Source organism: Colossoma macropomum, unplaced genomic scaffold (genome assembly GCF_904425465.1).
Source record: "Colossoma macropomum unplaced genomic scaffold, Colossoma_macropomum, whole genome shotgun sequence".
Lineage (NCBI taxonomy): Eukaryota > Metazoa > Chordata > Actinopteri > Characiformes > Serrasalmidae > Colossoma > Colossoma macropomum.
Genome location: NW_023496051.1, coordinates 3,187,306 through 3,259,394, shown reverse-complemented (window position 1 = coordinate 3,259,394; position 72,089 = coordinate 3,187,306). Strand labels below are relative to the sequence as shown.

General features: G+C 40.3%; 3 protein-coding genes across 5 annotated transcripts; all 3 read right to left on the bottom strand.

Moving 5' to 3' along the window:
• Window positions 1–5,911: 5,911 nt before the first annotated feature.
• On the bottom strand, window positions 5,912–23,565 carry LOC118804655 (beta-1,3-galactosyltransferase 2-like). The gene is made up of 2 exons (XM_036565223.1): window positions 23,412–23,565; window positions 5,912–7,306 (listed from the first exon to the last, which is right to left on the bottom strand). Exon 2 carries the CDS (start codon window positions 7,291–7,293, stop codon window positions 6,136–6,138), a length of 1,158 nt encoding a protein of 385 aa, XP_036421116.1. The 5' UTR covers window positions 7,294–7,306; window positions 23,412–23,565; the 3' UTR covers window positions 5,912–6,135.
• An 11,574-nt stretch (window positions 23,566–35,139) lies between these two features.
• LOC118804650 (beta-1,3-galactosyltransferase 2-like) lies at window positions 35,140–40,771 on the bottom strand. Its single transcript, XM_036565218.1, has 2 exons — window positions 40,412–40,771; window positions 35,140–38,356 (listed from the first exon to the last, which is right to left on the bottom strand). The coding sequence occupies exons 1-2, from the start codon at window positions 40,414–40,416 to the stop codon at window positions 37,405–37,407; spliced, it is 957 nt and encodes a 318-aa protein (XP_036421111.1). The 5' UTR covers window positions 40,417–40,771; the 3' UTR covers window positions 35,140–37,404.
• Window positions 40,772–49,124: 8,353 nt separating this feature from the next.
• Window positions 49,125–69,543, bottom strand: LOC118804641 (beta-1,3-galactosyltransferase 1-like). 3 transcript variants are annotated; one of them, XM_036565201.1, is made up of 2 exons: window positions 69,297–69,543; window positions 49,125–50,958 (listed from the first exon to the last, which is right to left on the bottom strand). In XM_036565201.1, exon 2 carries the CDS (start codon window positions 50,943–50,945, stop codon window positions 49,785–49,787), a length of 1,161 nt encoding a protein of 386 aa, XP_036421094.1. In that variant the 5' UTR covers window positions 50,946–50,958; window positions 69,297–69,543; the 3' UTR covers window positions 49,125–49,784. The 3 variants fall into 3 exon arrangements, with proteins under 3 accessions (XP_036421094.1, XP_036421095.1, XP_036421096.1); XM_036565202.1 differs by lacking the exon at window positions 69,297–69,543 and adding an exon at window positions 59,565–59,797; XM_036565203.1 differs by lacking the exon at window positions 69,297–69,543 and adding an exon at window positions 56,973–57,150.
• Window positions 69,544–72,089: the final 2,546 nt, after the last annotated feature.

The window sequence follows — 72,089 nt, the reverse complement described above, 5'->3', positions numbered from 1 at the left end:
GTCTTCACTCCAGACCTGTTCGCCCTGGGAGACCCTACCAGGAGCATGTTGCTCCCGACGACTTAGCTCTGAAGATCCCTAGACCACACAAGCCCTTCCGCCACGACAAGGCCCCGATCCAGGAAGGTGGGGGTGTACCAGGCACGGCCTACCGGAATAAGACCCCGGGGTCGTCCTAGGACCCGCTGGAGGGATTATATCTCCAAGTTGGCCTGGGAGCGGCTTGGGGTCCCCGGGAATGAGCTGGAGGAAGTTGCGGGGGACAGGGTCACCTGGGATTCTCTGCTCTCCCAACTGCTACCGCGACCCTATCTGGACTAAGCGGTTAACGATGATGATGATGATGATGATGATAAAATTTCTCAGTTTCAACATTTTATATGTTATCATTGAAGTATTTTCCTTTAGAAATATGGTTTACATGATTTGCACATCATTGCATTCTATTTTTATTTACATTCTGCACAGCGTCCCAACTTTTTTGGAAACGGAGTTGTAGATCTTGGTACTAAATGAATTAAAGAAATGGTTCATAGTGATAACTAGCTTGTAGGCACTCACCAGCTAGTCAATCAGAATCTGACCATTAGTAGCAATAAGCAATAATATTAGTCAACAAATCCCATCTACTATTTTATCACAGATAGCTGTGCGAAACATAGAGAACATAAAATAATGAGTCCTGACCACACTGGGAATAATACCTGTGAAAGATGAAATGCTTCACACATTATTAAAGCATCCGTGGAATGTTGGATCTTGGTTTGATAAACCTTTGGCACGCCATAGTCTGCAATCCAGTCACCCATGCTGGATTGCTTGCATAAGCATTTCCTAACCAATCACAAGGCTGATGTCTCTAGCCCCGCCCACGCAAGCCAGTTTGAGTTAGAGAAACTTAGCGAGCTAAAGCTAAACCAGCATAACCAAAAGCTAGCAAGCTAGACCAGCGGTCTGTAGCTGCCGGTCGGCCGTTAATTCGTTTATCCATACGCCAACATTGATCCTTCATCCATCGCTTCAATCACGTTTTGCTTTGTCCGTCTGTTAGTTCATCTGTCCGTCCGTCTGCACATCTGTTCGTCTGCGACTTTGTTTGTCCAGTTACCATCACATAAAAGCTGGATAATGATGTTAGTTCTGAATAAGTGGCGGAGCAGGCTAGGAGTGTTGGAGTTAGCTGTCAATCAAGCTGCTCATTAGCCACGCCCACACAGTTCTCAGATCTATCAGCGGTTTTCAAACTGTGTTTTCATATTTATCTTAAATCTTTCATTCGAGTTTGCTGGATGTTTCATATAACAGTCAAGTTTAGGATCATACAAACGTTTTTATTATGTTTCTCTGTGGTTCCTGGATCGTTAAGTACTCCAGTGTTTTAGATTATTCCTCAATTGAAAGGACAAGATGAGAAATATAGTTACAGTTCTTGTTTCTCACAGTTCATTAGTGCAGAATGTGGGACGAGTTGTAACTTCAGTATTTATAACAAAGCAGGAAACTGCATACCTGCTGGAGCTTGTCCTGTACACACCTCTCTGGCAAGATGGCAAGATATCAAATCTTTCCAGATCTGCAACACAGAAACTGATAAAGGCTGGGATGTAGTGTCTTTATAGCCGGTCCAGCAGCATCTCCTGGCCTGGGCTTCCAGGACTATAGTGAATATTTATTCTGATTTTTTTTTCTGAGGCTTGTAACATTTCACCACAGCTTGTTTGCACATCGTCCTCATCTTATTCTTTCAGGGGCACATTCACCCAGAGAGCGAGAGAGAGAAGAAACAGTGTCCTGCTGAAAAATCCCATAGAAACCATCAAGTGTTTCTGTTCGTTTCTAAAAGTTTTTAATGTGTTTTTGGGTTGATATCACAGTGTAAAGATCTTAATGGTTTAACAAGAGGTTAAGCGGTTTAGATAGACTGTGAGCAAGAGCGAGTGTGCATGAGAGAGAGACAGTGCGAGCAAGAGTGAGTGTGCGTGAGAGTGCGAGCGAGTGCAAACATGAGCGAGTGTGCGTGAGAGAGACGATGCGAGCAAGAGCGAGTGCACATGAGAGACTGCAAGCAAGAGCTTTAACTTCTGTTCGGCGCTGCTGCCATGGTAACGCTGAATGATGGGGCACGCCCAGTGGAAAAAAAACTCCGATCTGAGCTTCACGTTAAGGTCGCAGGGTCACGAATTGGATATGGATCTGGTCCGGGACCACATATGAAAGTGGCTCAGGTCGGATTTGAAAAGATCAGATTTGTGTCACGTTAGGGCAAAAAAATCAGATTTGTGCCACTTCAACCTGGTAACGTAGCCTTGAAACCATGTTTTCTTGTGAAGTGTATACATCTGTGCAGAGCTCAGAGACCACCCTTTTGTTTATTCAATTTCCAGTCAAAACTGACGTTTTTTCAGCATCAGGAAAAAAAACAGAAAACATTTAACCACTGATTTTGCAGTTTGTGTGTGTGGTGCTAGAGCAGGAGTTTTTGTACACTAGGTAGCCTTTACCTACTGGACACACCAGTCTTTTTCCTTTCATGGTTTGTCTCATCCATCCTCTAGTCCTTCATCAGTGTCCAGTTTCTGGTTACAGGAACAATATTACCTGGATATTTTTGGTTGTTGGACCACACTGAACCTAGCAGTGACACCTTAGCTCATACCAGTGCAACGCACACTACCACACACACACTACCATGCTGCTACTATGTCAGTAATACTGATGTGCTGAGAACGATCCACTGCCCAAGTAATACCTAGACAACAAACAGAGGTCCTGTGGTCAGAAACTGATCAGTTATCAATGGGGTAGAGGGGGGCTGATAAACTGTACAGCAACAGATGGGCTACAGTCTGTAATTGTACACCTAAATAGTGGGGCTTTAAGGCCGGTGGACCTAATAAAATGGACAGCGAGTTTATATACAAGTTAGGTGTAGTTTCTGGTAATTTTGTTTATAATTTGCAAAAAAGTAACCCTTTACATCGAAGATTAAAAAAATTGACCAATTTCCATGTCAGATTTGCAAACGTTAGATTTTGTGCTCCTGCAACTAAATTTAAGGGAATTTTGATATGTGTTCGGGGTCATTATCTTGCCAACCACAGCCAAGTCCAAGTACTTCTGGTAGAGGTAGACAGATTTTAGGCTATAATGTCCTGGTATTTAGCGAAATTCATTTTGCCATTGATTTTCACATGAGAGCCTGGACCACTAACAGCAAAACAGCCCCAAAACATCAGTGATCCAACACCATATTTGACAGTGTGTGCTTTTGATTGTATGCAGTCCATTTTTTTGCCAGATGTGACAATCTTTGCCCCATCTGACCACGTCACGCCTTCCTAGCCACCAAATGCAGCACCTGAACCCAATAATTTACCAAGAATGTATTGGCCCCAAAAATGTAATGAAAATTTGTCAAAAATATAATAAAAACACAATAATGTAATAACATGCCTAAATAAATAATAGTGTCATAAGTGATACTGTAATAAAAGTTTTGCAGATGATGTAAAACCTTGTTTTTATATCTTTGAGGTTGCCCATATGTAATGTTGTATTACATTATTGATCCCTTTTGTTCAAATAGGTTTTCAAAATGGATGATATAATATTTTAAGAGCAGTTTTGTGCTGTAAACAGGAGCCAACCTAGCCTGGAATGAGGGGAGCATCACCAAAGTCTCTGAGTTGATTCTTGTTTCAGAAAGAGCCTAAGGGACACTTGAGATTGTGCACCCTGTCTGGGAGAGGGTTACTGAGACCTACCCCTGAATAGAGGCCTGGGTGAAGTGTTCCTCAATGAGCGCCTGGTGGCCGGGCAGCCCACGTAACCCAGCTAGGCTCAGCCCGAAAAGGCAACATCGGGAGGCCATGTGGGCATGGTCCAGCATGGGGTACCGGTGCAGAGGCATAAAGGCTGTTATTATATTTTTGGGAATTTATTACATTATTAGGTTCTGTAAGCTTCTTTTGTAGAACTGCTCCAAAAAGCCAAAAAGTAGTTCTGAAACAGTGACCCTTGGGTTCCTCTTTGCCTCTTACCGTCCTCCTCACTGTATGCAGGGGCAGAATGGTTTTGCGTACCTTTTTCACTTATTCCCAGCTTTTCAAAGATTTTTTATTATCAACCTGATTAATGGCAGTTTCAACTGATGACTGATTTAATTAAACACAACCTTCTCATTTGAGTCAATGGCTCTATGGTTTACCCCTATTGATGGATGACAGAGATTTTATATGTGTAACCTCATATTTATTCCCCAGAAAAACATGAAATGGTCATAGACAGCAGTAGAGTTCCTGTAGACTGTGTGCAATGAAATGCCAAATTTCTGCCAATGAGTTTGCCATATATGTCTTGGAAAGAATAAACATTTTTAAATAAAACACACTCTTGTAGGAATTTATTTAATATTAAATAAATAGTAAGTTCTCCCACCATTTTTTAGGAATATTTCAATCATTATAGTATTGTTTATTTTGTTTGTTTTTGCCCAGTTTTTTGAGGGGTGCCAGTAATTCTGGAGTTAACTGTATATGAAAAAAACGTTTTAAAATAAAATTGCTGAAAAAGGTTCCCTGCACAATGCTAAACAATAACAACTTCTTCTGAGCAGAAGTTCTCAATCTGATTTATAAAAGTTATAATAGACTATTTTTTTTTTTTTTTTTTTACCTTTTAAAATGTTCATAAATGAATTCTGTTATTTTTAACAGGCTGGCCTACATCACATCTCCATGACCTCATGCATGTGTGTTCACTTGGCTGCTTTTAGTTCACAGCTAGCAAAAGTAAAAGTAAAAAAAATAAAGAACCTGAAAAAAAAAGAACCTGACTACAAACCCAGAAAAATAGCCATCAAAGACAAAAGTGAAAAGCACTTCAAGATATAAACAGAATAGTACTGCCAGGTCCCATATAGTTCTGTGGTTTTACCCCCCGTACACCACCACAGTGGATCTGGAATGAAGCAGTCACAATATGATTGAAGTGTAGACTTTCAGCTGTAATTGAAGAGATTTGACAAAAATATTACATTAATTTTTAAGAATTACAGCCAATTTTTACTTAGTCTCTTCATTTTCACACAGTCGTATCTTCATTTCAGATCCATCATGGTGTTGTACAGAGACAGAATTACAAAAATCGCCACTATGTCCGAATACTTATGGACATAACTATGATGACGGCTACAGAAAATACAGATTAATCACCACTGGAGAGGCGAATGTGCCAAAACCTTTGTGAGTTGCATGTGGAGAGAAAAGAGGCCAGCGGATGACACTTTTTTGGAAACCAAACTAATTAGGCCAATCATGTGCATCATGGCATCATTTCCCCCCCAGGTCTCCCTTACCAGCCTGTTAAAACCACTATGGGCTGAGGTGCAATCCACACAGTTAAAAAGGTTGGGACTCCCACTTTAGAGAACCGCTTTTCTAAATGAAATGGACTAGTGTAATGCTTAAAGAACCTCCAGATAACACAAAGGATGTGAGAAGGTCTCTTAAATCGGGATTTAACATATACTTTATGTGAAGGTTCTTTAGTCTTCAAAAGGTTCTTCACACCTCAAATTTCTTTTTTAAACTTGGTTATTAGTGACCCAAAAGTTCTTCTTTAACATCCTTTCTGTCTTGGTAAACCTTTTCTTTAATTCATCACAGTAACAGAGACATAAAGCTGCCGGTGCCTAATCTTTGTGCACTTCGGGCCTCATTCACCAATATCTACCTCATTTTTTTTCTTAAATTGATTCTTGAGAAAGGTCCTAAGAAACATCAGGTTCATGACGTGTTCTTAAACCGCAGAATAATTTGCACCTTTGTGCTAAGTCTGCGTAGATTCTGTTCTTACTTGAGAACAAATCCCAAATAAGAAAACATTGGTAAGTGTCAGATTCTTCGTGAAAACTGCGTAAGTGGGTTTTAAGAGGACGTTTCGTCTGAAGAACGGTCGGCGAATGAGGCCCATTGTTTGAGCTGGTGATGCCAAACTTTGTCTGAAAAGAGCCTGTACTATGAATGAGTTCTGAATAAATTTTGAGACGATACAAGAATTTTCCCACACAAATAATCCAAAATCATTATAACAATATACCAAATATCAGTTCCGAGTCTTTTCCCTCAAAGTCCTTCATGTAGGCCTCTTAAGGTCCTGCCAGAATGTGATCAGCTGCTGTGGGGAGTTAAGGATGGTGGTGATCACACTGGCAAACTCTTCTCGATTATATTCACCTCTAAAATAGTCCTTAAACTGGGAGGGATTTGGAGGGTTTGTAGGTGAAACTCCTATTCGTTTCAGACAGGCACCCACATATGCATCCTCTATGTTAAACGCTGTTATTTCTTTCGAGGCCTCAACGATCTTCCCTGGAAGGTCATTGGAGAAGATATAACCCATCCCCAGCAGGTATGTTGGGTAGTAGTCTTCAGCGTATAATTCCTTTGGCACATACCACTTGGAGTTCTTGTCCCGGATGACCGGTATGTTCCACATAACCCTTCCCGTAATGTAGTTTTCTTTAGGCGTATCAGGTGACAGCAACAAGCTCATCAAGTTCTCCAGATTCAAGAACATGTCGGAGTCGACCTTCATGGCGTAGGATGCCTGCGGGCAACGTGTGGCCAGCCAGTCCATGATTACCGTGGTCTTTATCGTCAAGTTGAGGTAGGTGTCCATGAAGTCGCTCAGGACCACATCGTGGTACTGCTGGCTTTCCAGCTTCAGTTCCTCCTGTTTTTTCTCAGCCTCATTTCCAGGCAGACCCAGCAAGAAGATCACAGTGATGGTCTTGTTTCGGACCACGCTCTCATTACCCCATGTGCTCCGGATGGCGTTGCGAGCCTCCAGTTCGTGTGGAGCTACCGGGACCAAGAGGGCCAGGAACGTATTCTCTTGTTCACACTTATGGGGCTCGTCTATGATGTAGTGGTAGTTACCTGGGTACGCTTGATGGTATTGGATGGATGATGCTTCTGTCACCGGAACAGTTGTCGTGGACTCTGTACTGAGCATGTCTGTCAGCTTATCTGTGTTCACTGTAGTCATTGTTGTGTGTGTGGCTTCGGATGTCGGTTGGTTGTCTGTTTCGTTGTATGTTGTGAGACGGGTCATATTTATTAGTGTGTGATTGTTGGCTGTTTGGAACATGGAGAAACTGCTGAGCCACACTTTGGGGGACTCGAAGAAGGTACCAAACACATAGATAAGGACAGACACGCCAAGGGTTACGGACAGCAATAATATGAAGCAGCTCTGAAAGCGCAACCTGCTGAGGCTGAAGGTGGCCATCTTCTGGGCTGGACTGAAAGAAAAAAGAAAGAAAGAAGTCGTTAAAATGAAGCATCCATTTTCTTTAAGTAACCCCCTCCCCGCTTTTATTCGCTTACTTTAAACACAATACAGGCTGATGGAAACTGGCCTGATGTTGCTTTGAATTTAACATGAACAGCCAAGTTCCAGCCTTTGTTTTTTCAAAATTCTCACAGTATCGCTTAAAAGTGCGTCATAGTTGCTGCTGCTTCTGAGGGTTATTCAGCACATTTTATAAAAGCTGTGTAGTTACAGTGAGGAAAAACAAATTCTTTTTTTTATACATTCAGTGCGTACGCCTGTGTCCACTTTAACTTTACACACTTAGGGTCTGATCTGTGAAACGTGTGCTATCTGTGGTGCTGTGCAGTGGTGCTATGACTCATTTATCAGAAACATTTGTCGGCCAATGGCGCTTGAAAAAAATAAGATCTCTGGAAAGTACATTGAGCACTTCTGTTGACCGCATGTATGAGCACTTACAGACAATGTTTAGTTTGCTGCATGCACCGAAACCGACGCTGAAATAGCTACATTAACAACACAACAGTGAGCACTTTTACATTTGACAACTCCAGATCACAAGACTTCTTAAAACAGCCTGTCTGAACAAACACAGCTGTACAAACAGTCAAGCAATACAATAAAACAGGCTGCTTCACAATACAATACACCTGCTTGCCCCACAAACGTAACATGAAAATCAGTTATGCAAATTGAGATTCGCCTCTTGGACGTCACAGCGATAAACAGACAATCTCTGTCAGGGTTAGAGAGCCTCAAACCACAGTCACCTTTGTTTTTCCTGCTTGGAATAGAAACACTTTTTTATTTTGCAGCATTAATATATGTAACTTTATGTAATGTTTACAGATAAATATTTTAAAAATAGTTTCTGAATACCTTTCACTCGGTCACTTTTATTAGATGTATGTTCATCTATGAATTCATACTTTTTAGTTTATATTTATAAGCACAAAGTCAAAAGACGTGTGTGTAAATATGAAGTGGATATACACACTGATAGTAGATTAAATAACAAAAACAAGTGTCTCCTCGCTTGTAGGTGACAACATGGATCCCATGGTTTGATGTTTTCAGTTAAAACCCATAAATATTTTTAAATATTTAAAAATTACATAAAAACTAAACTTGATATTATAATCTCCTGACCAACTTGCAACTATATGTTAATTAGCAATAGGCGGAGCTACGGGGTACATTTTAGGACATCCTCAGACCTAAGAGTCAGAGCGGCATCATTCCTCAAGCTAAACGACTTTGAGTCTTGAGAAAAACCATCGACATGTCTCAGATCTGGGTCCAAACGGCCTCAGTCCAAATGGCCATGGCCAGATATGGCCATGAAATACCAACATAAGGACTAAAATGAAATGACAAATAGCTGTTTTAAATTTATTTTTATTTTTGTCACAGATGACTGGTGCTTATGTGGAAAATGAAATTCCAAATGTAGGTATTTCGTTTCATTTTCAATTTTGGCAGGATATTTGCGCAGCTGTTTGGAAAACGAAATGGTAACAAGAGGTTTGCATTTACATTTTATTGTTTTAATTTTAATTTCCTTTTTGGCTGGATTTGCCTCCCATAAGAATACACATCCCTAGATGAGATACCGGTTATAAAACATTAGCTTTGTAGCAGACGGTTTAAAACTGAACGCCTTAAATTTGAAAAGTGTAACTTTTTAAACTTTTGAAGACCCAAGCTGCTAAAGTGTGTTTCGGTAGGGTGAGGTACGAGGTGGGTGAATGTAAGTGGTGCGTTTTTATTAAGTAAATCCAAACCCCTTAACCTGAGAACTGACAGTAGAACCAACTAAACAAATCAAAACGAAGACAGAATAGTAGTGAAACTAGACAAACTAGAGAGGGCACAAACAAAAGGTGATGATCTAACAGAGAAACAAAGTAAATAAAGACAAAGAGAGAAATGAACACTACTTATAGATCAGTCCCCCAGCTTTTGCCTTCCAGTGTGAGCCACTGGAAGGAAGCTGCTCCGGCACAGTAGGACCATTTGAGAGAAGCTCTTCGTTCACTGGAGATTTGCGTCATTAAGGCATTAGTCCCAGTTTACACCTGGTCATTTCATGTGTCTTGAGTTTTAGGATTAGATCTGGATGAGGCCAAACCACAAAAATGCAAGTGTAAACGCACCCAAGAAATCCGAACACTCAAATCACTTCAGGAGGTGGACTGAGACGCATTTAAGCCACGTGTTATATCAGCGTAAATGCATCAGTCTCTCCAAGATGCATTCAACAGCCAGAACTCCTCCCAGAACAACCCAAACTCCTCCCCATGCAGGACATCACTGGGCACGTGATCCATGTCTGCGAGGAAGATAATCATCGAGAATGCACGTGTTTGGGGACTGGACGAAACTCAAGTTTGGGGACTGGACGAAACTGGACGTTCCTTTTTCCCTCATCAAGGTACAAACAATGTAAATGTTCCCTCAAAGGTACAGCAGTAGTTTTAAGGTCTGATTGTGAACCTTAAATAAGTTTTTCCAGGTGAAAAGTTCGTATTTGCACCTTTTCATAACCGAATGATTTAAAACAGAACAGTAAAATAAAAGCCTGGAGGCGAGACGGGGTGTGTGGAGTCAGTACAGCTTAGAACATATCATTTCAGTGGATTATGGTTCAGTTATGTTCCCTGACTAAAGGTACTGAGACGAACCCTTGAGGGGCCCAGTGACAAGAGGGGCACTGACCCAGTACCTTCATTTCTGAGAGTGTGGAGAGACACTACTGTGCAAAATCATACAAAGAGGCTGAACAGATAAACATTTGGTGATTGGTTGCCACATAACGAGCAGATTTGCATATTCCGTCCCACACAGCATTCAGATTTAGGTCCGACTAACCGGAAACACATTTGACTACCAAGCGTAAATGCATGTGGATAAAATCTTATCAAGATACAATCCAGATACTAGTAGTGACCAGGTGTAAATGGGGTCATTGCTGTCACAGCCTGTGGTCAACAAATAGTTCCAGACAAGATTAGTTTTGCCCTTGTAATGTGGAAGCCCACCCAGAGATACGGTGGTTGGTATAGTGTAGTGGGTAACACCTCTGCCTTCTATGCTGTCATTTCTACACAGGTGGGCGAAGGTAGTGTTAGGAGTCTCTCCCAAGGACTCTTACTGGTATAGTGTAGGTTGCTTACCCAGGTGGGGGTTGAATCCCAGTCTACGCTGTACATTTCACTATTATAAGTAAAAGAGTCTAATGGTTGGTTGGTGTAGTGTAGTGGGTAACACCTGTCTTCTGCGCTGTAGACTGGGGTTCACACTATATAATAAGAGTCCTCACTGTGCCACTGAAGCGGACATGTCTGACTGGTTTGGTCTGCTCAACTGCCAGTTCACAGGTGACTTGTTTGACTTGTTTAGTTGGCTCTACTCTCAGTTCTCAGGGGTTTGGATTCCAATAATTAAAGGTCCACGCACTTATACCCTGCCTGCCTCATGCCTCGTCCCACTGAAACGTACTTTAGCAGTGTGGGTCTTTAAAAAGTCTGACTTTGTCTGGTGTTTTATTTGACAAATTTTAGGCACTGATGTCTGCTATGGAGTTAATGTTTTATATCTGGCACATCAAGGGATGTGCATTCTGACTAATTTTGGTGTTCAAGTATCCATAAGAGTTAAAGGGGAACGCCACCATGTTTTTTAAAAGTTTCTAAAGAAAGCAGTGGTTGAGATGTAAACAGTCTTCAGAATGGTTTGGTGTGAAATGGCTCATTGACTTTTTTATGGTGATTGCCACGTCTACAACACTAATATAGTCATTTTGTTTATTATCCAAAACCATAAGTGAATGTTTTTATATGGAATGTTGATGACGGTAAAATGGTCGTAATCTGAAAAAAGTTTTTTTGGGGACTGTTTTGCCTTATGCATGTATCCCTCCCCCATGAATGGATTGAAATAAATGGATTAAAATACATTTAAGCCACAACTCTATCATAGAACTATCATAAAACAATGTTCTAATTTTCTGTTAGGGAGCTTTTAGAGGTGGACGTCTGGTTCCTATCACCACCGCAATAAACAGAATGGAGCATTTCACACCAAACCACTCTGAATGACTGATTATGTCTTTGAATATTCTGAAAAAGCAGATCGAGTAATCTGAATGTATCTCACTTCGTCCCTCTCCACTCTCCATGCTTTTCACACTGCTTGAAGCCCGTGGCTGCAGTGCATTATGCATTTCAAATGCATTATTTTCTAATTCAGCCTGCCTACCACAGTTTACTAGGGCAATTGAATAAGTGCTTGAAAGAAGCCTCTTGAAATGTTCTCTACCATAGCACATTGTACAGGTAAAACTAATTTATTTGTTGTCTATTAAAATAAATAAATCAACTGTGTTAATCTGTGCTAGCCAATAAATGTAGACATTGATGTCTCAACAGGTTTACAGGACATTAAGTAATATCTCATCATCCATTGCGTCCAGGAAGAGCTGTGTTGAAATGCCCTGGTTGCACAAAGAGATTAGCAAGTTGCCGGACAACAGTTAACAAACAGTTTCAGACAGCTGAGATGTATCAAACACGATTAAAACTTAAAGCTAAATATCGAGCATTCCAAGCTAAAGCATATTGCCATGGTGAACATGACAATGTTTATATCGTATTGTCGCTGTCCGAAGAAAAACAAGTGTCTACCAAATGGAAACTTCACAAGAAGACAAAAGCGTCCTTTACTTTCAATGGAAGTACTTAAATGAATTCCTTCTTTAGAGCTTTTCTGTTGGTCCAATTATCCAGAGGTTTTTACACAACAAAAAGGGCAGCTGCCATGCTACCTGCTGTCAACAACACTTCTTTTGTTGTGTAGTTTTTTTTTGTTTGTTTTTTTGTTTTAACCTGCTGTCATGTTTTGTGTTTGTTTTGGAAATGGGCATCTTGTGCTGTCAGGAAGTGAGGTTTAACTATTACAGGTACCACATCTTTTGAATATCTGGAGCTTCGAATGCAAACTACTTTAATTTTGGCTTGCTGCTAAAAGATGATAGCAGAGAGTAAAATAGTTGGCAAGCAAAGGTTGGAGAGCATAACACAAGATCAAAGTTAGTTCATTTTTTTGCTGTTCTGCTCAACTAACGTCAAAATAAAACAACTTCCTTGACTTAATTGCTAGGCCCCATACCTGGTCACACGGCCACACGACACATAAATCAAATTCAGTTTTCCCCACACCCAGATGTAGTCAGTCAGCCTGGACAGGTTTGGTATCTGACGTTTGCTTTGTTTCTTTTGTGTTGGAGCTACGATGCTAATGTAGCCCTTGGGCACATGCACATTTGACCCATGGGGTGATCCAGGCCTGATGTGTGTATGCAGTTACAACATTTTATTCAATCACAAACACAAGCAAAACTGCTGCACTTTATAGCCTTGTTAAAACCTTCACTGATTTACTGAACTGTTGGTCTGCACATATTCTCCCGACTTTCCATAATGCTGCATATTGAATACCTAAAAAAGTGATTTTAATATTTGGTTTCAAACTACATTCAAGTCTTAAAATATATTTAAATTAACTTAGTTAAATTAACTAATTAACTTCAGTATATATGCATGTGCTTACAGACAAACCACCAAGAGTTGGTCATTTTGTCCTTGTTGTAACAAACATACAGTGTTCTGTCACACCCACTGTTAAAAATGAATGTCAGCTGAACTTAAATTTCTAAGGTAACTGATCGCTAAACCCACACGGAGTCTCCGCCTTTTTTAGGTTTTCTGTGGTGATTCGGAGGGAAAATCTGCAGAATTCTGTGGTGGTGTATATTTTGCTGCTAAAGCGTTAGATAGCCGTTAAGTGTTTTGAACAAAAATGCCTAACTAAATGGATTAAATGAACCATACCACATTATAGGAGCTCACAAGAAATATTTTTTTAGTCAATTTTTAAATCCAATCAACAAGAATCCAAAAGTTGTAAACTCTCAGAATGAACACTGACATTGTTCCAAATACAGAAACATAAATCTGACATAATAAATGAAGATAGTTGGATACAGCTTATAAAGCCCCCACCTCTTAAAAAAGAGAAACTTGATGTTTTTGTTTGTTAAAGACGTGTTGTGTTGATTGTGTTGGACTGTGGGTTTAGTTTAGTTGTATTGCTCTGGGCTGGGGTTAAGTGTCTGTACCATGGAGAGGAGTTATATGGCAAGAACAGAGCATAAAAATGGCATCATCCACGTCGTATTCTGAGCCAACACCACAGTAGTGTCAGAAGTGGGATAGCACAGCCAAGTGACAAGTAAAGCGATGTAAAAATGAAGTAAACAGTGGACGGTGAAGAAGCCAGAGCCCGGGGGTGCTGCGAAAGAGAAGGCAGCATCTAGATGGTGCAGTGGCATTTGAGACAGAGCAGCGGCAGCTAGTGGCAAAAGATAGCATTCAAGATGGTGTGGCTGGAGCCCAGTGAGAAGGAGACGGCGTGTGTCCACCTATCGCGCTACGATAGCGAATGTCCCAGGGAGCCATATTAGGGAGCCGTATTCCACACAGCTACGAATGGTTGTCCACAATCATGGCAGGATGGCAGCCATTAGTGCATGTTTGGCCCTGGGTTTGCTTGTGGGGCAGCACAGTGACCTAGTGGCATTGACCATAGCTCTAGTGGTGGTTTAGACAGGCAGATGGTCCTGATGGACAGAGTTGAAAGGAAGAGCAGGTAAGCGTACCGGTGGCAGAACTGCGCATGATGGTCCGACAGGCCTACAAAGCATTTAAATAGGCGGCTCAGGAATTTTTCCTGAACATGCTGCTGCCAGAGGAACTTGAGGCGACGTACAGCTTGCCAAGCTGGCTAGGCTTCAGGTGGCCATTACTGAAGCAGTGGTGGCAGTGCGTATTCTCGTTGAAAAGACTTCAAGGTGAGTAACACAGCAATTCATTGTGGAAGAGCTCAGGGAGGAGACGGCGTGCCTCACACCCCCCGAGCGAGTGTCGGCGGAAACCTGAGCTGCCGGTTGGGAAAATCGGCTGCCACCACAAACTTTTGGTCAGGTGCAGCATAAGGAAGCAGCTGCCCAACTCGAGGCCGTCACCAGTGGTGGAGTCGATGTGAGAGGTAGGAGGCAGCCCCCAAGTCATGGTGGGGGGCCTGAGCCAAGTGCACGAGTTGTGGTTTAAGCCTATGTCCCTTACATGTGTATTCTTGGGTTGGACTTCCTTTACAGGGGCTGGAAACACTGGGCTTGGAGATGGGACAGGTGAAGCCGCTCGCAGCTAGCAGTGGAGCTGAGACCTTGTTGCAGTGTGTTCCACACACTGGCTATTCCTGCTGTTTTTCAGTGGCCTTTCCTGTTTTGTTCAATAAAAGAGCATTTCGTTAAGCAGAAAAATGGCATCCTTCCTATTTACTTGTGAGCCAGTGCCACATTTCACAAGGATAGGAACAAAGAGTTCGTGCCAATTAAAAAGCAATCACTGCAGCGGAAAAACGTGAAATGCATAGCACATGTGCCATTACTGTTCCATGATGACATGCAGAATAAGTGCCAAAATGAAAAACAATGCATGAGGATTTGCATTTCAAAAAGTGCTGAATTAATGTCACAATCTAATGCAATCCATTTTAAAATGTAATGAATGCTCGTCTATATTGCTTTTAACCATGCAGTACAACAGGTTTTTCTCACTGAAATGCATAACAGTGAAATACAAAGCACACATTACCTTCCCACAGATGACATGTAGACTTTGTGCCAAAGTGATATCAAATCCTCTGTTACAGTGTTTGCACTTCAGATGTATTTGCCTTATTGAAATGCAGTCAAATCAGTGTCATACAGGGCTCATGAGATTAAGCAGTAACATGCAAAAAGCGTGCCAAAAGAAAAAGATCCGTTACACTGATTTAACCTTGTTTAAAGTTCTGAACGATGGAAAGCAACATAGCCATGTCTTTATGACATTTCAAGGTGGATTGTGTTTAATTCTGACATGAATTCAGCATTTCGTTTTTAAAATGTCCATCCTCATGCGTTGTTTTTCAGTAAAGGAGTCAAGCGACGTGAAGACAATGTAATAGAGGCTTTGTTTTTCATTTTGGCTCGTATCTCACTATGAAGCAGTGATGAGTGTCGTGTGAGCTGTAATTCAAGTTTTTCCACTGTAGTGACTACTTTTCAGTTTGGCTCAAATTCCTCTCCACAGGCATGGGCGGGCTGCAGTGTGGGCTTGGCAAGGTCTGTAGATCTGCCCTTCCCAAGCTCACAGTTGGGTTGTTTGTTTGGAGGTAAACTTGAAAGTCTATAAGCTCAGCAGTTCGACATGTGAAATGTCAACAGTTAGATTTACTGCAGAGGAGCTGAGGTTCACATGGCAAACTGAGCTTATTTCAGAGTTTTAAGTTTACCTCAGAACGAGCAACCCAGACCCACACGGGAAGGGCGGAGCTACAGACCTCTGAGGTTTATACCCCGGCCTGCCGTGTGCTGGTTAGCCTAAAATCATAATAAAAATTAAAGAAAATTATGTGGTAAGTGATGCCACACGTTTAATATTTAACACGCAGTTTAATAAAGTGCTGTCTAATATCTCAGGTACACAACTTCCGTAAAGAGCTCTTGTCGGAGTCCAGAGGGCTCTGATTCCATGCAGTCCTGCTGATCACAGAGCTTTTCTTGAGTTAACTTGAGAACACTGGTGTTCATCTAACTCCGACATCTTAGTTTAGTCCAAAGTTCTCAAGTTTTATTTCTGCGTCTGAGTTAGGTAAATAATATAGAATTTGTTTTCAACTCCATTTCCTCACTAGCTGCGCCTCCCTATCAGACGTTTCCTCCTCTTGGAGTTTGAGCCCCAGCAATGCCCTAGCCATCCATAAGTGAGCACGTTAGCATCCATAGGCATACATAACCATCCATGAGCAATGTCCTATCCAACCATAAGTGAGTACATAAGCATACATACACTGCGAGCGACAGAGAGCACGTCACTGCGAGCGACAGAGAGCAGCACACCTTAGAACTTCAGATCGAGCAGCGTCCGAACTTTACTTGAAAAATAGTCGGAAATTCTGCAGTTAGCAGGCCGCTAACCCCCTCACGCCTCTCCCTCTTATTTTTGTCTTCTCCCCTCTCTCTTTCTCTATCTCTCTCACAGTTATTCCCTCAGCCCATCCACCATGGCGTCCACCCAGAAACGCGCCCTCCAGACCCTGAGCGCAGATTTGGCCCGGCTGGACCGGCAGATCACCGCCCTCCTGAAGAAACAGGACGAGCTCCTTCGGTGGAAGTCGATGCTCGAAGCCGCCCAGGAAGTTTCCCCTTCGGTGGTTGCGCCAGCCTCGTCTTTCCGCACGCCGGGAGACGCCGTTCTCACGCCAGCCCCGCATGGTCCCTGGGAACGCCAGCGCCGCAGAGGGCCTTGCAGACCAGCCGATCTTCAGCTCCGGCAACCGTTTCGCCGCCCTTAGTTCACAGCCTACGCCCTCACCTACGTCCCGGGCCTCCTCGCCGCCCGCCCCAGCGCCCCGGACCTCGTCACCCGCCCCAGCGCCTCGGCCCTCTACACAGGACTCCGTTTATGTTATCGGTAGTTCTATTGTCCGCCACGTTAAAGTAAAGGTTAAAAACACCCATGCCACTGTTTCGTGTTTTCCAGGTGCTCGTGTCTTAGACATAGCCAAGCGTCTCCCCTCGGCTCTCAGCAGACGAAACGCCTTCGGGACCGTGGTGATCCATGTCGGGACAAATGATATCCTCGACCGACGTAGTGAGGTCCTGAAGGAGCACTACCAGACGCTACTGGACACCGCCAGGAAGAAGACGGACGCCAGGATCGTCATCTCCGGACCGCTTCCCACGTACAGGAGGGGATCCGAGCAGTTCAGCAGGCTCTTCGCGCTGCAGTCCTGGCTCAGCGGCTGGTGCGCCCTCAACGGCTTGGCCTACGTGGACAACTGGGCCTCGTTTTGGGAACAGCCAGCGCTCTACCGGAGGGATGGCCTCCACCCTAGTCGCCTGGGATCCATAGTTCTCTCACGGAACATCGACTCCAGAGTGAAGGCCACGTAAGTAGCGGCAAAGATAGAAACGCTACAGCTCATAATGCTACTGTTACTGCTGAAGATAAGGCGATTGCTAGCATTTATACTGTAAATAGGGTAACTGCTAATACAAATACTCATTCTATAAACATAAATGCTCATAGGTTCCTCCCGATAGAGACTGTGTCTGTTCCCCGAATAAAACAAAACATCAAAAAGCCTCGAAAAGTTTGTTTCAGTAACTTGATTAATATCAGACCAGTTATACCAGTTTGCAGTGATGACAGCACCTTTGGTCTAAAACTAGGACTGCTTAACATAAGATCCCTCACATCTAAAGCCGTCGTTGTAAATGAAATTTTTACCGATCACGGTTTTGATGCTCTGTGCCTCACAGAAACGTGGATTAGACCCGATGACTACTTCAGTTTAAACGAAGCCACACCCCCAGGCTACAGCTATGCACATAGCCCTTGTTTAAGCGGCCGAGGTGGAGGTATAGCAACCATCCATACTAAAGCTTTAGGCGTGAGGCAGAAAGTAGGATACAAATTCTCTTCTTTTGAAGTTCTTTTTCTTAATATAAGTCATCAAGGAACAAATAAAAATTCCTTTTCACTAATTACAATTTACAGGCCACCAGGCCCGAATTCTCAGTTCTTACAGGAATTCTAAATTTCTATCAAGTCTAATAACGCTTTCAAATAAAATAATAGTTGTCGGAGATTTTAATATCCACTTTGACAATCCTCAAGATGCACTAAGCAAGGCATTTATATCTATCATAGACTCCATAGGTTTCACCCAAATCATAAAGGGGCCCACACACTACCACAACCACACTCTAGACTTAATACTGACCTTTGGTGTAGACATAGATAACTTAGCCATTCTCCCCCAAAGCACAGCAGTCTCTGACCATTACTTAATCTCTTATGAAATTCACTTTAGTGGTAATATGCGTTCATCGCCATGTTATTGTGTCAAGCGGATGATAACTCCCTCCACAGCTGGTAACGTTATTAGAAACCTTCCAAAATTATCAGCTTCTGTCAGCTGTCCATCTAATCCTACTGAGCTAGATGCTATGACCAAGCTCTTAGAGGATAGTTTTCGATCTACTCTAGATAGTGTGGCTCCATTAAAAAGTAAAATAGTAAGGCAGAAAAAACTCGCCCCCTGGTATAATGACCACACTCGGGCTTTAAAACAGACCGCCAGACAACTAGAGCGAAAATGGTGCCTGACTAAGCTAGAAGTGTTCCAGTCCACCTGGAAGGAGAGCCTTATAAACTATAGAGGAGTACTTGCTACAGCACGCTCAGCCTCTCTCTCCTCTCTCATAGAAAACAATAAGAATAATCCTAGATTACTTTTCAGCACAATCTCTAAACTAACAGAGAACAAAACAGTTAGTGAACCCCAGATGCCACCAGCCTATAGCAGCAACGATTTTATGAACTTCTTTAGTGATAAAATTGAAAAAATTAGGCAGAAAATTCAGAAGCACAATTAAACTCCTCAAACCTGCTGCCTTATAATGCCAGCCTCAATCTTGAAAATATTATAATCCCTGCAGAAAGGCTGGGATCATTTACCTTAATTCAAGAAAATGAACTAGTTAAAATAGTCTCTTCCACAAAATCATCTACTTGTATGTTAGATCCGATTCCTACAGGTTCACTCAAGGAAATTTTGCCAGAAATAACCAGGCCTATTCTGTCAATAATAAACTCTTCTCTTAGCTTTGGGTACATCCCAAAAACTCTCAAACTAGCAGTAATTAGGCCACTGATTAAGAAAGCGAATCTCGTTCCATGCGAACTATCAAATTATAGACCCATCTCGAATCTCCCCTTTATATCAAAGATCTTGGAAAAAGTTGTAGCAAAACAATTATGCTCCTATTTGCATTGTAATCAAATACATGAAAAATTTCAATCTGGTTTTAGGCCACATCATAGTACAGAGACAGCACAATCAGTTTGTTAATATAAACAGTGAATCATCTGCCCTCGCAAAAGTAAAGTATGGTGTTCCACAAGGCTCTGTTTTAGGACCTGTATTATTCACATTATATATGCTACCACTGGGCACCATTATCAGTAAACACGGCATAAACGTCCACTGCTATGCCGATGACACTCAGTTATATTTAGCAAGCGACCCGGATGATAAAATTAAACTTAGCAAGATTGAAGACTGTATAAAAGACATAAAGGACTGGATGTCGAGTAACTTTCTCCTTCTAAACTCGGATAAAACAGACGCTCTACTTCTTGGTCCAAAAGCAGCTCGAAACAAACTGTCTGATTTTACACTTAAACTTAACAATTTCTCAGTTGCATCAAGCTCATCTGTAAAAAGCCTTGGTGTCATTATAGACCCTGATCTGTCCTTCGACGCACATATAACTAATATTACTAGAACAGCCTTCCTGCATCCCATCAATATTGATAAACTGAGAAATGCATTTTCTCTACAGGATGCAGAAAAGTTAGTTCATGCATTTATTACTTCAAGGCTAGACTACTGTAATGCCCTGCTGGCTGGATGTCCCAGCAAAAGCCTTAACAAGCTTCAGTTGGTCCAGAACGCTGCAGCCAGAGTCCTTACAAGAACCAGAAAGTTTGACCATATCAGCCCAGTTTTATCAACATTACACTGGTTACCAGTTAAATTTCACATTGATTATAAAATTCTCTTACTGACTTGTAAAGCTCTAAACGGACTCGCCCCGCTGTACCTGAGTGAACTTCTCTCCCACTATGACCCATCACGACTACTTAGATCACAAGGTGCTGGCTTACTATTAGTACCTAGAATTAATAAAGTTACGTCAGGGGGGAGAGCCTTCTCATACAAAGCCCCCCAGCTTTGGAATAATCTTCCTGTTAATGTTCGGGACTCAGACACAGCCTCAGTGTTTAAGTCTAGGCTAAAAACGTACTTGTATAGTCAAACCTTTGGTAATTAGTTTTCCCTGTCAGTTCTTTACCTGCCAGAGTCTCTGCTGCTCTGCTAACACTGTAATCTGTGATCAGTCACCCATTACAGAACTGACTCTGTGTGTTTTCCTTTCTTTTCTTCGCCGAGTTGAACAGCTGCCCATCCTGTGCGTCTGATGCTGCTGCCTCTTCTGCCTTGATCGGGTGCCACTGCTCGCCGTGCAAACCTCACCCCCACAACCTGACCCCACTGATGCTGCTGCTGCATTAACTAAACTATTCAAATTAATTGTTTCCTTCACGTTTTACCCTGTTTTTGTACTATAATACTTTATACTAACAATGTTTACTATCCGGTGTCGACCAGAGGAGGATGGGTTCCCCTTCTGAGTCTTGGTTCCTCTCAAGGTTTCTTCCTGTTTCTCTTAGGGAGTTTTTCCTTGCCACTGTCACCACTGGCGACGCTCATGGGGGCTCGGACCCGGATTTCTTTTTGTAATGCTCATTTCCTGTAAAGCTGCTTTGTGACAACACCTGCTGTAAAAAGCGCTATATAAATAAACTTTACTTACTTACTTACTCACTTACATAACCATCCATGAGCAATGCCCTATCCATCCATAAGTGAGCACATAAGCATACATAATCATCCATAAGCAATGCCCTATCCATCCGTAAATGTGTACATAAGCATACATAACCATCTATAAGCAATGCCCTATCCATCCGTAAGTGAGTACATAAGCATCCATAAGCATTCATAAGCATCCATAAGCAATGCCCTAGACATCCGTAAGTGAGTACTTAGGGAAGGCTAGGGCATTGCTGGGGGTCAAACTCAGGATCTTTTGTTGCATGTGACGGCTTAGTCCGTTGCACCACTCGGTTTACATTTTATGTACATAAATGTTTAACACCCTGCGGAAAATATTTGTTGTTTTGACTCTGATAAGTAGCTCAGTCACATGGTGCAGCTGTCTAATAGTTCATCTTCAGGAGAGCTAGCAAACCAACAGCTGTCCATATTTGGAAGCCCAAGAGGAGAGAATGTCTGATGGGATAATGTGATGTAAAGGCACCGAGTAAAATAGACAAATTCTATTTTGTTTACCTAACTGAGATGCAGAACTTGAAAAGGGAGTTCTGAGAACTTTGGACTCAGGACTTTGGAAGGTTGAATTGGGTGAACTCTAGTGTGCTTAAGTGAACTCTTCGCTCCGGGAGGGTTCTCAGGTTTCGGTGGGTGGCGGCAAGGTGGAAAAGTGACTTCATACTTCATTAAATGGGCCACAGTGGCGTGTCTGAGCTGTTAAGGCTGCACCCACGTACAGCCGACAGAGAGCTGTCAAAACTACTGAGGGTTAGATCCCTCCCTTGTGTACTCCACACCACAGCAGCGCATGGTGAAAGTGACATTTTTAGTTTAATCGTAGAAAGGCTACACAAAAATTTACCTAAGAGCCGGTTCATGTGTCAATGACACATCATTCAATCCAGTTTCACCGCCTTTGCCGCTACGTAAAAAGCGGCGAGCCTGGGCAGGTAAACAGAGTGCACTGCTCGTCTGGCGCTGCGTGACACAGGCGTGTCGCGTCATCTTCAGGTATTTCAGCGTAGCTGTAGTGGATGGAAATTTGACCCATTTGCATTTTCTTTTACTGACTTTTTGGAAATTTGCTTGTCATTTGCAAAGTGTTTGTATAGAAACCCAGTATATGTGAGGATGATGCAGTCACCATGTCAGCCCTGGCAAACATGCCTGCATGTTGTCAGTGGACCTTAACTTTGACAGTGAGAATCGGATTCACACTATCTTCCTCTTACCCACTGGTAGCCAGTCAGGCAAGACATTTGATATCTGAAGTTTGCATCTTTTGCTTTGTAGTGGAGCTACGAGGCTAATCTAGCTAACAAGTAGCTGTCAGTGCCCATTACTTGTTAGCATCATGCAAACTGAATGCCTAAATCAGCAGAAATTATGTTAAATTATGTTATCTCCAGACTTGGTTGTCTGGTTTCTGACACACACCTAGGTTCAAAATAGACAAAACTGTGTTGTATTGGTGTAGCCGTCATCTCGAAGCCTGAATTTGGTCCATATTTTTTCCATTTTCATTTTGTACGACTGGGACACTTCACAGTTTTTAAAAACCAGTAAGTCAGGACAAAAATTACTGACAAATGTTAACATTACAGTTAAATATTTACATTCGTTACATCTGACAGTTTCCATTTTGGCAGAGGGGACGGCAAAGCGGCCCTTCCACTTTGAAACCACACGAAGGCATTCAACGGACTACACGTCCACCTTGTGAAACCAGTTTTGTCCTATATGCGTAAACGACATATACATGTAAACGTCCTATACATATACAGTACAAGGAAGCCTGTTTTTAGTGAATATTCCTTATCCTACAGTTCACAGAACATCAGAAAAACTGTCAATTTCATCCTTTCCTAATCTATAAACCCAGGAAAGATCAAGCTATGACCTTTGCACTGCCCCCGGCCCACCTCCTTCCATTGGTGTCCAGTATAACATCGATTGCCAGACGTATAGTGAGGTTTCAGATCATCTGTGGTATCTGGAGAACTCAGAGTAATATTTTTTGCCACTAAAAACTTGGAAAAATTCTGAAAGTCAAACACTGCAATGCTATGTGTTTTTTGAAAATGGCAGAGAGAGATTTCTGGAAATTAAGGAATCTTGCTTTACAATAGATGCCCAATGGAAAAAGGTCATTGGCTCCTCTTTTAGATCAAGATTATACTTAGACTTGGTGAAGGGAAAACCTACAATTACTGGACAAAGTAAACCAAAAGTTTAAATCCAGATCGCAGTGCAAAGCTTTAAAGCCTCTTAGACCGGATTTCACCAAACTGTGACGAGGTCATAAAAGGCATCTCATTCATGCTTAACAAAGTACTACTTTACTATTAAATGACTTCCAAAGCTGTAATCTCTGTCTTTTAATTATTTGTTTCTGACGCTTGACGGTTTGAGTCTAAACTAATAAGTACCTATACAATTAGAGCTTCAGATTATTAGCAAACCTCAGAGTCATTTAAATGAGAAGACAGAGGTTAGCTCACCTTTATATGGTCGATACTGCTGGAGGGCTTCTTCCAGCAAATGCATGTAGGAACCGAAGACGGCACAGACAGAGAGATAAATAGTCTGCGCTGGGACCGCGAGCGTTTCTCTGAGATGGGCTGTGTGAAGCATTCATCTGGTTCGGTCACACAATTACAGCTTCCTCCTCCCTCCATACCTGCTTTCAGGTGTTCCATGAGAAGGAGGGGGTGGGGGTGGGTGGGGGGCAAAAGCAACTATTGCAACAATGAAGAGTTTACCATTACACTTGAAGCATACAGAGGTGACCACGGCTTCCCCGGGGCAGGTAAGTTGGCCAAAAATGACAGTAAAGAGAAAGTGGTTTTTTTTTACAATTGGATTCTGGTTTACAATGCATACAGAGAGATTCCACAGATATGCATAATTCAGTAATTGAGATGTAAACAAAGTCATTCAAAGCAATTCAGATGTCTTTACAGTGGTGGTGATAGGAACCAGGGGTCACCATGACTACAACACAGATATAGACATTTTATTTACTATCCAGAACCACCAGTGAACCTACACGTATTTTGTAGTGTAACATTGATCATGTTAAAAATGAGTAAAAAGACGTGTTTGTTTTGCTATACAGTGCTCTGCATGTCTCTCTCCACCTTCAGTGCATTTTGGAAAATAGATTTTAGGCTAACATGTTTTCTTAAAACTAACAAGAAACAATGAGTGCGTTTACATGCACTTAATAAGCCGATAACTGCAGAAAATCTGATTTTTCAGTAATCCGATCAACATGGTTACATGCACTTGGGTAATCAGATAATGGGGGAACTCCATGAGTCAGACAGTAATCAGATTTCTGCTTTGCAACCGGCCAATAAACTTTGCCATTTTACCTGAAAATATGAACATACATCATCTAGAAGATGAAGAATATTTAAATCCTTTATTTCGTGTTTGGTTTCCTGGATGCGTAGATTGAAAAATCCGAAAGAAATCAGAGTGAGAGTTCACATGGACTGAGAAATCTGATTACTGAGCTAAAATCCAGCTCTCTTTATCGGATTTCTTAATCAGATTTCTAGATCGGAGTATGGTGTGTACATGACCATTTGAATAATCGGATAACTGCAGGAATCTGATTATGATGGGATTATTGAGTGCATGGAAACACACTCAATGTGTCAGACAGAGGTGATCAATTGATAATCGTTTCATGTAGTAATGTTCTGTAAAGGAGCTTTTAGAGATGTTGATCTCTGATGTCTGGTTCCTCCCACCAGCACTGTCAAGTCATTTTTATTTATAAAGCACAAATTAAACAACACATGTTGAATAAAGTGCTGCATAATACCACTAAGGAAAGTTACTAAACAATAAATGTAAAGAAAAAGATAATAATGGGACAGTAACGGTAAAATAATGAAAGTGTTAATAAAAATACAAATACCATAAACAGAAAAATACCAGAGAACAAATGGGTCTTTAACCGGGATAAAAATGTTAATATTAGGGGAAGAACTACTGAAAAGTATGAGGCCTAAATTGGACAGAAGCAACTCATCAGAAGACCCTACCGTCCTGGGGGTGGGGTGGTGCTGGAGAATGTCAGTGATCTATTGTGATTCCGGCTCCTATAAAGGTTTAAAAACAAATAAAAGAGCCTTGAAATCTACTTTACCAGTAACCGGTGGAGAACTGGAGAGAGATGTTCTCTTTTTCTACTTCTACTTTTAGTCCTAGCCTAGATAATAAAACCTGATAGTGAAGCTGTGAACGATTCTGGCTCGCTAGCTCTCTGGAACGGACCATCCATCCATCCATCATCTAAACCGCTTATCCTTCTGGGTTGCGGTGGGGTGCTGGAGCCTATCCCAGCTGTCATTGGGCGGAAGGCAGGATACACCCTGGACAGGTCGCCAGTCCATCGCAGGGCAGACAGACAGACATACACAATCACACACACATTCACACCTAGGGGCAATTTAGTGTGTCCAATTAGCCTGACTGCATGTCTTTGAACTGTGGGAGGAAACCGGAGTACCCGGAGGAAACCCACGCAGACACGGGGAGAACAGGCAAACTCCACACAGAAATGACCCTGGTCGCCCGGCCGGGAATCGAACCCAGGCCATTCTTGCTGTGAGGCGAGAGCGCTACCCGGAACGGACCTGGAATGGACCATTTCACGTTAAACCACTCTGAAAGACTTTGTTTAGAATTGCAGAATTGTAGAAAAAATGCTTTCCTTTAAAACTACTTGCCATTTATAACTTAAAGCAGATTTGAATTTTTGAACGGCAGTGTAAATTCAGCCAGGTGAACACAATTTAATCATGGATTCATTGTTTGTTTAATAAAGTATCATTTAGATTTTCAGGTCCTTGTAGTGTGTAACTAAGTGCACCTCGTTCACTAGCAATCAAACAATTTCTACACCTATATACATTATTACAGTTGTTAATCATTAATAACGAGTAGCTAATTAATAATTAATTATTACATAAATATTCATATACATACACATGGACCAGCCACTTCATGAAACCCACCTGCTTGTATCTACACTTTGTCCATTTTAACAGTTCCACTGAACATATAGGAGCACTTTGTACTGTAGTTCTACAGTTACAGACTGTAGTCCATCTGTTTCTCTGCATACTTTGTTAGCCTGTTCTTCAATGATCAGGACCCCCATGGACCCTCACAGAGCAGGTACTATTTGTGTGGTGGATCATTCTCAGCACTGCAGTAACACTGACGTGGTGGTGGTGTGTTTGTGTGTGTTGCGCTGGTCTGGGTGGATCAGACACAGCAGTGCTGCTGGAGTTTTTAAACACCTCAGTGTCACTGCTGGACTGAGAATAGTCCACCAACCAAAAATATCCAGCCAACAGTGTCCTGTGACCACTGATGAGGGACTAGAGGATGACCAACACAAACTGTGCAGCAGCAGATGAGCTATCGTCTCTGACTTTACATCTACAAGGTGGACTGACAAGGTAGGAGTGTCTAATAGAGTGGACAGTGAGTGGACACAGTGTTTAAAAACTCCAGCAGCACTGCTGTGTCTGATCCACTCAGACCAGCACAACACACACTAACACACCACCACCACATCAGTGTCACTGCATATGATACATCCTCTGTGGGGGTCCTGTAAAAGGGGGCTAACAAAGTATTACAAAGTGTACCTATGGGTTAAGTGGAGCTGATAAAAATGGACAGAGTGTAGATGAAAGGTAGATCAGTGTAAATGTGTGAGCCAGTCTGCTTCCAGAAGAGGGCGTTGTTGGTGTCCACCATAGTCCTCTGATCACAGCATAATTAGATCAGAGGAGCAGCTGCCGCTTTGCATTCTTCGTCACTTCCTAATTGCAGTTTCCCTCTTATTATAATAAAACAGCCTTTCCCATTCATCAGAACTGATAGCGTTGATGAATGTGTGCCTTTGAAAGCTTGTCTTGTTTTTGGTTCTAGCACTGCTGCCGTTGTTGGTGCTCAGAAAGACAAGGCACTGTGGCAGAAACGTCACAGCCATCCTTCAAATTAAATTAGGATTTTACAACATCAGGTTTCTGAATGCACTCAGCATGGACCTCCAGTTCAGCTCAAGCCACCAGCCAAAAATAAATGTGTTTTGAAACTAAAAGGACTAGCAGCACTGCTGTGTCTGATCCACTCGTACCAGCACAACACACACTAACACACCACCACCACCATATCAGTGTCACTGCAGTGCTGAGAATGATCCACCACCCAAATAGTACCTGCTCTGTGAGGGTCCATGGGGGTCCTGACCACTGAAGAACAGGGTAAAAGGGGGCTAACAAAGTATGCAGAGAAACAGATGGACTACAGTCTGTAACTGTAGAACTACAAAGTGCACCTATATAGTAAGTGGAGCTGATAAAATGGACAATGAGCGTAGAAACAAGGAGGTGGTCATAATGTTATGTCTGATCGGTGTAAAGTGAGCCAGCATCAGAGAGGGACTAAAAAAAGTAATTCTAATACCTGGCAGAAACTAGATTTTGGTACAAAAAGCATGTGTGCCAAGCAGGTAGCTATATTTCTTTGGTGATATGTTATTAAGGATGTTGCCTCTGTGTTCATTTGTATGGAAGTTCTTATTAGATAAGCTTCTAGCAATGAAATTAAACAGGAAAAAAGATATTAGGATCCATAACGACTAAAAAATAGATTTGTTTCCTCACAAATATTTTACAAACATTTTACAAGAGTACATGTACCTGAGTGAATGGAACTAGTCCCTACCCACCTCTGCCTGTACTCATGTATGTGTTGAGGTGCTGTAGTGATGGCCGTAAAGCCACTGTTTGTGCCAGGAGTGTTGTAAATATAAACCAGGCTACACCTTTGCTCTAGGGAAAGTAGAGGACGCTGCTCCAGGACGTCCTTCTCCCAGGATTCAAGAAGAAACTGTGGTGGGGGAGGTGCTGACCTTACCTAACCTTAGGCAGTCCTGGTTTATCAGAAGTGGGCCTAACCTGATATTGACGGCAGTGCTGGAGAGCTTGCTGCTGTGATGACGAAACACAAACAAGTGGGGGAAGGTCAAAAAGGAATGGGCTGATGTCCCTCCGACATTATTGACAAAATAACTCCTAACACTCCCGGATAACCTTATACCCAACATTCATGCTTCGGTAGGAGATGCAACTGTGGGATCTTTTACTGCGTACCCCCTAGTGGCTAGGGAATACTTTACCGAGCACTTCGGCAGTCGCTTCTAGATAGACAACGTAAGGTATGTCCAGCCCATTTGTGGCACAGAGCTGCAAACAATGACGACAAGGCTGGAGTTTCCGATGAAGGTATTGCTGAAGAATAACCTTCAGTTAACCCTCTTTTTAGGGCCTAAGTTGTCCCCTTCCAATGTGTGGCACTACACAATGGAGAGAACTACAGTGACATTCAGTCAAAAAGAGGCCCCGAATATTCTGTAATAACTCTCGCTAGGACAAAGTAAACAACGTGCAATGTGCTCCGATGGAGCTTCGAACAAGCCGGGATGGGGGGATGATGGCACCTGCCATTCTGCCAGGCTTCGGGTTAACTGGTTTAGCTGCTCCTGGCTTTCAGCGCTGCCATGTCTGAAGCAGTGGTGGGAAAACAATACTATGTGAAACCCTAGATCGCTGCATAGCGCATAGGGAGGGGACTCAATAGCTCCTGCCTGATCGTATTAATGTTTTGTATACTCACCAAGATAAATTGCCCAAAATGATTTGAAATAAAATGTTGCTGGATTAAAGTTAAGAATGATCGATTGATTCTTTCTTATGAAGTTATTTTGGAGATGCATTTTCTTAAAACAGTGAAAAAAATATCCATCATCAATAAACTCGTGATAAAAAGGCACTTGGAGCTTAACAATACGGATAATCGTGGACATCCCACTGTGCAAAAAGGTTTAAATAAACTATTCAGGCACCGGCTACAATAAGCCGTAGTCTGCTACCAGTGCTTTGCACCCTGCTCTCGCACTGTATCATTTCAGTGTACAGTGTGATGAACTTTGAACTGATCTTCCAGGTATAAAGAGCTCTAGATATAATAAACAGCAGCAGCCATAAAGAACGAGCTAATCGACTGACTACTGAGTAACAGGTTAATTGCAGAAGGTCCTCAACTACGACAGCGTTTTAGGGCCACTGTTAATAAAATAAAATAGTAGATTTGAGAAAAAAAGTCTTAATATTTAGAGAAAAAAAGTAATATTTTGAGAGAAATGTTGTAATATTTGGAGGATAAAGTGGGCTAACTGCAGGGGGGACTAACTGTAGGGGGGCTGCCATAACGTCTCGGGGTCTCGGTTGCTGTACTGGCGCCGGAGCTCCACTCACTCCTGTCTCTCTGTGGATCATTTTGATCTTCATTCTCACTGTCTGTGAAACTTCATGCCCTCTTTGAATGGGGGGAGATGTAGCCCCCGATAGCCGTGTAGACGACCCTTTCTGAGATTCTCCTTCAACAACACAGACAGACAGTTTCCTCCGAGTCCATCCGGCTCTTTATTCTAGATAAACACAGTTTCCTGCTCAGCCGTTTCAGCCGGTTCTTATACTATAACAGGCTGGTGCTGATGTGCAGGAGAGACAGGGAGACTGAGTGTTTCTTTATGGGTGAATCGATATGAAAGTAGAACTCCACCAACTCACCGCCCCTCATTTAACATGAAGAGGTGCTGCTTCCCTTCGCAAAGCCTTTGGCCGCAGTATTGCAACCTTTCCTGGTATTAATGTCACTTTAATGTCTTATTCTACGACTTTTTTCTCTAAAAATTATGACTTTTTTTCTCAAAGTAGTTTGAGTTTTCTCTCGAAATAGTATGACTTTTTTCTCAAAATATCACGACTTTATTCTCGAAGTCTACTATTTTTATTTTTATTAACAGCGGCCCTAAACCGCTGTCATACTCAACACTTTATGGTAAGTGATAAAAATTCTGCCTTTAAAGATTTTATTAAAATTTTCCACTAAAATGTTTCCTTAAAATGATTTCCTGCAGTTTACTTAAGGCAAGAGTACATTTTAAATGTAAGGCTAAAATTCACTTGATGTTTTATACAAGCAGCCACAGATGTAAACCTTTTGCATCGGGTTTTAGGCACAAATAGGATGCATTCAACACAAAAATAAAAAAGCATATTTGTTATGTATAAAACTGGTGTATAAACCTGACTGTGCAAAAAGCACCTCCATCTCTCAAACATAAGCATTTCAGGGAGGATCATGCAAAAATAGCTGGTGATATTAGAAATGTGACTGGTTACATGTTCTTTTCTATTTGCTGAGATTTGGGCAACTAGTGGGGGTCAGTTTTATACGGCGGTTTCTCTACATCTTAAACTTGTATGTAAGATGTAAAGATGTAAATACCACTGAAAGGGATGTGGTTTGGATTTCCTCTTAAAACTGCAGCAGTTGTAGCAGCTAGACTAGGTGTGTCAAACTCAGCGACTAAAAGGGCCTTATTAAAAAGTGTTTACATTTACATATCGCTGTTGTCGGAAGAAAACCTCGTATCTCCAAAATGGTAACTTTACAGGAGAAGGAAAAAACCTACTTTACTTTTAATGTAAGTCAATGGAACCAGAATTTATTTCCATTTTTTTGGTCCATTCATGAAATTTACATACAATGTAAAGGGTAACATGTATTTTCAAACTATGTCAAAACCTGAAAAACGTAAAAAATGGAGATACAAGGTTTTCTTCCGACAACAGCGATATAATTATACACACACACACACACACACACACACACACACACACACACACACACAAGGCTTATTATTCAGTAACTACAGAGTTTTCAGTACAAACTGGTGAAGCTATTCTTAGGTTATAGAATTGCGTAATAAAACTTTGGGCCCACTGGCAAAGGAGGGAGGATTGTAGTGGTAGCCTTAGGGGGTTGGGTGTCACTGTGTGGCAATTGCAGACGGTTTATATGGCTCATGGTTCAGATAGGAGGGTCCCTCGCAGAATTTTCCTTCCCTAGGAGGGTCAGGACTGGTTTTGGATATTAACCATTCATAAAAGATGTTTCTCTTGTTCATAAGCTGACAGCAAAATTCTATTTTACATCTAAACGGCTAAATAAATACCTGCAGCCTGTTTTATCATTTAGAGGGTTCACTGATTGGTGGTGTGTGAGCTTATCAATAGGTGATGCTGTTAGAAAGAGCAGAAAAATCCGCCATGAAAAACTTCAGCATTATAGTGACGGCTAAGAGCTAATAATGAAACTGTCCAGATGTAACAAAGCGAACATGTTCACACATCTGCATACAGGCCTAATAAGTCAACAGCAGTAATCTATCGTGGTTTTCCCAGTCTCATATCTACGAATCGGTCACCCGGTCATGCGTGGTTTGATAAGTCAAAACAGCTGAATTCCAAAATCCATATGTGATTTAAATACATTGTATGAATCTAGGAGTGGTCACTTCAGGGTGTTTGAACATGAATTTGCCATTGGCATTAGTGAATCATCCAGGATCTTTGGCAATGGTTTCAGTCCAGATGGGGGAAGTGAAGTTAGTCCGGTTGCAAACAGAAAAACGTCCTCCATGGCAGCCTGGCCTTCTGTAGAGAAATAGATTTGTCATGCTCCACAATCAAGGAGATGGTCTGCACAGAAACCCAGTGTTTGTCCTTCTCTAAGTCTCCTGTTGCTCCCTGATGGACTGAGATGAGGTTTGATAGTCAAGAGCACAACGCACTGATACACTGACGTGTAGTGCTGATCACATTTAGTGTGTGCATGGACAATGAAAACATTCTCTTAATATGCTGTCCACTAAAACAATCACCAGAAACATTATTAAAATGTTATATGCTGTACATTATTGATGCTGGCCTTAACTGATAACGCAGTACTCGTTGTAAGTTGTCTGTTAACAAGTGAATTGCAGACTGGCACCGTATTTGCTTTGAACATGGCGAGGTAACCAAAAAAAATTGTAAGATTAAGATATGTTGTTACCTGTCGATTACATACAAGTTGCGATCAATAAGTTACCATCAGCGGAGTCAGTGACGCAACTGAGCTGAGCGGAGTTTAACTTTATGCAAATAAGGAGCAAAGTGATGTGGCGACTACCATTAGGAATTGAGCACTGAGCCAGAGAACTTGTAGAGAGGAGAATTACCACTCCACCAATGTCTTCCGGGTTTCTCAAACGCTAGAGGGCGCTCCCGAGTGAGTCCAAAATGAATGGGTTGATATGGAGCATTTGAGCAAAATCATAGTTTATAAATGCTGAAACGTTTTTACTGTAAAAGAATACAATCACTGCCTGAACACAGAGCAGCATAAAACATTTTAACACCGCTGTTAAATTTTTAAGAGCTTTTAAACTCGAGTTATAGGAGTTCAAAACGGCGCCTCATGTACGTTCATGACGTCAGTGAGCGCGAACAGCCAATGAGCTGCTCTGCTCGCCAACCAGTCAGCACTCACTAGCAGTAATGCCCGCCCTCTGCTGCCCAGAACCCGTTTGCTGTAGAAAAAGGAAACATACAGGTGAGTAGATAATTGTTCCTACTACAGGTGGAATAATGGCGGCGGTGCTTTCGTCGCAAATAGACAGTAAAAAGACCAAATAGCGTTTTCCTCACAAACTGACCGCACAGACACGGGGATTAAGTATAAATAAGCACACAAGCGATTTCTCACCAGGATTCTTATTTCTACGGGAACACATCTGATTTGTGCTTGGCATCAGTGAAACCATGGCAATCAACGGTCCGCTCGAGTTCAAAAACGCCCACAGGTATTGCGCAATCAGTGATTTGGGCAAGAAGAGGCGAAAAGTTGCTCGCCAGTGTGAACGGAGGGTTAGAGCACGTTCTCGCAGAGCTTCCACAGAAGCACTAATCAGCCATGATTAACCATCTCCTTGTATCTACACTGTCTATTTGACCATATAGGTGCACTTTGGAGTTCTACAGTTACAGACTGTATATCACGCTTAAAAAGGTTCTTCAAGGCAGTAAAGGCAATGGCTCTATGGAGAACCATGTGTCCAGTATTGAACCATTCGCATGGTTGTTTTCCATGCATGTGCAACACGTTGTTCATCAATCTGAAGAACCGTTTATATATGCTCATTGTTCTAAATATAACCCTTGCCTTTTACTAAAGAACCCGTGAAGAACCTTTTTTAAAATGTGTATTTTTAAATGTATTGTTAAAATATGTTTTTGTCTGCATACTTGGTCTCTTTCACCCTGTTCTTCAGTGGCCAGAACCCCCATGGACCCCCACAGAGCAGGTACTATTTGGTTGGTGGATCATTCTCAGCACTGCAGTGACACTGACGTGGTGGTGGTGTGTTAGTGTGTGTTGTGCTGGTACGAGTGGATCAGACACAGCAGTGCTGCGAGGGTATATAATATGTATAGCAGAGTTTCTGAAAGATAAAATAACTGAAATCCTACTGTCCTTCCAAGCATCATGGAGGAAGGTATTTTTAACCCCAACAACAGACCTTACGAAGTAATTGTGCTCTGTTGAGCCACAATATTGGCCAGCATTTAATGAGCTTAATGTACTCGTTAAATGTATCTATTTTTCTAAATTACTTCTGCTCCAGTTGTGATGACAGTTTCAGAGTCTGAGTCTGATTCACTGCAGTTAAAAGAAACAAAATCGACACGTGAAGAACGTCATAGTAGTCTAAAATATGATGTGTAAAAACCTTGGAGCAAACTGGATACAAAAGAACGTAACGTCCTTCATCTCCTTCATCATGTCCTCGTTAAATACTCTCACTTTCTGGACAGCCACTTTCAGCAAATCAGGTGCTGCTAAATCTGAGTCTGTAAATAATGGTGTATTTTTCCTCTTACAGGGTTTTAAATCACATCCATGTGGCGCCGACGATCCTATGTTTATCTAGCAAAACGGAAGACAAAGAATATGATTACTGTGAGTCTCATACTTGTATGTTTGTTGGATAGGAAGTTGAACACCAAATTGGTCTCCTGATTAAAACATTGCTGTAAACCTGTTCTCTTGCAGACATTTGTCAGTTATACATGACACCAGTTGAGCCACCTTTGTCCTTTCTTGTTTCAGTTGTCCCTTTGGCCCACAGCTAAAGGACTGTCTTTCTTTCGGTTTGATGTTTCTGTACTCAGTGAACTGTTTATACAACGGGCAAGCCTGGCAAGCCTGTTCAGCTGGAACTTATCATCACCACATTATGGACAGAAGGTTAGCAGTTCCAGTGTATGTCGCGATAGAGGCCTGCCAACTCTCGTGCATCTGATTTGTCTGAATCGCCACTGTCCTGCAAAACTTGCATTTTAATAGGCAGATAGATAGATAGATAGACAGATAGATAGATAGATAGATAGACAGATAGATAGATAGATAGATAGATAGATAGATAGATAGACAGATACTTCATTCATCCCAAAGGAAAGTTAGCCAAGTTGGATTCTGGACTAATCCCAGAACTAAAATAACTAAATAAACTAAAATAAAACTCAAGGTGCTGTATTACAGCAATGTCCTGTCATTAGTCTTAAATTAAGATCCGACAAGTTCAGGATAGATTTTTCACAAATTTAGATTGCAGAAGCAAATCCTAAATTGAATCCTAATTTAACCCTCCTGTTATGTCAAACTGACCCATTTCAAAGTTTAAAACTATACTGTAATACTTTTTGGATCATGAAACCTTCTCTGCTGGATTTCTGGCTCATTTAGTGTGGTTTGAATTAAAAGAGTCAATTTGAGCCAGAACAGAAGACATTTTTTCTTTCTATGAATCACCATGATAGAAAAGATGTACCCAAAAAATATCTAAAGAAGAAAAAAAAAAATGTGTTGAATGTCTTTGATGTACAGAAAGAATAGTTTTAAGAATGAGTGAATTATTATAAGTAAATCATGTTTTGTAATGGGGTGAAAACCTTTAAAAATTACACTAAATAATTATTAAAATTGATATTAATTGAGCTAAAGATCATGTTTATGGAGAAAAATATATTTTCTTAGTTATTTTTGGATGGTTAAACATGCATTGTGTCAATTTGACCCAGGAACATTTTTGCTGTTCCTTATAGTTGAACATAAAAGGAGCTGTATTTTATCTTACAACATCTTATCTCAAGTTAGGTTAGGTTGACAATCAGTTATGTCTATTTCCAAGCAGGCCACGCTGAGACATGCACATGCAATCAAAAGAATGAAAACAGAGATGTAAGTTCTAGGTAAATACTATATTTATGTTTTTTTTTTTTTACGTGTGAGCAACATTTAAAATACATTGCACGTGTTTACATGCACTTAATATATTAACCAGAATATCAGATTTTACCAGTAATTCATTCTCCATGCACTTGGGTAATCAGATAATGGGAAAACTCCAGGTCTACATGAGTCAGGCTATATTTCTGTGACAGCGGTCAGTTTTTGCACATGCACAGACTGAGAAAAATGAAAGAAATCAGAGTAAGGGTATATATGCACTGACAGAGCCAATTACTGAGCTAAAATTCAGCCCTCCTTGTTGATTTAAAAAAAATCCAATAACAACCTTAATCTAATACTCAGATTACTGCCGAAATCGGATAATGATCATACTATTGGTGTGCATGTAAACATATTCAGTGTTTCATTCCAAAATGTATTCCAAACACTGAAGTACATTAAACAAGAAAACATTATTTGGCCATTTTCACACATTTTGAAATGCATTTGAGAAAAACACTGCATATATTTATTTTTCATATGGGATTTGTGATAAACTGGACCTTTTAGCAACCTCATTCGACAAAGCTACGATGATTGCATCTTTCCCCTGCTGTTTAATGGGCGTGGCCACTCCCCAGTTTCAGTGTCTGTTTCCCAAGGCCAAGCTAATGTTATTAGGAATGCTTTTCCACTAATAATTGCACTTAAAAAAAAAAAAAAAACTTAAAATTATAAGGTATCTGATTACACAGCTTTTCTTAAATTTAACCTGAGGACACCCAACTCAGTTTAGTCAAAGGTTCTGCTAAGTCTCAGTTCGAGTTTCTCAAGTATGTAAACAGTATAGAATCTGTTTTTTTACACAGTTTCTCCTTTAGCTGGAATTCTTGCTGCCCCAGTTATACCAGACATTTTCTCCTCTGTGGGATCGCTGAATGAATTCTTAGACCATTGCATCACATTACTCTTTAAAGTTAAAACAACAAACATGTTTTAACAGTGTGTTAACATTTAAGGACACAGATCTGAGCAAGATCAGAAGTGCGAGTGGTGCAACGGACTAATCACCCCCCTACCAGAAGGTCGAGAGTCTGGACCCCAGTGTTGCCACAGCCATCCGTAACTTGTGGCCTAAGGGGAGAAAACGCCTGGTGGGATTGTCTGCAGGATTTTATTTGGAAGATTCTTGGTAACATTAACACTTGTTTTGCAATACAAATAAATGTAAAGCCATTATGCTAGTTAATGCTAATGAACTATATACTATCTGTCACAGTTTCATGATTCTGTCAAGTGTTTCCAGGTGTTTCCTGTGACAGCAATTTTATGGAACAAAACCATGTTGTATCTGTGCACAGTGCACGTCCCCAAACCAGGGTTTATATGAAACGACTCTAAGGTGATCCTGATGGCACCCACTGAAACAAGCAATGTTGCAGTAATGCAGTTCATAGCCTCGGGCTGTTATGACCCCTGGACCTCCGCATCCTCCGGCTGCTTATCCTCCAGGGTTAGGTGCAACTAACTAAGTGCTGTTCACAAAGTGTTGAGGTCCTCATCTGTAGTTAACCTGGATATTGTAGCTCTATTGAGTCCCCTCCCTTGACTGGATGGCTGAAAACAGTCCTGAAGAAAACTGTGAACTTAGAAAGGTCTCTTATTTTCTTCTGATGTCCCCACACACCAATCGTCCAGTCCAAGCAATGAAATGATACCTGTACAAAGACCTGATGAATAGTAGAACAAACACTGCTAGTTAGTCCCTCCAGGGATCAAACTCACGCCTCAGGGAGAACCGGCATGTCCTCAGGAGTGCTGCAGCAAACGATAAAGGCCGGAAGCTATACAGCAGCTGTTGCCTCAGCTGAGGCACTCGATCAAGCTCTTTAGAGCTCAAGAAATGTTCTGTAGCTAGTGCTACTGTGCAGCCAAGAGGTGTGCCTGCTTGTTTAACCACCCGACATTGATCCTGGAGTGAGGACTTCCATGAGTGTGGGAGAAAATAGGTGTTGGATAGTTTTACTGGTGATAAATATTGAAAAAATACTGAACCACGATAACTACTGGATAACAAGACAGATGGAATGGTATGACCAACTCCATGATCCATGGTCTGAAAACCATGACAATAATTTCCTAACCCTATGTTGAACGGTTATCTTCATATAACCCAGTGGTGTGGTAGAGTCAGCATGCATGTGAATCTGGTCCTAAATCAGCAGATTTGTGAATATGGCCTGAGAAGTCCTAACTTCAGGAGTTTAACCAACCGCATCAACACGCTGGGCCAGGTTTGTGAATATCAGTCCAATAAGAGGTCAGTTGATTGGGACTGTTGGTCATTATAGCAATACGTTTGGCATAGTAGCACCGGTTGTACACCCTAGGTGGGTTGACCACAAATTGATCAAGGTTTGGAGGATTTGTGGGAGCAATGTTGAGTCGTTCAAGGCACAAGCCTATATATGCGTCCTCGATGAAAATGGGTTTAATTTCTTTTGACACCTTCAAGATCTTTCCTGGCAGGTCCATGGACATTATGTAGCACATGCCCAAAGGGTATGGTGGGTACACAGAGTTGGGATACACATTATGAGGGATGTAAAACTTGTTGGATGGATTTCTGATTACAACGTTGCCGTACCACACCAGGCCAGTGATGTAGTTGCTCAGAAGTACGCTGGGATTCAGCAGCATCATCATCAGGCCTCTGATGTTCAGCAGGATGTCGTCGTCCACTTTAGCAGCGAAGAGCGCCTGGGGACAGTACTCTTTCAGCCATTCTAGCATCACCATAGTTTTAATGGTCAGGTTCCTGTAGGAGTCTATGAAATCGCTCTGCAGCAAATCCTGATGTTGCAGGTTCTCCTGATGTATGCGGAGCTGTAGAGTTCTGGAGTTGTTCCCACTTGGTAATCCCAGCAGAAACAGGACCAGCACTGTTCCGTGTTGGACCAGACTGTCGTTCCCCCATGTTTTCCTGATGGCATGACGAGCTTCCACGTGGTGAGGAGCCACTGGCACAATCACCACCAAAAAGGGGTTGTGCTGCTTGCACTTCTGTGGGTGGTCTAGGATGAAGCGATAGTTTTGGGGGTATGCCACATGGTATGGTCCTGGATCCTCATATGTCTCATGAAACTCTGTTCCCCAGTGCAGAGGACTGAAGAAGTAAAGCAGGCAAAGGATCCCGAGCATCATGAGGAAGACCAAAGCACTCCTCCGACTGCATTTGGAAGTGGAGAGAGAGAAAGAGAGGAAAGTCAGGACAGTATAGACTCTTTCTTGTCTTGACATAACAGAGGATAACCTTTATTTTCTTCTGGAACATGTGATGCTAATGTTGATCTTAGTAACATAACATTAATGTCCACTGTCTATTTAATATTTTGTTTGTGAGTGTTCACACCTGAGTGTTTGAAATTCAGCAAGCTATTAAATCAAAACAAGTTCATGGGTGGATATGAGTAAACATTATAGTTTGTGTACACTCTTGAGAGCATAAAAGCTTAAGTGCACAATACTGACTCAACAAAACATAAACACAAGTTAACTTATTTATATACGCTACCATGCCCTGCGATGGACTGGCGACCTGTCCAGGGTGTGTCCTGCCTTCCGCCCAATGACAGCTGGGATAGGCTCCAGCACCCCACCGCGACCCAGAAGCATAAGCGGTTTAGATGATGTATGTATGTATGTATACGCTACCATTAAAAAGTTCGGAATAACAGTTTAAAAATTCTCAGAATCTCGGTTTTCAATTGTGTAAAACCAGTTTTGTTGTGGCTTTGAACTGTTTTTCGGAAGCTCCTTTCTATGAGTTCCGTCCTACGTTCATAATAACCCTTATGGGAAAAAATATAATGTTCCAAATGTATTTTCCATGTGTATTTTTACAATGTATGAAAATGGCAAAAAAATTATTTCTTCAATTGTGTGTAGTTTTAACAAAGATTACAAGTATTACAAGAATGAACTGTACTGACTGCATTATGTATGTATGCGTTAAGACATCCTCACACAAAATGCATTCCAAATAAACAAGATATCAAATCATAACATACAAATTCATTTCAAAAGTATCAGTAACAGTAAAGTGCATTGAACAGTATTTTGGCTATTTTTGTACATTAATATAAATACATAAATATGTTTGCGTGCATTATTTCTATATAGTACATTTCTGTGTGAAATAGTATCCCCATCATTATAAAATTAATCTATTTGGTTAATATAACGATATATTCTGAAATACATTGTAGTGTTTGGAATGTATTTTGGCATGGACTGCAATGTATTTGAAATGCATGTCAAATATACAGAAATGCATGTCCATGTATTTTTTTCCGTATGGGTGCTGGGAAAGCTGTTTAGCATTAACAATGAACATCTAATAAAGTTAATATCCTCAATATCTCTGGATCAAATAGCTATTTATAGTCATTACTATAAGCAGATAGTCTATTTGCTATGTTTGTTTAACCACACCCTGACTTATTGTTGTTCTAAAATATTGGTTTATGTTTTAGAGTCTGGCTTATAACATTTCAATCAACACTGTGGAAGTTATTATTGGATAACATTTACTTATATGACAATGTTTGTAATGTAAAGCAACCAAACTGGACGATATTGCGTTTGGGCTGGAAAACATATCGCTGCTGTTGGAAGAAAACCTTGTTTTTCAGTTTTTGACCTAATTTGAAAATGCCTGTTCCTCTTTACATTGTGTGTAAATTTCATGATGAATGGACCAAAAGAAACGACCCAAAATGACTTGGAAAGACGTCTGGTTCCATTGACTTACATTAAAAGTAAAGTAGGTTTTTTCCTTCTCCTGTAAAGTTACCATTTTGGAGATACGAGGTTTCTTCCAACAACAGCAACATATAGCAATGCTTATTTAATTATCATGAAACTAATGTTAAGTTTTTATTAACTGACGGACTGTTCAAAAAACTTCTCGGACTTCTCAAGTATACAGTGTTGACCGCATGCATTTGCGATGCTGGTATATTACAGGTATATAATATACTCTCTGCTGACTTGCAGTGCTCGCTGGAACAAGAGTGAACATGGAGAACTCATAAATTACAACAATGTCCAAAGCAGAGCAAAACATGCTGGCACCTTCTACCCCTGCGAGGCCTCAAGCTTTTATTTAGCGTTAGTTTCATATGTTACGTAACAAGGAAGCGAACTCCATCAGTCTGTTTATGAACACAACTGTTGAGCAGTTTTCTCTGTATATCTAATCAAATATCCTAGGACCACTTACCTCATCTTCCAAGCCTGCGAAGGGTCCCAGTCTCTACGTTGTCTAGGCACACCTGTAACTCACACGGTCAGACGACTGGGTTTGCCGGTCCAGAATGCCCCATCCCTCCTGCCTGCTAACCCCCCGCCCTGTCACTGCATACACACGCACACACACACCTGGGTCTATGTAAGTTGGCACCATTCCAGGCCATCCCAGTGTATTCATTCCCACTAAGTGGAGCGTTCCTGGCCCTCTCTAAACAAGGCAGACAAATGAGGGTGGAAAGTGTATTTGCAGGTAGATTGTAGCTATGTAGCCCCTCCTCGGTCAGCTCAGCTATCCTCCCTCGTTGCCTCTCCCACTTCTCCTGTAAAACCGCAGGGTTAAATTTCTCTGGGTGTGAGAACACGCCCTCTTTTTTTTCAAAGAGAAGGAAAAAAAGGCCAGAAGCCGCATGTTCCTCACAGGTCTGTGCAATGATTGTGCAACTACAACGGTAAAAGATGCCTGTGCTTGTTCACAATGTTGCACCTTCTTGTGTGTTCCACACGTTTGGAGCCTACGAGTGCTTATGCACGCTAACATACTCAGCCACTCCAACAGTTTGTTTAGTCTAAGGTTCTGGTTCTAGCAAACCATGTGAGGTTTAGGCCCTTATATATATATATATATATATATATATATATATAAACTTCATATCTCCAATTTTGATGTTTTTCAGTTTCTGACATAATTTAAAAAAATGTCTGTTTACATTGTGTGTAAATTTCATGATGAATGGACCAAAAGAAACGACCCAAAATCACTTGGAAAAATGTCTGGTTCCATTGACTTACATTAAAAGTGAAGTAGGTTTTTTCCTTCTCCTGTAAAGTTACCATTTTATATATATATATATATATATATATATATATATATATACACCGGTCAGGCATAACATTCTGACCACCTCCTTGTTTCTACGCTCATTGTCCATTTTATCAGCTCCACTTACTATATAGGTGCACTTTGTAGTTCTACAGTTACAGACTGTAGTCCATCTGTTTCTCTGATACTTTGTTAGCCCCCTTTTACCCTGTTCTTCAGTGGTCAGGACCCCCATGGACCTTCACAGAGCAGGTACTATTTGGGTGGTGGATCATTCTCAGCACTGCAGTAACACTGACGTGGTGGTGGTGTGTTAGTGTGTGTTGTGCTGGTCTGAGTGGATCAGACACAGCAGTGCTGCTGGAGTTTTTAAACACTGTGTCCACTCACTGTCCACTCTATTTATATATATATATATATATATATATATATATATATATATATCAAAAACTTTAAGAAGGCAGAGGAACACTGTCTTCAAGTCGGCATCATTATCAATATTGGGAAACTCAGATGTTCTGATGAGCCTTGACTTTCTGAGTTGTGGGTGTGTCAAACAACTGTGTTGTTTCACTCATGAAAAAGATATATGAGCATGTACGCTTGTAACTGAATAAAAGCTCATCACTCATCTAATGCAAAACTTGCAAAACTGATCCATTTAAACCTAATTTTTTATTGTTATTTGAGATAAACAAGATAATTATATACAAAACCATCTTTTTTAGGGTACTTTCTATTGGGAGGTGTCTGTTCCAAACCTTAACGTCTAAATTTATACTTGTGAAAATGAATATTTCAATTTTTGTTTTTTTAAATGCTGTTTAAAAGATATTTTTGCTTTCTTTTCAACTGAAGTTGAAAATTCAAATATGAAAACTTACATGATCCACCAGCAGTGCAAAAAATGCTGTCCCACGTTTTCATGTCATTACCGAAACCCAGTTTTCGTCTGTAGCCGGAGCCTCATTTTAGTCATGCCCTGGCATTTTGGAGGAGGAAGTCTCTCAAGGCCACATGGTCAGTGTGGAACTTTAGTTTCAACAGTGATGATTCATGCCTGTCATTTTTGAGCTTTCAAAATTAGCTAAAATTGTCACTACAGAAAGTCACTACTGAAACATTTGGCAACGTTTCGGTAGTGTTATGACTGATGAAATAGAACGTTTAATCATTTATTTCAATAAAATAAACATAATTAAAATACAGGGTCACTTAAAAGGATTTTAGTCTGAAGTCCAAGTTACTAACAAGTCCGAAAACATGAGCAGAACAAATTTGTGCACAAATCATTTGTAAATTTCTCCATGAACGTTTTTGCGCTCTCAAAATTTTTGTGAGTACGAATAAAATTTTAATAACGTACTCCTGCTCCTGAGCACACGTAAAACGTGTCATTTCTAAATGTCTTGTTTTTTGAAGAACATTGACACGACTGTATGTTGGTGCTAGAACGTAGCATCTCTGATTGCCAGTTTGTTGAGGATACATGTACAAAATGATTCTGTTACAGTGCTGTAACTCTACATCTTTATAGGTTCTATAAACCAGCGTTATAGGTTTTAAAGACGTTCACGATGATAAACAGAGCTGTTGCTGATTCCATAATGACTGAGAAAACTAATACTTAGAATGCCTTGTATTTAAAATGTGGTGTTCAAATCTCAGGCAGATGATTTGTCAAGAAATAGCTATAAATAAATAATTGCAGTATTTTAATTAACGTTTAATAAAAGAGTATTTCAATCTTAACCATAAGTTATTTTTGAAAAAATAACAGCAGTTATTAATATGAGGAGGACACAGATGATGCTTGATGGTCCAAGAAAAGACAAATGTAATAGATAATATATCGAATTGGTTCAGAGCTGAAAACCCATTTTGGGCTTTTAACTGATTTGGACTTTAGATTAAATTCTTTTGCTTTGAGTGACCCAATATCTTAATTATGAACACTATGAATATTCCATTTTTTTAACTTTACCAAATGTTTCAGTGGTGACCGTTACGGTGGTGACAATTTTAGCTAATTTTGAGCAGAACTAAAAAACGCTAGCCTGTACATGTCTAGCAAACAGAGTTTCGAACAGCTGTACACACACAAAATCATCATATTTTTCATGAAAGCAAAAAAAAAAAGTTGACTGAATTGTACAAAACGTTTCGGTAGTGGCAATTCTTAATGTTCCACACAGATTTTCCGACTTTGGGACACATTTAGTTCAAAACAGTCTAACTGCTCACCATGTGGCCATGAGGGACAGGGGTGCAGTCTCACTTCCTGCTCTAAAATGCAGGGGTGTGGCTAAAATAAGGCCCCACCTACAGACTAAGATTCTGTGTTTCAGTAGTGACATGAAAACAAAAAAAAATTCCTGATGAATCCAGATTTTTTTCAATTTCACTTTAAAAGAGATCAAATCTTTAAAAATAAATAAATAAATAAATGCAAGTATTATTTTCAGAGGTGTAAATGTCGGGGTTAGTGTTTGGGACACACCTCTGAATGAACGGTACCTTCTAAATGATGAACTTGTATATATTTAGCTTATTGCTGTGTCTATTGATGCCTTGGGTTTAAATAGATCATAATACAATCTTTGTCAGTTTCAAAGGTTTTTTGAAATAGTTTTTCGGTAACACTTTCTATGACTGTTACTTTTGTAAGCATCTATAAACGCATTCATAACGTGTTATAATGCATTCAAAAGACATTATAAACATAGCTATAAATATTTATAAAAATGCATTACACATTATAGCCATGTTTATTATGCATTATGAATTGTTAACATAATACATTATAAGTACTGATCATAACAAATTATAAGAGCTCATAAGTCGTATTTGTCCGCTCTAAGTAAAGTGAAGCGTACTGTACTAAAGCCTCCTCCAGTGTTCAGAGTGAGGCTTCAAGTTGAAGTATTTACTGAAGGATTTACTGAAACACTAAAACATACACAATAAAGCACATTACAGGCTTCAAATGTCAGAGTTTAAACTAGAGCTGCCATCAGTGTTTTACCCAATGTGGGAAAGGTAATGTACACCACCGTTAGCTTGGTATTTGTCTTTACTTTATGCTCTCCAAGCTGGGACTGACTTCTTTGGCACTGACATTATAACATGTTATTAACACTATTTATAATGCATTATATTAACAATTCATAATGTATAATAAACATGGCTATAAAGTGTAATTCCGTCCCACTTTTTCAGCGTGTGTTGTTGAACCACGTTCAAGCGGTTGCATGCATATCTGAAAACGTTTTAACTTGTGGTGCATGTTAACTGCTCAGACACAGCCTTTTGTCTAAGCATGGTGAACTAGTGAAAATGACACAATTAACTTAAAGTGCTCTACTGTTTGATTGTCTGGAGATACGCCCAGTTGCCTGGGGAACATTTCACTGAATAATGGCTGCTATAAAAGTTTATAAAGGTTTATTTCCTTTAGACATGTTGAAGGCTTTGTCAGTAAATTTCATGGCTTACTTACTTATACAGTGGTCATTTGAAATTCATAGGCCTGTACTGTAACAATGGTGTGGAAAGAAATGAGTATATGCGCTTAATCATTTACATGCACACAGTCTACTAAGAAATCTGGTGTTTATGCAGTACACGTGAATCCAGCAGGCAGTTCACAGTGAGGTCCATTTTGCTCACAGTCTTTGCGAAGGTCTCACGAATGACTTTAATCACTTTAAAGTCCCCTTAAAGATACTATTCTCCAGTTGTAAATGTGGTACACTAAAGAAATATTTTAGTTGAAGAAAGTCAGTCTGGTCCTTCTTTTAGTATACAGTCAAGGACACCCATGACAACATTCGCAAATGGGTTTTGGTCCAATCGATTTGCATAAAGCCTTGCAATAATGCAAATAAACACCAGCAGATGCCTTAATTTTCCTTGCTTTATAGTGCTTTGCACCTGCTACTGTTTAACACATCAACTCACAGATCACCAAATCCTCCTTATCAGTACAGATAGCAGAAATTGTCTAAACAAGGCAAAACATGTTATGTTAACAGCAAACATGACCCCTTAGTAACAGTGGAAATGCCTCTCTATCCTTTATCCTACGACCTTTGAATGGAAACATGAATACAATAAGAGAAATTAGTCTAGTTACCTCCCTGAGATGATGGATTCAGTGCAGTTCAAACAGATGGACCGATTTCTAACAGAACAGGTGTTGAGAAAGACCTGTGGTAAAACAGGCCACATTTGAATTGCATCATTAAGTACATGTCGTTGCCGTTACTTGTTCGTCTTTTTCCATAACCGGTAAGATGAGGTTGCCTGGCTTTAGTTTCATATTTCACTGTGGCTCTTCTGTCTGATATGGAAACCATTTGCCTTTGTCTGACAACAATAACTGATACTGGATCCTAAGGACACCCCGCCTTTCGATGGTGCCAACCCTTAGCAATCAGGCATCTTTGTACTAGCCAATCCTGTTTGACTTTATTTATTAAGTGATTTATTTATTTATTTATTTATTGTTGGTAAATTAGGGAGTTGCATTTTTGTTCCATAAAACGCAGCTGGCAAATAGAAACAGATTTACAGTGTAGATCCCTGAGGGGAAAGGGAGTAGAACAAACAGGCATGAGGAATGAATGAATGAGTTCGTTGTAAACATCATTGCCCTGACATGTAGGACCTCTGTTTGGTCTGACCTTGTAGACGACTAATCTAAGACATGATGAGACAGGATTTCTAAAAATGCTACCGTGTACCACAGATATTGCAGATAATGCAGAGTTTGGCCTTGAAGTTCAGGCACTATACCCCCTAATAAGTAAACCACTTGCAGTGAGTGATACTTTAGGCTTAAAACAAATGGATAAGCTACATTTGTTTATTTTTACAGTGGTTAAAAAAAGTTTTTCTTTGGTAACAGATTAAAAAAATAAATAAATAAAACAAATTCGAGAATGTTGCCACACCCACCATTTATAATATTTGTTGGTGAGAATATCAGCATAGCCGCTTTCTGTAATGTTAACAAGGATGGAGAGCATTGGCAGAATATTTCCAGTTCCAGGATATTCTGAGGATTTCCGTCTTCAATGCACACCACTGATTTTCAACTGCAATCAGATGTGGACACTGAGAGAGCCATTGCAAAACTTTTTTTGTGCTCCTGCAACCATTTCTTTGTGGATTTTGATATGTGTTTGGGGTCATTATCTTGCCACCTACTGCCAAGTTTCAGCCTTCTGGTAGAGGCATTTGGATTTTGGGCTAAAACCTCCTGGTCTTTAGTGGAATTCATTATGCCATTAATTTTCATAAGAGCTTCTGGACCCCTCGCAGCAAAACAGCCTCAAAACATCAATGATCCACCACCATATTTGACAGTCCTTGCTTTTTTATTATATGCAGTCACTTTGTTTTTGCCAAACGTGACAATGATGTGCATGGCCAAAAAGCCCAAAGGTTTTTTTTTGGCTGACCACATCACGCAGTTCCATTTGAAGTTCCAGTGACAAGTTCAGGCACGCCATTGGGTGGCCTGCTCTTAGGAAAGGCCCCTTTTGTGGAACTCTTCCAAAAAGCACCTGGTCGTGCTTCTGAAAACCCCAAGATTCTAAACTGCGCAGTTCTGAAACTGTGATCTTTAGGTTCCTTTTTGCCTCTCTTACCATCCCCTCACTGTACGTGGGGGCAGACTGTGCTTAATGGCACTTTCAACTGTCAACTACTTTGGTTTATAACCCTTACCATAACCTAATCTGTGCCTTCTCATTTGAGTTGACAGCTCTATGGTTTTACCCATGTTGATGATGGATGGGATCTTATATGTGTGTAGCCTTGTATTTATACCCCAGGAAAACAGGAAATGGTCATGGACCACAGTGGAGTTCCTAGAGATGAGGCACAGTAAAAAAGAACATTTTTTTCCCCCAAGGATGCAAATTTCTTTGGTTTTATTTAAAAAAAAAATTGTGTCAGGGTGCCAATATTTTTTTTCCTCGTGTTTTTTGAAAGACTGTGCTATTCTTAAAATAAAACAACATTCTTGTAGGAGTTATTAATATTGCATGAATAGTAACCATGTAATGAAAAACAAAAAAACTGACAAACTCAGTGAAGACAAGCGTGAAAACGACACCTAGTTAAAAAGCATCAATCAAAAATATAACGGCACTTGCATAAAATACAGATTCATCCCCATTGGAGACGATTATTTGCCAAAACTGTTGTGTGTTATATGTTTACAGAAACTAGTGAATGACGCCCTGTAGCAATGCCAAACCCATTACAGGCCACGGGATTCAGTCCACACTCTTAAAAAGGTTGAGACCTCTGCTTTAGAGAACCATTTTTGTAAATGAGATGGGCTGGTATAATACAACCCCATTTCCAAAAAAGTTGGGATGCTGTGCAAAATGTAAATAAAAACAAAATGCAATGATGTGCAAATCATTTAAACCCTATGTTTCATTGAAAACAGTACAAAGACAACATATCAAATGTTGAAACTGAGAAATTTTATTGTTTTTTGAAAAATATTTGCCCATTTTGAATTTGATGGCAACAACACATTCCAAATAATTTGGGATAGAGGCAACAAAAGGCTGGTAAAGTTGTGTAATGCGGAAAAAACCACCTGGTGGTTGATTGACAACAGGTCAGTAACATGATTGGGTATAAAAGAGCATCCCAGAGAGGCGGAGTCTTTCAGAAGTAAAGATGAGGAGGGGTTCACCACTCTGTGAAAGACTGCACGATCAGATAGTGCAACAATTCAAGAATAACGTTTCTCAATGTAAAATAGAAAAGAACTCTACAGTACATAATAGGGGTGGGAATCTCTAGGCACCCCACTATAAAACGATTATCGGTGCATCTTGATGCATCTTTTTCTATACAGCATTTCTATTTTCTCACTGTGTGAGGACCTGGTACTTTTAAAACAAAGTATCTGTAATGATCCACAATGAATTTACTTCCAATATCTTTTATTAATAAATCAAATGGAAGTGATGTGGTCAGTGAACTAGAAGGCTCTCGTTCACTGCTCTTGTTTGGAGCACATGAGACGCTGCTGCCACTCATCTGTGATAAAATGCGCTGTTATGGTGAAATAAGATCCAGTGGTAATGGGTGTCCACGCAGCGCGTTACAGCTGTCCTGCCTGTTTTCTTTAGTGATTTTATAACTTCGGTTTTGGTGTTGTTGTAGAGAGTGGGGAGATCGCTGCGTCATTAAAATATATTCGAGACAGGACGTGCGCAACATAGCGCGAAAGCCCTGATTCTCAATGACTGAGACTGTAGGTCACATAGCAACGCTTTCTCGCCAAGCCAGTAGCGAACGAAAAGGCAGAGAAAGAGATTTAAGATGAACATTTGCTGCAGCTTCCTGAGTCTCGCAGCACCAACTTCTTATTAGAGCAAATCCAGTTATTCAGTAAATATTAACCCTTTTAAGGTTGAACACAAACATGGCTATTCGTGCTGTTTACTTTGATTTACGCATTTAATAAAGTGAATTGAGTGCAGTTGCTGCACTTATTTGATATGTAACAAACCTTACCAGTTTATACATTTTTGTTTAGTTTGTGTAACATTTTATGAGCAAGTAAACACTTAATATAATTAATAATGGTTTAATGTTGCTCAAACTATTTCATTTTTTATTACAAGTGCTTACCAATCCAAATTGCTCTGAGCGATCCAACAATAAAATAAGCCTCGTGCATCTTTTATACAGGGATAGGAAGCACGGTACCTCACAGAAAGCTCAGATTTGTGAATAAATTTTCACAAATGATTCAATCTGGCCTTCTTTTGAAAGTGTTTGGACATCCCTTGCATTATGTGAAGCTTCTTTACACTCACAAATCTCCTTTTCAAGCATGTTTATTTAGAGAATCAGAAGTGGTCATTCTATGGCATTGCTCCAAGAACCTTTCGTAGCATAGATCAGACTTGAAAACAACATGAGAGCTGGAAACGCAGAAATACAACTTGAGAGCTTTTTTGTGTTCATCACGGTGGAAGAAACAGAAAAGTGCCAGTGCAATTTCTGTGCTCACCGTTTTGACTGGTAGTGCTGTTGGTTTGAGGAGAGACTTACTGCACTAGGAATCAATTCTGATTAAACTGAGGGAAGATACAGTAAGTAAAGGTAAAATCCATCCAAAATGTAAATAATAAAAAAATTCTATAAATATTCCCATTTTTAAAAAATATGTTAAACATCAAATTCTAAATGTTCATTTCACAAGATATCGAGTGACATGATAGAGACCTCTTTGGTTCTGTTGTTCCAGTTCATCTTGGTTCCACTGTTATAACACCCAAATTCCCATTTCATGTCTTTCAGAGCACCCATAAGCATGTTCACCATAAAAGCAAAATAAATACTTCCCCAAATGTGTCAGTCATTCACAGTCCTATGTCAAGAGCCTTTTCCCATACAGACAATGCAAAAGCATTTTAAGAAACAATGGAAGGTGACCCTGTGACAAATATCATGAGTTCTGAGTCCTTTCCCTCCAAGTCCTTCATGTAGGCCTCTTAAAGTTCTGCCAGAATGTGATCAGCTGCTGTGGGGAGTGAAGGATGGTGGTGATCACCTTGGCAAAGTCTTCTCGATTATACTCCCCACCAAAATAGGCCTTAAACTGGGAGGGATTTGGAGGGTTCGAAGGTGAAATTCCTAATTTTTTCAGACAGGCACCCACGTATGCATCCTCTATGTTAAACGGTGTTATTTCTTTGGAGGCCTCAACAATCTTCTTTGGAAGGTCATTGGAGAAGACATAACCCATCCCCAGCAGGTATGTTGGGTAGTAGTCTTCAGCGTATAATTCCTTTGGCACATACCACTTGGAGTTCTTGTCCCGGACAACCGGCCGGTTCCACATAACCATCCCTGTCATGTAGTTTTCTTTAGGCGTAGCAGGTGACAGCAACAAGCTCATCAAGTTCTCCAGATTCAAGAACATGTCGGAGTCGACCTTCATGGCGTAGGATGCCTTGGAACAACGTGTGGCCAGCCAGTCCATGATTACCGTGGTCTTTATCGTCAAGTTGAGGTAGGTGTCTATAAAGTCGCTCAGGACCACATCGTGGTACTGCTGGCTTTCCAGCTTCAGTTCCTCCTGTTTTTTCTCAGCCTTATTTCTAGGCAGACCCAGCAAGAAGATCACAGTGATGGTCTTGTTTCGGACCACGCTCTCATTACCCCATGTGCTCCGGATGGCGTTGCGAGCCTCCAGTTCGTGTGGAGCCACTGGGACCATGAGGACCAGAAACGGGTTCTCTTGTTCACACTTAAGGGGCTCGTCTATGATGTAGTGGTAGTTGCCTGGGTACGCTTCGTGGTAAAGGATCGGCGACCTCTCTTTCAACAGGTCAGCAGTTGTGGACTCCTCATTGACCACATCTTTCACATTATGTCTGTTCATCGTAATTATAGGCGGATGTGTGGCACGTGTGGATGAGGGAGGGGACAAATTTAGAAGTGTGTCATTTTTGGGTATTGGTTCCTTGATTGACTTGTAATAAGAGTGGATCTGGTTGGCAACATTGCTGACCCATACTTTGGATGACTCAAGGGGGACGTTGGACATATAGAGCGTGACGGACACAGTGAAGGTTATGGACAGCAACAGTATAAAGCAGCTCTGGAAGTGGAACTTGCAAAAGGTGATGGTGGCCATCGTCTGGGCTGGACTAAAAGAGAAAAAGAAAGAGAGACGTGGTCATAATGAAGCACCTGTTTTCTTGAAGTAAAACCCTCCATTTATTTGCTCACTTTAAACAGAATTCAGGCTCAGTGAATTCTGCAAGGTCATGGAAACTAACCCGATGTTGCTTTGATTTCAAAATGACCTCAAAATTCTAATCACAGTATCAATGAAACTGTCATGGTTGCTGCTGCTTCTGAATGTTATTCACTCATTCATCTAAACCACTTATCCTCCTGGGTCATGGGGCTTCTGGAGCCTATCCCAGTGTTTATTGGGCGGAAGGCAGGAAACACCCTGGACAGGTTGCCAGTCTGAATGTTATTCAGCAAGTTTTGTAAAAACTTATCAGAGTCGGTTTTATGGTTGAATAAAAATGAAGAGTACTTTGTTTAGTCAATGTTCAGTTTTTAATGCATCATTCAATAAATGTCATACCATCTATCTAGCAATTGATACAATCAACAGTAGAGATGCACTGATACCAATTTTCCCCTTCCAATACTGATACCGATACCTGATCCTTTAGTATCAGCCAATAAAGAGTATCGATACCGATACTAACTCCATCTAACCTAACTCACCTATGAGTGATATTTATACAATTAGTTTTTACCAAAATAAAATATTTTCAAAATTTATGTTCTGCATTACAAACAAAACACACTCAGCTTGGCTAGATGGCATTTACTTGTTGGACCATGTTTATTAGATGCTTAAGAAGACTTATTTTTGTTTATTTACTGCATATAATTAGTATTTACTATTATATAATTAGTAATAAGAACCATGTTTAACAACTTAACAACTTAAGTTAAAAACAGAGCTGAATAATGTACAGATAAACCTGTGGTGTTTACACATCAGCACACAGCAGCTTTTCTGGCTCAAAAACAGAGCTGAATGTTGTTTCACCTCCAAATTTCTTTGTCGTTTGGCTCATATGTGCATCTTGTTCACTCGAGCTGCATATCTGAGCGTCAGTTCAGTAAACATCACCGCCATTTATGCTGTCAGTATCAGCAACTTTCAGTGTTTTATCTGGCTTGGTTGGAGCAACGGGCCGCGAGACCCCGCTGCTGTGTGACACAGCTGACTGATGGAGGTGCACCGCGGACAGGGCTAGTGGACGCACAAGCCCGGCTAGCGGGCTGCTATGCAAAAGGCTAAATCAAGGCTAAAGGCATCATTATGGCGGTTCCTTCCGCCACATCATTATGGTGGTTCCTTCCACTCCCTCAATAACATGAACTCTGACTGTAAGTGACCACACAGCAGCAGACGAGTGATTACTGAAAGAAGCAGCTCAGCCGTTCAGCTAAGCAGCTCCATTATAGTTACAGATTCTACCATGAGAATTTTTACTGATGCTTGTCGTCCCACACCGCTGATGTGTCGTTAAGTTCTGTCTACTGGCGCAAATGCACACGTCCCCATCCCCATCAACGATACCGATACTGCGTTTAAGTGCCAGTATTGGCACCAATACTGATACAGTATCAGTAACGGTATTGGTGCAACACTGTTAAACAGTGCTGCAAACTAGGAGAGAGGAGCTGGTTAGCTTAGCTAGCTGGATAACAGCTCTGCTCACCACAGAACATGTTCGATTCAAGCTAACTAAAGCTCATTGGCCAATTTGTTTGGCATGACGTAAACCAAGATGACAGATCAGCTGTGTCCCAGCAGCTGGACCTCTTCCACAAATGTCACACAGCTTTTTTTTCCTCCCTTTCTAATTTACACCGATCAGACATAACATTATGACCACCTCCTCGTTTCTACGCTCATTGTCCATTTTATCAGCTCCACTTACTATATAGGTGCACTTTGTAGTTCTACAGTTACAGACTGTAGTCCATCTGTTTCTCTGATACTTTGTTAGCCCCCTTTTACCCTGTTCTTCAGTGGTCAGGACCCCCACGGACCCTCACAGAGCAGGTACTATTTGGGTGGTGGATCATTCTCAGCACTGCAGTAACACTGACGTGGTGGTGGTGTGTTGATGTGTGTTGTGCTGGTCTGAGTGGATCAGACACAGCAGTGCTGCTGGAGTTTTTAAACACCTCAGTGTCACTGCTGGACTGAGAATAGTCCACCAACCAAAAATACCCAGCCAACAGCGTCCTGTGGGCAGCGTCCTGTGACCACTGATGAAGGACTAGAGGATGACCAACACAAACTGTGCAGCAGCAGATGAGCTATCATCTCTGACTTTACATCTACAAGGTGGACTGACAAGGTAGGAGTGTCTAATAGAGTGGACAGTGAGTGGACACAGTGTTTAAAAACTCCAGCAGCACCGCTGGAGCATAGAAACAAGGAGACTGCAGTATCAGTTTGGCCAACAAACATAACATGTGTAACAATTGATTTATGTATTAAGGGATGCCTCTTGTACATAACAACTATAAACACATACACTAACCTACATGTGATTGCAGTACAAACACGCGATCGTAGAGCTACACACCCAAACGCAAACATTTGTTCCGAAAGGGAATTCAATGGCACTAATCAAAGGTTAACAATATGAGTGACCATTGAGAAATAATAATCAACACAATGCACGATCAATCACACGCATGCAAACGTGCAGGACAAAAGCTAACAGTTCTCTATCATTGAGTAGGTAAAATCACAAAACACAAATAGACAAGGTTTCTCGGGGCTAGAGAACGTTAAATCACACATGCCTTTATTTTTAGCAGCATTAATATCTGGAGCTTTACTTTTATAAAACCTTTGTGTGTATATAGCAGCACTGCAGTGTGACTAGGCTAATGACATTAGCTGTGGTGAAAATAAATGATTGTAATTTGTTTATTTAAAGAGATTAGATTGACTGGCTGTTTTTGGTGGAAGTTTCAAGCCACCTACTATGAATAGGCCTGGGTGGAATATAGGACAATGCTGAGTGGTGTCACTGTGTCTGATCTCTTGACCCATCTGGTGTGGTAGCCTGTAGCCAGGATTCTTGTACCCTCCCAACCCCTGAAATGCCCATCCCTATTCAAAGCAATTAAACTACAGATTTGTCATTAGCTTTAAGTATAAACACAGGGTATCACTAAAGCAATGTCAATAATGTAGCACCTGCTTACTCCTTTCGGCCACACGAGCTTTAAAACCAACTACACTCAGCAGAACAGCAGTACCACAAGCCTCTTCGATAGAGAACAAAAAAAACAACAACAACAAAAAATGAACCTAAAGATCAGATTTTAAAGGTGAAAAATTGTATGGTTGGACGTAAAAAGTACAGTATAAGAAACTAATGTGAAATCATGAACATGAAACAAGGTTATTTACAGTTTTTAGTGTTGTATTTATTTATACCCAATTAAAAATTTAGCCTGGTCCAGTCAGATATTAGAATTTAATGAGAAGTAAAATTCACAATTTAATAGGCAATTTCAAACCTAATATGAGCAAATTTTAAAAATGTTTAACTAAAAACCCATTTGGGTCATGCTGCTGAAATTAAGCATAAAGTTGTATGAATTGAATAGAATATTTTGCTCGAATATCTTCATGCAGGTCTATGACGTGACCTGAATGGCCCTTGATGAGTTAACAGTGAATAACTCAACTCTCCAAGGGTTGTTAAGTTCAGGGCCTTTAGCCTAGATAACAATCCCTGCGCCCAGATTCTGGACTTCTTATCTGCAAAACATTCAAATCAGGTGACAACAGTGTGAACATGAATTCCTCCACCCACTGCTGCACACTCTTTGCTTATCTGTGACAAGTCCAATCTCACATCCCCCTCCTGGTTTCACTTCCTAAGGACCCTCAGCCAGAGTTACTGAGCTAGCACGTTTTCAGTATCACACAGTCGGTTACAGTTAACTGCAGGGCTTCACAGATGTAATTTAGTGGTGTGCTAGAATTGTTGGGTTTGTTTACGAATATTTTGAAGTTCACAAAAAGTCAGGCGCATTTCTACTTGTGCCTTTTGAGGTTCTGCCCAGAGTTGTTGATTGACAGCTGTGATATATATGATTCATCCAGTAACACTGCGAAAGCCATGACCGGAAACCAAGGGAACTGAAGTCAGGCCGGGATGTGAGATTGGGCACCACATCGTAATTACTGACAGCGCCGGGGTTTGTGGACTGGGGCACTGCACTGGTGCTTGTAGCATGGGTTGAGGGGTGCTGGGCAACCAGCCCCCCCTAACACCTTTAGTGGACATTTTATATGAGTCATGGGTAGCTACAAGCAGAGGTGTGGACTCGAGTCATATGACTTGAATTTGAATTGAATTTGTCTAATTTGATGACTTGATAGAAAATCTTAAGAAAGACTTGCAATTTGACTTTGACTTCAACACCAGTGACTCGGACTTCAGCCTAAAGACTCAGAAGAGAGTCGCTACACAGTCGGTTACTTTTATTTGAATGGACTCGTTTCCTAACGTAAATCTGATAAACAGCAATGTCGTCAGATGTCTACTGGGCTTATTTTATTTCGGAAAACAGGCGAAGCGTTAGAGCTCTAGTTCACCTCCATAAGAAACAAGTGAAGCGTCAACAGCATCAATCCATCCTCAATTAACACTTAAACTGGAGAAACTCAACAGGTGAACTGACCATTTTCCTCATGGTAGCAAAACAAAAGAGACACAGCGTCTCTATATTTGACCGATTTTAACAGCTTCTGCAGGTACAACAAGCCCAACATTCACCTCGAGGCTGACGTTTATTTGTTCTTCGCCAGCTTCGTAGTGGAATTTGACGCTCCACCTTAAATGGTGCAGCAGTGAGGCGCCGGAACGTAACTGCTGCACCATTTAAAGTGGAACGGAAAATTCAAGTTCAGTAGTACTTTTCAAATTCTTTTCATGTGTAGTTGCACTACTCTACAGTGTGTCTGTCATGGTTATCTGTGTATCATGGATTTAGTATTTTAGTTGGAAGGGTAAACAAATGATATACAGCCATACGCTGCTAATATGCTCTCATTAAAAGGCCACAGTACTGTTACAATTATTCAGTGTTGTGGCCTTGAATTAGTGAAGAATGCAGACTGACTTTTTAGGACTCCAAGATTAGGACTACTGACTTGGGACTCGACTTGAGGCTCACCTTCACTGATTTGGCAATGGAATCAGGACTCTTGACTTTGGGACTTGACTCGGGACTTGAGTGTCAAGACTTGAGACTTGTTACTTGCAACTTAGTGACTTGTTCCCACCTCTGGCTATCAGAACATAATACACTTAAACTATTACTCTATATTGAAGCACCAACGTGGTTGAGGCAGAGAGTGAACACACAAATCATATGTTATTTCTTTATTTATTGAAGACAGTTTTCATATTTGGGGTCCGGTTGTGCCACTGCCCAGTTCAAATCAACAAAATAAAGTAGAGAACTGTCGGCTTGGTCGGCATGCCTCCCTAAAGATGAATGGAAATGCATAAGAATGAGTAACTGTTTCCAAATCTCATTGGGGGACTGATCTCAGAAGACCTATGATGGACCTTCAACACCTTCCACCTCATTAGAAATGCGCAACAGTACCTTTCAGTGGAGGCAGAGAAAAGTCTCTGACTTTAAGCTTCTTTAGATAGTTGAGAGCATCCCCAGCCATCCTGAAGAGCGAGGCACTACAGTAGCAATAAAGCCTAACTGATTACTGGTTTCAATCTCATCCATTGGCTTGTCATCGTCTTTGTATATGTGTGCCTAGAATATCTGACAGTTTAGCTTCATTTGTTCTGTTCAGTTCACTCAAGGCTCTGCATTGGATAGTAAAAGTTACCCTATCTGCAATCAGGAGAAGAGTTGGTAGCATGTTGTCGCATGTATGTCCACTTTTTACGTTTATGTTTGTATATCAGAGGTTCCCAGCGTTTTCTAACTCACGCCCCACCAAACTAACCACAAAAGCTTCAGCGACCTACAAGATTTTACCAACCAGACCAATATAATACAATAATCAATGTAGCCTCTCAGTTTTGAAATAACCACCACATAACATTTTCTAACTCACCTAATGAGATAGCTGATGTTGATTGGAAGCTACGTGAAATGCTGAAGAAACAAAAGCGGCGGAAGGAGCTGTGGCGCAGTTCAGAAGCATATTTGCTGTGTTTAGCCTCCAGGTGAAGGTGTTATTCGAAAAGATATCTGAGCATACAGCACAGTGTGGTAGTTACTTGTTTCCTGTTCTCATTTCCTTTTCCTGTTTTAGCTGCTCGTCTTCTGCTCTCAGACATGTGATGAGTAAAGGCCCGAACGCATGCAGGTTTTCAGACAACATTAATAACAAATTAATGGATAACAAACTAAGGCTAGCACCTCCAGAAGCAGCTCAAACTGAGTTACCAACACAAGCTGTATTTGAATGCTCCCATAAAGGACCAGCTCCTGAATGAGGTGGTGAAACTCTACGTGCTCCTTTTGCTTTTCCAAAATGGAAAGTAGCTCACTCAGTGTCAGTTTCAGTTTTGTGAGGAGCAAAGGGGACCTTTATGACCTGAAAACATTCTGCCTGTTTCCTTTTCATTTCACGTGACAGCACACTGAATAGTCGCCGCCATTTTGAGGACCGAATCAGGGAGTGACTGCAAGGATGACGAGAGACACACAGACCTTTAATTCAGTGTTTTCACTCCAGGTTTGGAGCCGCTGCACTGTATAGTTTAGTGTTTCTCTCTGCTGTTCACCTCGTTCAGCTCAAGAAGGGATTAATTAGCTAATAATATCAGGTATTTTAACCAGGAAACCACAGTTATGCAGTGCAAGGGTTTCAGGACTGGAGCTGAACTCTGAACTAACTGAACTAGCAAACTTACAGAATCACGTCTCTCGAAACACGACGTCGTTTTCCGACCCACGACATTCAGTCTGATATTTAACGTTAATGTTTCTCCAATCAAACCTCATTTAAATCTCCAGGAACAGAGAGTGAAGTTATACCGGCTGTCTGCAGCTCCGTTAGGGGGCGACTGTTTATATCTCGGCTGTTAATATTAGCTAACGTTATCTAAAGGCCAGCATTGATCACATCTGTGTTAATTAGCTGATGTCGTTACCCTCCTATGATCACAGAGTGTTTCTCCTCTTTATGAACACCATGGGGTCCTTTACCCACCCTGACGCGAAGAGCCGGTGGGCTTCTGTGCTTTTAAATGCTTTGAGAGACTCTCCAGAATAGTGAGAGGGGCTGAGTATGAGATAAATATAAATGGCTGGAAAACTTTTCCACCAGTTTAAGTGGGATCAGGAGTTCAGGGTAAACTGTATAAGGATCTCAGTCTATTTTATCGACTTTGTCAAGGTCATGTTTTCACTCTTCCAAACTAAGGGGAGTAATTTTAGCCATCTTTCACCTCTAGAAATTTGGTCCCAAATATGGCGGCTACAACAGAGAAGTCACGTAACTGAAACTCTAGCATTTAGCCATACTAATAAATGAGGGTTACCTAAATATGGTTAAACATTAGTCATGAATAATCAGTCCTGTTTAAAATAACGTTAAATAGTGGGTAGTAGGTAGCAGATCGTATAGTGAGAGGACTTTGATGACAAACAACAATCAAGGACAGAAAAAATCGGTGAAAAATATCATTAAGTGTGGGGTCTTTCACATTTTCAACATCAGTTAGGATTTTTAAAATCCCGTAATGTGGGCCAGGCATGACCCGAGCCACAGAAGTCTCTAACTAACTCTAACTCTAACTAACACACTGACCGGCTTCATACAGGCCTTAACGACAGCAGGTAAAGGACAGGTCCTATTCCCTATATTCACCCCCACAACAGCGCATGATAGACTGAAATAACTCAATTATGAATATATCCTGAAAGCTCAGACGGGGTCGGAGTGAAACAGCTTCTTCTCTAATACAGCCTTTTATGATGAAACCGAACAACTACAGCTTGAGTTTGCCATGTGCTGGAGGCTGTTTGTGTTGCCTGCACTGGGGAAGTATGAATAGTGTGGCTGCCTGATTTCAATGAAAATTAATGTCAGAATTCGACATTCGACATTCCCCAGGGTGTTTGGGATCCACCGGTCTGAGAAAATCGAACAGCTTAAGAGATTACATGCATACAAACAACATGCCAAGTGATTCAGATGTGATGATGTTTCAGATGCTTCTCAGTAAAATGAGAGACAGAATAATGTTAATTCATTATTTAGAGTAAAAATGATTGGAATGATCATTTTGAACGTGCTGAACATCTGTCTGAACAAATGCAGTGACACACTCTTTTGGCTACACTGTTCTCTCCTCTCCTGAATCAATTAACTGTTAGATTTACTCTGTTTTATTGTTTTATGAAAGCATGTAGGCACGGTCGCATTTGCATGCTCTGGGACACTGACCCATTGCATGCAAATGCGCACACAGCCCTCTGATACTCTGAGGCCTGTGTGTCAGAGAGCTGCATGCCTTTCTACTGGGCACTACTACTTTTTTACTGCTATTTAAATGTATTAAGCATTCAAATCCTGCATTGTGACACCCAGCTCTTTGCCAGGGGGGGGATTGCAAATGTTTCCTTAAAGTATTTGGTTGATTCTTGGTTAAAATTCAACAAAAACAATGAACCAAACATTTAACTCTGTTCCTACCTGTCAGCTCTGGCATCCGTGCCCAAAGTGTGCTTGTTCCTGACTCTCTGACTCCCTCCTTAAGAGCTTTATACAAACTCTGAAAATATACCGACTCAGTGATGAATGTTTGCTGAACTATGTATTGTGAAACCTGTGGAGGAACTTGTGGTGCATGTGCATCATGAAGAAACTATGGGGAAATATCAGAAGCAAAGAGAGAAACTTCCCCTACCTTACACTGCAGTAGCAACACTTCATAACGGCAAAAAGAAGGGGTGCTGGCAGGGTTGCGGCAAAACAGAAGAAAATATGAAAACTTAGTCTAAATTTGAAAAAGTAATGATATAAAATATATATTGTTGAAATTACATGAAACCAAAATGAACATTTTTAAATTTAAATTTAAATTTCTGAGTCCGAAACTGACCCGAACAAGCACCTCATCACCCAAAGTGCTGAACAAAACTTGAATGATAGCACCAGTTAAATTACTGTGTCGCGTCAATAGTAGCTGTCGTTAGATTGTGGATGAAACATAATATGAAACAGTATGATACAATAAAATAATCAGCTATCCAAAATGAAGTGTGATTAATTCATCAAGCAGTGCTTTTGAAGAACATCCAGTTGTTTTTTCAGTCTGGATAAAACTTTATTGCGTGGAGCGTTACATATTGAATATCTGTCCAAAACATTTGTTTGGCTACATCATTCTCTCCTCACATGAATTGCTTTACTCTTTTATTTCATCTGTTTTCTCACAAACGTGGGCCTCAGTGCTAAATTCTACCCCAGACCCAAATAGGTGACCCTAGCATGCTAGATTAAAAATGACTATTTTAAGGTAACAGTTTAGTGGCCATGTTGAAGGCAGTGTTTATTTTGCTCTGAGCTTAGGTCAGTGGTTTGCAATCCAAATGTAAAGAGCCATTTTGTTCTTTCAATAAAAATCTAACCACCTTGGGAGCCACAATGCTTTATGTCCATTTTACCATCTTGTCTGTAAATGTGTCTCAGTATGTGCTAACGTGCTAATATAGGCTAAAAATATAATACAGACGAAACTGAGCTTTAAGCTTTAGCTCAGATATAGCCACTTTTCTCGCATCTCCGACAGGAAACTTTTCATCAAAAGTAGAACAGTTTCTTGTAAAATATCACTCAACTTTCGACTTTTTACAAAGCTGAAGTCGCTTCTCATTCACCAGCTTCTTATTTGAATTTTCCCGTTCTACCTTAAACGGTGCCTCAAGCGCCAGAATGTAACTGCTGCACCATTTAAGGTGGAACGGGAAAATTCGAACGACATGCTGGTGAACGAGAAGCAACTTAAGCTTTGTGACTTTTTAGTGTTCGACAGTTTCTCATTGCAGATTAAACGTATCAGGAAACCAGCTGGAGTGAATATAAACGCAAATAAGTCCATTAGTCTCCAAATCATTGATGTCCGTCTTAAATATTCTCTTTCTCTTTTCATTAGCTACTAGCTAGGCAACACTGTTGTCTGCGTCGCTATGGTGATCAGTCTTTGCGCGATCTTGCGGGTTAAAGAGTGAATTAGCAGTTCTACATTAAATCCAGCGTTTAAGACCATTTAATTTTCAGCAGAGCTTTATTTTACTGTAAAGGAGGATTATTTTATTTTTACCTACAAATCTAATTCTGCTGTGGAGCAGCAACAGGACGGTAAAAGAGTAAGTTGAAGACCCCTGACTAAGGTGATACAGATCGTCATGAATTTATGGTGCGTTTAACTAAACCAGCTGTAATTTATTTATTTTTGACATTTTTCTTATATTCTTTATCATAGTTTAGGCTTTAGTATTTGTGGCGTATAGAAGGACTACGCTTATGAATTCTGAATAGATAAACTAATCCCAATGTAGTGAACAAATATACGCAGATATATGCAGACAAATATTGGCCAGCTTAATTTTTTACAATGAGGACGTCATTCAGAAGGCTTTTGTGGCTTCATGATCTGGCTCAGCAAACACAAAGTGAATAGGCAGTTTTAACGTATTACCGAAATTACACAAGCTCTTTCAATTGAAGGTCAATTTTTTATCCTCAGTAATGTGGGCCTTTTTCTCGATGACTGTCCTGCTACTGCTCTCCCCAGATTATCTCATGTATTCTGGGCTTATTCAATGCATGTTGACTGAGATAATATAATATAATAGTGAGCCTTCTAGTTGATTGACTAAGATCAATGACCTATTAAATGAGCTAATAAAAGCACTTTCTGCTTCTCTATTGTTCTGCTGACCTGTTTGTCATGTGTGCATGATATTGTGATTTCCTGGACTCCCAGCAACAGATGGCTGAGGTATCACCGGGGATCGAACTCACAATCTTCCATTAACAGAGTCAGTGGTCGCCGCACTTACAAACCTACAGCAGCAGCTGCCAAACTGAAGCTAAGTTAGTCACAATAGGGTTTCTCAACCTGTGGGCCGTGAAGCCCCCTCTAGTGGTCCACTGGCCTGAACTCAGAAGGAGGCAGTAATTCATAGTGGGTCACTTTAAATCATAAAAACATAAGTGGCCAAAAGATTAACTTAAAAATCCAAGAATCTCATACATTTCTATGCTTTTTCTCCCCCCACAGCTTAGCATAGAATCAGCAAAGCAAGGTACCTGTTTAGTCGCTAAGCCTCCAGGTTAAAGGTGGTACAGTTATTCATGAAAGTACTTGCAGAGGCAGTCGTGGACTGGAGGTTAGGGAACCAGCCTTGTGACCGGAAGGTCGCCGGTTCGATCCTCTCAGCTGACAGTACGTGACTGAAGTGCCCTTGAGCAAGGCACCTAACCCCCAACTGCTCCCCGGAAGCTGTGGATAGGGCTGCCCACCGCTCCGGCTGTGTGCTCACTGCCCCTAGTGCACTAGTGTGTATGTGGTGTTTCACTGCACGGATGGGTTAAATGCGGAGGTCTACTTCCGATGTGTTCAGATACAGTTGGCTTAAAAAAAAAGGTTCATTTCATTTCATTAGAGTACATACATTAATATTTAGTAACACTTCATTGATAAAACTCTATTCAACCTCAAAGCAAGCTTGTTGTATTGTCTCCCTCACACACTGTAGTAGGATAACTCAGACTGTATTGTATGGCAAGCCGTTTTAGCTTTTAATCCTTTTCTTCTTGATTTTATGAATTAAATTTACACGTGAAAAATTTGATTCTTACTTCAATTCTTACTAGTCAATTTTTTTACTGGTGATATTTCATGAGTTTCTATATTGATTTTAATGAGGGAAACATTTTTACTAAAAGAATTAAATTTTCACCACTTAAAATTTCATTTTCACAAGTAGTAATGTAATTCTTGATATCAAGAATTACTGATTGATATCAATGAATTCTTACTGGTGAAGATTTGACTAGTAATAACTTAAATTTTACATGTAAAAAATGTATTTTCATTTGTAGAAAATGTGATTTTACTAGTTCTAATTACATTTTTGCATGTAAGTTTCCATTTTTACTACTTTTTAAATCAAAAATGAAATTTTCACTAGTAAAATTAATAGTAAATTCATTTTTGATATCACAAATTAAACTTTTTCTAGTAAGAATTGAATTCTTGACATCAAGAATCTCATCCATTTCTATGCTTTTTCTCCCCCTCCCCTTTTCTTTTAATATCATTACGGCCATGTGTTGTTGTTTTTTTTTAACAAAACTGCAGAGTTTCCAAATGACAGCCGGAATGGACGATCTGATCTTTATCAGCCTTTAGTCTCAGGTTTTCAGTGTCAGCATTTAAGAAAAGAAAAAGGAAAACTGTATTTCAGTAGCTGACTACTTTTCCTGTGGGTCGTTTTGCTTTGTAGTAATAAACAGGAGTGGAAAAGGTAGAGGAGCCCTGGTTTCTGACCAGACGTCTGAACATGTTCACTTTCTCTTTAAGCATGCTTTTCTGTGGTGTTACCACATTAATTGCCGTGTTGTAATGCTCTTCGTTATTGGAGGAGGGTGCTGTGGACGTCAAGTAAAGAGCTTTCCATTCTGAGCTCTTCCTTTTTTCTACTCACGCTGAAATCACAGTCAGACAGTGTTGCTGGTTGCACATCTAATCATTGACTCATAAGTTTCAAATTATTAACTCATGAGTTTTAAACCTGTAACGTTTGCCTTAGTGACAGACTCAGGCTGTTTGAAGGGCATGGGTGAAAAAAATAAAAGGGCTCTACTGCACAGCATGGAACTCCACCAGCACGCAAAAAGCTATGATGCATCACGTGTGATGAAACACTCTTTATCCTTGATTAAGTGTAGCATTATGTTGTTAGGCAACCCAGTTTACAGAACTGTGAACCTTTAAAATGAGTTCCACAAAGACCTTTGAGGTAAAAGGGAATAATTAGCATTTATTTAACAATCACACACACGCAGGCGTGATAATGTCAGTGAGAAAGCTAAGATCTGGGAGCTTGGTAGTCAGAAGTCGTCACAAAGTTAGTTGAAAAAGCAGTTCACACCAAACAAGTCCAAACAGTTCCCTTAGAGAAGGATTTATACACTTCCGCTTCATTTCCACATGGAGTCCACAGATTAGCATAGAATCATAGATTAGAATTTTTAATATCAGGGATTCAGTTTCTAATATTACATTTTTACTAGTGATAATTTATGAATTTCCCCATTCATTTTTACGGTGGGGAAACATTTCTACTAATAAGAATGAAATTTCACTAGACAAAAATTTAATTCTCACAAGTAGAATCTAATTCTTGATATCAAGAATTAAATTTTAACTAGTAAAAATACAAACTATTTTAAAATACCAAAATACAAACAAATTTTTACTTGTGAAAATGTTATATTTAATTATTGCTAGTAATAATTGAAATTTCACATGTAAAAATTTTATTTTTACTTGTAGAAAATACAATTTTACTAGTTCTATTTGAATTATTGCAGATATTTTTTTACCAGTAAAAATTCAATTCTTAATATCAAAAATTGAATTTTCACTAGTAAAAAAAATCATTTTTTACCAATTACCAATTTCTTTAAGCTTCAGTTATTTTGAATGAAAATGAAATAAAAATGGATTGAAACAAAGATTTAAATGAAACATTTTTATGAAAAGTTTTTCAACTTATGCTCTCTTTTAGATTTTTTACTGCATTGACAACTAAATGTTCAACCTTGTTATCCTGGTTTCAACCCTGTTACCCAGTTTTATTTCTGTTCTTCAGTCATTTATTGTGAAATAGCAAAATTTCTGATTATGACTCAAACTCCCCAGAGTACTAACTGGGGACATCTGTGAACTTGGTCATATGACTAGTAAGTTTCCATTATAAGCCTGGACTTTAGTTAGGTTCATTACAAAGTATTGTACCGTTACGACCTACTGAGCGTTTGTTGTTGACTGCCTGTATTCCGTTTTGCTGACCTCCATTTTGTTCTTCTCGACTTTGTCTTTTTGCCTGATCCTTTTGTACTGTTGCCTGATTTTGACTGACCCGTGTTTTGAATCTTACTGCCTGTTTTTGACCCTGACTTCAGCTCTGCCCTTGTAGTAATGCTGCCCCAGACTACAATCAAGAGTTCACTGGCCATTAAAATGCTTGTGAACGACCAGGTTAGTGCCTTTACGATCAGAGATGGCTGACAAAGTTCAGACAACAGGAATGTTTGGGCAGCAGTGTTAGAAAGTGTCTTGTCACTACATGCCACCAATAGGAGACCAGAATGTGGTCATTTGCTTGGACTGCAGGCCTATCATGAGAAAATCTTGTGTGTGAACTAGCATGCAGCACCATTGAAAACAAACAATATTGTAAAGTCAGCTGAAGAATTTATTGGCCTCGTTGTGTGACGTGCAGTAAAGCCGCTGTTATCCCCCCCCCAGTTTGCAGCAGGCCCAAGTTTTACCTCTGATGACCAGGTTATCTTTATGATGAATGAAGCCCAATTCATCATGCATTCATTCTTCTGAAATAATCTCATAACTACAGTGCATAAACATACAAAACAGTTTATGCGGACACTTGTCCTTTGTTTATTCACAGTGCGTCTTATTGCTTTTGTTTTATTACATAGTTATTTGTTTAGTTTCTGTATCTATTCCTACTAAAGCGATTCCGTGTTTCACCTGTTCTCTTTGTTACCTCGGTTCATCATCTGCAATCATCCTTCAGGCAGGCAAAGGTCTCTGACTAGGGTGAACGTCATAAAACCAGATAAACCACACAAAGGCCTACACAAAAAACAAAATTAGGCCTTGAGACATAATTTGGAATTCTTGTTTTATGGACGTCTCTTGGAATAAGGCTCGGTCTCTTCCTTAGGAGTTTTGCATTTATAATAACATTTATAAAATATCCAAGAAGCACATCTAAAAAATCTTGCAGAGCATTTATCAGTGCAATTATAATCTTTCCAAATGTACAGACCAGAATTGTTCATTTTGCGCAAAAGATTTAGAAAAAATGGACCACACATTTTTTGCATGTTACTATTCTAAAGAATTTTGGAAAGATTTATCTAAATACACATACAGTGTAGATAGAAAAAGTAAAGATGTGTAATTATAAGCCCCGATTTAGAGTTTTCTAAGTTGAATTTAATTTATTTACTAAGTCTCTTAATCTTCTTAGCAATAAAAAGGCTATTGCTTAAATCCCTCGTATCTACTAGTAGGTGTACGAGATTTAAGTTTACTCAAAGACTGATTTTTTTGGTTGGTTGTTGTTGTTCTTGTTGTTGACTACTTATATCTGTAGGTTATCTTTAATGTGGATGTCCTTGATTGCAATGTTAAACAAATATCGCTGCCCTGGGAACAAACCTTGTATCTCCAAAATAGTAACTTTACAGCAGAAGGAAAAAACATGCTTTACTTTTAATGTAAGTCAATGGAACCAGTGTTTTTTCCAAGTAATTTTGGGCCGTTTTTTTTAGTCCATTCATCATGAAATTTACGCACAATGTAGGGAGCAACTGACATTTTCAAATTATGTCAAAAACTGAAAAACAACAAAAATGGAGATATGAGGTTTTCTCCCAACAGCAGCGCTATGTTTTTTTAACATTACTGCAAATTTCTCAAATATACTGACAGCTGGAATGGAGGATCTGATCTTTTTCAGGCTTTAATTCTCAGGTTTTCAGTGGCAGCATTTAAGAAGAGAAATATGTCAAAAAACAAAAACCAGCAAAAAGGTTTTGTTCCGACAGCAGTGATATATTCATTTTAAAAACAGTGTCGTCCTTTCATAAGCTTGGCTGCCGTATCTCACCTTCGCAAAATCTACAAGCTTTTTTGAAATTCAGATGTTTTTCATTATCAGTGAATATAAATTCATGCTTTCTTTTGCTTGTGCTGATAAAACAAATCACACTCAAACACTGGAATACATTAGATTCCAATACTACAGTAGGACCTACACACCAGTCATATCATTAAAACCATCTCTGTAAAATCTCCACCGTAGACAGTTGACATTACGCGCATGTTTACTAAGAGAGGTGCTTTATGGCCCTGATTTCTGATAGGGCCGATAACCAAGCTGCAACTTAAATGTTACTCAAGTGTCCTAATTTAAGCTAACGTTACACAGTGTGAATATACACCATGGCTAGCTTGATACTAACATAACATTGCAAATGGCCTAGAAAAAATAGCATTATTTCAGTGGGGGTAATCAGATAAACAAGGCTAACAAAGTTTCATTAAAACATGAACACCGGAACATCTGCCAGTAGCGCTGTATAATTATGTAGCAGTATTTATGTAACATCGCTGTGACAAACCAGACACTTCATGGAGAAGAAATAGAGAAAAAACTTTCATAGCGAAAGGACAGTCCAAAGGCAAAGTACCAAAGTCGGGCCAGGTTAGAACCGAGAGTAGAATAAGTGGAAACATGGACGAGGAAAAGGCGTAGTTTTTTGAAACAGGTCAGACGTGATAAAGGTAAATACAAAAGAACGTTCATTATGCTTATGAAAAAAGACGGCAAACAAAGGATAATTTATACAAACACTGACAAGCAAATACAGGTGAAAACAATTAAAACTCAGGTGAGGTGCTTCTTGGGAACTGACCGGGATTGGGAGTGCATGTGATGATGATGTGGTGGTCAAGGGGATTGTGGCAAGTGGAGTCCAGCGAGTCAATAGGGATGGGTGGAAGTGTGATAATTTAATGACCTTTAAAGTGCCTTAAGAGCATACGTCTTATAAAGAAGACACACATTAAGTAAATAAAATATATTAACTCAAATACCTTTATTATAAGTTATATAAACTAATATAACCAATTAATTTATGATTTTATTATAAAGTAGAGATCGTTTTGTGAGGATGTTTTCCTTCCCACAAGCAAAAGAAGGCCTACACTTAAAGGACTTGTTTAGTAATAGCTAGTATAGTCACAATCACTCAAAAATAATGTTAATATATTAATCAGTGACATGATTTGAAAATGCCTGTTGTTCTTTACATTGTGTGTGAATTTGATGATGAATGGACCAAAAGAAACGACCCAAAATAACTTGGAAAAAACTCTGGTTCCATTGGCTTACATTAAAAGTACAGTATGTTTTTTCCTTCTCCTGTAAAGTTACCATTTTGGAGATACAAGGTTTTGTTCTGATAGCAGCGTATAATGTAACATTTCTCAGTATATTGTTTCCACCCTTTACCTTTAATACAGCTTTTTCTCTTTTCAGGAGACTCATCTGCAGCCACACCTCCAAAGTGCAGTCTTAGAAGTTGGTCGCATTTTCTGCTTCCAAAAAATCCCAAACACATTCAAGGATGCTGAGGTCCAAACTCCACCAGCAGCTTCCTTGTTTGATTTGCAGCTTCTTTTTATTTACCTTTGTCTATTGCCTTTTCTCAGTAAGTGCTTCTTGACAGCAACACATCCTTTTATCCTTTCAGACTCTTAGCGTTGAGTTGAAGTTATAAGAGTGTGTAATGAAGCTTTAGGCCCACCGGTCGGCCCATCAATAAATGAAGGCTGGTGAAGGTTCCTGATTATTATTAAACATTCTTAAACATGCTGCAGTTCACATTTCACCCTTGGCTAATCTACACACCCAGGAAAGATTAGACTATGACCTTTGCACTGCGCCTGATCCACTTTCTTCCAGTATAGTGAGGTTTTAGATCATCTGTAGATCTAGGGTTAATATTGTTTTGCCACTCATTTGATTAATACACCAGTCCATCCCATGAACCCGTCCAAATAAGCCAAATGATAAGCAGTAATGATTTCAGACGCTGACAGGTTTTAAGGTTTAAATTATTGGAAATGAATGAATCCTACTTTGCAGTAGATGCAAGAAATGGGAATGGGAAAATGGCCACTGGGAATTTTCCAATGGGAAAATGGCCATTGGCCATTCTTTTAGATCAAGATTATACTTAGACTCAGTGACGGGAACAACTATAATTACTGGACAAAGCAAACCAAATGAAGTGTTAAATCAGATCCCAGTCCAAAGCTTTGAAACCTGTCAGACCGGATGACAACAAACGGGGATGCTTTCAGAAAAGGCATCGCATTCATTCCTAACAAAGTACTACTTTATTATTTAATGACGTCTCCGACAAGAATGACGGAATAGAATTATGACCTTGTAATAATGCGTTTAAATATTCGCCCCTTAACACCACACCTGAGGATTGGAGCGTAAACTAATAACTCCATGTATTATTAAAGCTCCGGATTATTTGCAAACCACGGCGGCATTTGAATGAGAACAACAGAAGTCGGCTCACCTTATAGTGCAGGAACTGCTGGAGGGCTTCTTTTAGCGAACGCGTGGAGCAGAAGACAATGCAGTCTGCGTCTGGACCGTGAGCGTCTCTCTGAGATGAGCTGTGTGAAGCATTTCATCTGGAGTCACACAATTACAGCTTCCTCCTCCCTCACCTGCTTTCAGGTGTTCCATAAGAAGGAGGGGAGCCTGGGGGGGAGGAGGAGGCGGGGCGACCTAGGTTGCCTACAGCAGTGAAGAATTTACCATTATGCATTGAGCACATGGAGGCGACTGCGGCTTTCCCTGGCGCACACAGGCAGGATTATTTGTACAAGCGGTGACTCAAATAGTAGTAAAATGTGTGACACGGTTAAATATTAATTCATTATTATCAGTGCGTGTTCAGAGGCCAAAGAACACCAGCTGGAGATAACCTGGGCCTGTGCGACCCCACTGTTTCCAATACTTAGTAGGAAACTGAAGAAATGAAGAAATGATGGGTTGAGAATGATGAACAGATGATTCTAAAGTATCCGAAAGCTGAACAACATCAGGAATGAAGATAGAATAAAACAAAAAACCCAGTACGGCTCATATTTTAAAAGTGGTGCTCAAATCTCAAAAATGACTGTGAATAGATAATAATGGTATATTATTAACTTCTTGCTCTTATAATATATAACAAATTGCAAAAAAACGTCTAGAAGTATATTTGGTGTCTATTTTAAAACACATAAAAGGGTTTTCCCCTCCCAGTGGGGGTGGAGGGTGGGGGGGGGAATGGAAGCTTTTTTCTGTATTCATTGTGGCCAATTTTCTTTGTCAAAAGACCCTAATTGTAGGGTAACTTTCAGACCCTGATCACTTTACAGTGGTGGTGATAAGAACCAGGGGTCACCATGTCTACAACACTAATACAGCATATATACATTTTATGTACAATCCATCCATTATACACTGGTCAGGCATAACATTATGACCACCTCCTTGTTTCTGTGCTCATTGTCCATTTTATCAGCTCCACTTACTATATAGGTGCACTTTGTAGTTCTGCAGTTACAGATTGTAGTCCATCTGTTTTTCTGATACTTTGTTAGCCCCCTTTTACCCTGTTCTTCAGTGGTCAGGACCCGCATGGACCACCACAGAGCAGGTACTGTTTGGGTGGTGGATCATTCTCAGCACTACAGTAAGTTGGGTGTGTAAACTTTTGCCCCCAAGCCCCTTGATTCCAAAGAGAAAAATTTGTTATTTAATGATAATTGTATGTTGGTAGAGGCCCGTTAGCAACACCCTATTAGCCATGTGAGGTGCATTAGCAACCACCTGGGATACCGTAGCAGCCACCACAAATATCATAGTAGCATGGTGCTGGCGCCTATTGCAGCATTCATTGTGCAGAAGGCAGGAAACACCCTGGACAGGCTGCCAGTCCATCACAGGATAGACACTCCACACAGAAAGGGCCCTGGTTACCCGGCCGGGGAATCGGACCCCCAGTCGAACCTTCTTTGCTGTGAAGCAACAGCGCTACCCACTGCAATTGGATATAATTAACAGAAAGCAGCAAAAATCGCTGAGATTGCTGGGAAGCATTTTAGGAAAAAGACTCTTCAGACTGTAGGACTTAACTAGAATTACCAGAGTAGCTAATGATTATACAAGAAATAGGATGTGGTACTAGATCATTTCAGCATATTAACCAATAAAACCCATACATTAGTGCTGTCTTTTACTGTGTACTGTATGCCTAGTAAACATTGACCTAAAGATCAGGTTGCTAAACTAAACATAGTACCGTGGAAAGAACATTTGCACAGTGTCATCCTTTTTCAGCATTTACAGTTCTGCTTGAGGAAGTTGACCCTGTGAGAACCTAGAGTCAGTTTTCGACAGCATCGGTTACTCCTGACAATTCAGAGAGTCGGAGAGGTATGGTCTCTCGTCATAGTTGCAGTCATTAACTTGGCCATGGCATCTTGAACGAGCTGCAGACGAGATGAAGTAGATCACGCAACGTACCACTAGGAAAGATCTTAACCATTGAATTATGCAGACATTTGCGGAAAAAAATTGGCGGAATTCTCTTTAAAATCTAAAAAGTAAGTAATTTCAGACTTTTTAACGACAGTGTAAAACTCAGTCAGGTGAACACAGGATTTACCCACTCATTTAATAATGTATCATCTCTAATGGTACCACTTTAGAATAAGACTACCCTTATTAAGCATTTATAAATGGTTTAAAATTTAGTTTATCAATGGTTATTAATTCGGCCATAAACGCCTTATAAAGCATTAATAAGCAGTTATAACACACAAATAAAAACGGCAACAGTGATCTGTTACTTGCCTAATAGTGAAACCGCATTCAGTTATATACATACCTAAAAATTAAGGTTCTTCAAAGCTCCTTTAGTAAAGAAAATGGTTCTATATAGAACCATGAACACTCAAAGTACCCCTTGCATGATTGAAGGGTTCTTTCCATCGTGAAAGGGTTTTTCAGATTAATGGAGAAAGTGCTATAGATGGATCTACATAGAACCTTTTTGAAAAGGGTTCTATATAGCACCAAAAAGGGTTCTCCTATTGTTACAATGTCAGGCTTGTTACAATAGGAGAACGCTTTTGAGGGCTATATAGAACCCTTTTCAAAAAGGGTTCTACTCTCCATTAATCTGAAGAACCATTTCACGATGCAAAGAACCCTTTAATCGTGCAAAAGGTTCTTTGAGTGTTCATGGTTTTACATAGAACCATTTTCTTTACTAAAGAACCCTTAAAGAACCTTCATTTTAGGTGTGTAGTTA

Coding starts and splice junctions, on each gene's coding strand:
- LOC118804641 (XM_036565201.1), bottom strand. CDS start 50,945: ATGGCCACCATCACCTTTTGCAAGTTCCACTTCCAGAGCTGCTTTATA.
- LOC118804655 (XM_036565223.1), bottom strand. CDS start 7,293: ATGGCCACCTTCAGCCTCAGCAGGTTGCGCTTTCAGAGCTGCTTCATA.